The sequence below is a fragment of the Helianthus annuus genome, chromosome 11 (genome assembly GCF_002127325.2).
Source record: "Helianthus annuus cultivar XRQ/B chromosome 11, HanXRQr2.0-SUNRISE, whole genome shotgun sequence".
Lineage (NCBI taxonomy): Eukaryota > Viridiplantae > Streptophyta > Magnoliopsida > Asterales > Asteraceae > Helianthus > Helianthus annuus.
Genome location: NC_035443.2, coordinates 182867766 through 182928713, shown reverse-complemented (window position 1 = coordinate 182928713; position 60948 = coordinate 182867766). Strand labels below are relative to the sequence as shown.

At 38.6% G+C, this 60948-nt stretch overlaps 2 protein-coding genes, 2 long non-coding RNA genes, 1 other non-coding gene and 1 pseudogene across 6 annotated transcripts; 2 read left to right on the top strand and 4 right to left on the bottom strand.

Moving 5' to 3' along the window:
- Positions 1-533: 533 nt before the first annotated feature.
- Positions 534-1959, bottom strand: LOC110891397 (flavonol sulfotransferase-like). The gene has a single exon (XM_022139090.2). The coding sequence runs from the start codon at positions 1940-1942 to the stop codon at positions 923-925; it is 1020 nt and encodes a 339-aa protein (XP_021994782.1). The 5' UTR covers positions 1943-1959; the 3' UTR covers positions 534-922.
- Positions 1960-19477: 17518 nt separating this feature from the next.
- On the top strand, positions 19478-19584 carry LOC118484483. The gene has a single exon (XR_004873594.1). It is a non-coding gene; the product is annotated as a small nucleolar RNA R71 (small nucleolar RNA).
- Positions 19585-24490: 4906 nt separating this feature from the next.
- LOC110888952 lies at positions 24491-25745 on the bottom strand (annotated as a pseudogene).
- Positions 25746-27268: 1523 nt separating this feature from the next.
- Positions 27269-29121, bottom strand: LOC118484314. Its single transcript, XR_004873301.1, has 2 exons — positions 28836-29121; positions 27269-28409 (listed from the first exon to the last, which is right to left on the bottom strand). It is a non-coding gene; the product is annotated as an uncharacterized LOC118484314 (long non-coding RNA).
- A 12902-nt stretch (positions 29122-42023) lies between these two features.
- On the top strand, positions 42024-45641 carry LOC110888951. Its single transcript, XM_022136444.1, has 2 exons — positions 42024-44838; positions 45013-45641. Exons 1-2 carry the CDS (start codon positions 42024-42026, stop codon positions 45639-45641), a joined length of 3444 nt encoding a protein of 1147 aa, XP_021992136.1.
- Positions 45642-55469: 9828 nt separating this feature from the next.
- On the bottom strand, positions 55470-59024 carry LOC110891396. Of its 2 annotated transcripts, none has more exons than XR_002565297.2 (7): positions 58674-59024; positions 57694-57788; positions 57055-57153; positions 56787-56942; positions 56608-56685; positions 55996-56222; positions 55470-55833 (listed from the first exon to the last, which is right to left on the bottom strand). It is a non-coding gene; the product is annotated as an uncharacterized LOC110891396 (long non-coding RNA). The 2 variants fall into 2 exon arrangements; XR_002565298.2 differs by having other exon boundaries at positions 57694-57768.
- Between the last annotated feature and the right edge of the window lie 1924 nt (positions 59025-60948).

The window sequence follows — 60948 nt, the reverse complement described above, 5'->3', positions numbered from 1 at the left end:
AAAGCTTCAAGCTCCTTCAACCAAACAAGGCTTTTTATTGAGTATGAGTTTTTTTCTTAAAAAGCTTAAACCTAAAAGCTTCTAAAAAGCTCCATACCAAACATACTCCATTCAACAAACCTTGATCAATATTTTGCAAAGATTGTGAGAGTATATACGTGTAGTCGAAAATATGCATAAAGTGTAACTAAAACACAAACTCATATGATATCCAAACTTTTTGGTACTACGTACCTAAAAGCTAGAGTTCTTGGTTGCAGCGATTATGGGCCCAAAGGACAATACTTAAGCTTTCCCCATCTATATTTTCATGGCAAGTCAACAAAAACTGAAAAACAGGCAAAAAAAACATGGCAGCATGGCTTAAGGCCTGTTCATTTGCCATTTTGAACCGGGCCAATTGTTACAAGCAAATGAATCGGTCGATCTTATATTCATCAATTTGCATCGTACATAAATCTTTCATGATCATACATATATACCTAACCACTATATAATATATAAAAAAATACATGCTTCATGAAATGGGAATGTCATAGGAAATTAAAATTTATTAGATAAAAACAACGGAAATAAAGATGCACTGATTCGACATTAACATCAAACTAGCTTGGTCGTGCTTCAAATAAAACAACAACAACAACAACAACAACAACAACAACAATCTTGCCTGGTATAATCCATCTATAGCCAAGCTATTAATAGGGTCTGGATGGTGAGATGTAGGCAAACCTAATTACCTTTATCCACAGGACAGAGAGTCTGCTTTCAGTGAGACCACCGGCTCCAAAAAGCATAACCATGATGTAAGATTCCAGAAAGCATACATAGGCACACAACTACTTAAAAAAGTAAAAACAAAAAATACTACCAATACACACATAAATAAAAAGTATAATCACATCTATAGCCAAGCGATTGGTCATGCTTCAAATGAGATACTTAAACCATCAAACTTTTCTTTGGTGATCTTGTCCAAAGTTTCGATCATTTCAGTCGTGAGATAACTACCCGAATCACCAACAACGCCTTTTCGAAAGTAGACCTGCTCGGATGAAACCTTATTTACCTTGTGTAAGGTCTCAAAACCACAAAGTTCGATTATCTTTTCCACTGATCCATCAGATTCCTCCTCTTCTGTAAAAGGGTTACCTAGGAATTTGGCTAATCTCTTAACCACATTCTTAGGATCTTTCTTTAAATCCTCGTACTTTAAGAACAATACCTTATCTGGTCGTTCTAAATTTGCCTTATAGTACCCTATCACATGATCCCAAAAAGATCCACATGGACTCATACCTTTACTAAAAATCTCAAATAGATCAACCAGTTTCATTGGTGAAGAATCATCTCTCACCTTGTTCAAGAAGTGCCATAAAGAAATGAGCACATCTTTAGGGTTTCTACATATGTAAACAATCCGACAATCGGAAGTAATGATGGATTTAGGTAAAGAAGTGTAGGGTATATGGGTAGCCAGGAGGCCATTGGCATAAGAAGGGTTGTTCAAGAAAGACTCGGTCTCTATGAAGGGGACACAATCATGGGGGCTAATGGTGAGCAATGGGTGAGTTGGACAAGAGGCGATCCCCGTTTTGAATTGGCTTCGGTTCACAATGGCAAAGGCAAGGGCCTTAAGCCATGTTGTGCCGGTTTTTGGATGACTTGCTAAGAAGATATCGGTTGGTAGAGCTTGGAAATCGTCTTGCACGGCCATAACTGCTTCAACCGTGAAGTTAGCTTTTGAGTGATGCCAAAAACCGTGGAAATACCAGAAATCTTCATACTTACGTAGCTGATTATCGGGACTTGCTGAAAGAGTAGAGACTTTGTCCTTGTATCGTTCGATGAGGATCGACATCGTTTCCTTTCGTGCCTTTTCTTCATCTTTTGTAACGGTTGCTCTAGGTGAATAGAAGGCAGTAGGGAAGGAGTACATCATGCAAGGATGAGAATGGAAGAAGGCTACACATGTTTATATTAACCATTGCAATAATTGCTAAGAAAAAGACAAATAAATTTCAGAATTGATATATACATAAAATGTTATGTGAAACCAATCTTATTCTCATGTAGAGTAAATTGCCATTTTAGTGTATGAGTTTTTTTTCAAATTTTCATTTTAGTCCAAATAGTTTTTTTTTCCTCTGAGACTCTGACTTTTCTTTTTTCTTGTCATTTTGATCACATTGCCTAATTTAGTCTAAAAACCAGGTTATAATCAGGGGTACTTTTGACATTAAATTATTATGAGGTTTATAAATTATGTTGTAAACTACCCCTGGTTATCACTACACAACAGTTATACCAAAAATACCCCTGGTTATAACCAAAATTTTAGACTGAGTTAGGCAATGTGATCAAAATGACAAGAAAATAGAAAAGTCAGGGACCCAGAAGAGAAAAAAAACTATTTGGACTAAAATAGCTATTTTAGACCAAAACTTAAGGACTAAAATGGCAATTTACTCTTTCATGTATCTAATTAGTTCGATTATATTGAAAATTGTCTGATTTAAAAAAAAAAGGAAAAAACAAATAACGTTTGCTATTATCATTATCATTATCAATGTATTAAAAGACAAATTTTGGTTGTGACTTGTGAGTGAATTTTATTATTTCCTTTTTACATATCTTAAAACATATGGTGTATGAGTGAGCATATTTAGGACACCTGTAGTGGGGCACCATAACCCAGCCAAACACTACATAACGCCTCATAGTGTACAATTATACCGCTACGGCCGACGTTATGGGTTGGGTTTTTTTGTCTCCTCGCGAAAATCATCACGCCGTGGCCCATCCTCCCTCACATACACATGTATGTATAATTGAAGGGGTTATATAACCCCCTTACCACTACAACCCCTTGTGATATAAAACCTCTCTCTTACGCGTTTCGTCACTTGTCGCATAACGCCCCCTAAGGGGACTTCACATGTTCTTAGAGCATTCACATCCATTCCATTAAATTCTGTGTGTGGAGTTTTTATAATATAAAGAGTATAAAAGTGTTTGTTAGTGCAGGAGAGAGAAAATGTTACTGTTTATCTGTATATTTGGAGGACACTGTTCACCCCTATAATTTTTTAATATATTTTGAAAGTGGTTGTTAGTGGAGGAGAGAGAAAAGATAATAATAAAGGTATAAAAAATATTGTTTAATTGAAAAAGAGAGAGAAAATGTAGTATTTTTTAGTGTAATTTAGGATAAAAATATGATGGGATGGATGTGAATGCTCTTATATATGAGGTCCACTAATCCATACGTGAGTATAAATCAATCGAGTGGATGTACTTTAATACTAAACCGGAGTATAAATCAATCGACTGGATGTACTTTAATATTAAACGACAAATTTTGGTTGTAAGTGAATTTTAGGCCGGAGGGTGTGGGGCGCCACCCTCGTCACCTCACACTCTATAGCGCCTTCGGCGCTATACACCCACACTAACCATTTTAAGAAGGGGAGCCATTGATGGGGCTCCATTATGGTAACGAGCTCGAAGGGCTTTATCAGGTGGGGCCCATGTCATTTCACCCAATGAAATTTTTTTTTAATTTTTTTAATCGGGGCTCCATCCATACCATGCAAGTTAAAGGGGGCGTGATAAAGCCCCATGGCTGAGGTGGATCCTAGGTGGCGCTTTCATGGCCTGATAAAGCCCCTAGGGGGCTCCAACCACACCCTCCGGCCTTACTATTTACTTTTTACATATCTTAGAAGCAAGATTAGGATCAAATGCAAAGGATAATATAAACAAAAAGGGTAAAAAAGGATTCTAGTCCATTGATAATTTGATATTAGATTTGAAGGGTTGAGATCTCTTTTAGGGAAAAGAAGATAATGGAAGGGTATAAAGGAAATCCTACATTTATGAATTTTCTCACTCCACATACAAGGCACATGCCAATTCCCCTCGTCATTTTAAAACGTCCATAACTTTTTTAAACGACTTTTTTGTTAAAAAAAAATTCACCATAATAACGAGCGATTTTTTATATTTAACATGAGTATCATATTGTCATATAAAAATAAAATAAAAAATTCATTTTTTTGGGTTTTTTTTTATTGTGTTGAAGGTTTCGGTCATTGTGTCTTTTAATTGGGTTTTGGTCATTACGTTTTATTAGGGTTTCTAAACATAGTGCTATTATCAAACCATATGACACAATATTAATTTGGGTTCTACCCATTGTGTTTTTAAGAGAACCTATAACACAATATATGACACAATGAAGATGGTGTTATATCTGTGTTTTCTATAGATTGTGTTATTGGTTCTGGTCATTGTGTTTATTTTGTTATTCATTTTGTTTTAATAATTGTCCATTGTGTTTTAATCTCTTGTTCATTGTGTTTTAGTTTGTTATGTATTGTGTTTTTAGTTTGTTGTTCATTGTGTCTTTTATCTGTTGTCATCAATTGTGTCTATTATTTATTGTCATCAATTGTGTTTTTATTTAGTTTGATACTTATTGTGTTATACGTTATGGACACTGTGTTATATGTTATGGTCATTGTGTTTTAATATGTTGTCCATTGTGTTTTCTTCTATTTGTCTTGATTGTGTTTTTTGATCTACTTTCCATTGTGTTTTATGTAATATCCGTTGTGTTACGCAACTGAGTTTTTAATTATTTTTTTGAAAAAAATAAAAATATAGTACTCATATTAAAGATAAAAAGACGCTCGATTTTATGGTATTATTTTTTTTAATACAAATGATGTATAAAAAACTTACAGACTATTAAAAGAAAAATCTTGGTTGTGAGTGAATTTTACTTTTTAGGTATCTTAGAAGTATATGGTGCAACATGATAATACACGAGTTTGCGTGTTTATTTGTTTTTTTTTTAAATTTCCCCTTACAATTATCATTATCAATATATTAACATCATTATCATTATCAATATATTAAAGTACAAATTTGGGTTGTGAGTGAATTTTACTATTTACTTTTTACGTACCTTAGAAACGTATAGTGCAACATAATAATACACGAGTTTGTTTGTTTGCTTTTTTATTTTAAATGGACTGCAGTTGTAACGAGAACATTTATGAGTGAGGTCCACTAGTAAACATTTATGAGTGAGCATATTTGTCTAAGGTGAACACTAGTCCATATACAAGTATAAATCAATCACGTGGAAGTACTTAAAAAAACTAAATTACCAATATATTAAAAGACAAATTTTGGTTGTGAGTGACTATTTGCTTTTTACATATCTTAGATACATATGGCGAAACATGATAATGCACTAAGGTTTTTTTAATTTCCCGTTACAGTTATTAAATGGAGTGCCTTCTTGCGAAATTAGTTTATTGGACTAATATAATCTGGATCAAGATTCCGTTCTCGAATAATGTTGAATTGATTCGGGAGCTTTTCAGTTTAGCAAAGGACATGAACTAGCAAACGATATGAACGGGTTAAAAATTGGAGAAAGACCATTGTAGCGGTGCTTTTAACCGCGGATTGGGAGATATGGAAGGCGAGGAACCAGAAGACTTTCAATAATCTTCATACCCATCTTAACCAAACGGCGGAACTCATCAAGGAAAACACTTTTCTTTGGATTAGAAATGGATCTAATTTTTGCACCCCTAATTAGAATAGATGGTGTAATTCAACGTTCGAGATGTAATTATTGGGTCCTAGTCGCATGTCGGCCTGTTTTCTATACTTATGTAGAAGTTTTAATGTTAAAAAAAAGGAGTGCAATTGTAGCAATCACATTTATGAGTGAGGTCCCTTAGTCCACATTTATGAGTGAGCATATTTATATGTGAGGTCCACTGGTCCATACACTAGTATAAATCAATCACATGGAAATACTTTAAATAAAACTAAATTATCATTATCATTATCAGACAAATTTTTGTTGTGAGTGAATTTTACTATTTACTTTTTACATATTTGAGAAACATATGGTGCAACATGATAATGAATGAGTTTTGTTTTTTAATAATAGTAATCACATTTTCCAGTGGAAGATAGGATGAATTAAAATCATAATGTAAAAGCCTGAATATATTAAGTAAAAGTTATTATAAGTTTTTCGGCATAAAGCATCCCACAAGGCAGGATCTAATAAAGCAGACTTAAGACTCTCATGGGTCTTTAGCCAAGGAGTCGCAAATTCCAAGGTTTATGACCAAACTCACTCTAACCTATTTCCTACTTGATTAACCTACGCTTAATCTTTAAAAATACAGTTTTCACTGGTAATACTAGTAACCGACTCTTTTGAAAATCCTTTGATACCAATTGGTATTCATTTTCTTTTTAACTTGGAATAAAGTATATCTCTTGTTATCAGTTTTACATGCTTGTCAATACATTCGTGGACTAGAAATCAAATGCCGGTATGTAATTAATTGACACACCATATTTATTATTTGCGTCTGTCAGGTGTATGCCTACATCCACCGCTTATGTCATGGCCATTTGAAATTAAATGAGTCGGGAAACCCGGACATGGTCATATTAACCCCTAAGTGTTTAATTTTATCAAGCAATACAGATTAAAACGGATTACTGCTTTTCTATGAAAATATTAGCCCTTTTGCAATACCCAAACCAAGTGGCTAGTGCCATATCCCAAGTCTATATAAGTAAAATAGGCTAAGAGTTTTTGCTTGTGCTAGTCTTTATAAATGCAATATATAGCACAGTCGTATTCAAAGTGTATTAGTCTTGGCGTAATTTACTAATTTACTGGAGGCTTTCTAGTCTATAATGAACGGAAATATTATTCGTTAGAACGTTAATGGGCCATTTGTAAGTCTTTGACTTTGAACGGTTAACTTTGGAACATGCTTGGTTCCGCTAGATTAATAGCTGACCGGATAGAATGTGCTTTATACCCGTACGAGTGCGGAGTCTCGTGTAATTTGGGTTTATTAACCAAACATTCTGAATTTGAAAGGGTTTTACACGATTTGACGAGTTTATATATTTTATATATTAAACTAATCGTACGCGTATATATGGGATCAGGTGGTCGAATAGATCTATGACGAGTCCGATAAGTCAAAACACATTTTATGGTTTTACATGAGCAGTCTTGAAGTCAGACTATAGACCATATAGGTTTAAAACCATTTTATTCATTTTTACGCCAAAAAGGCAATTTTGACCTTTTAAAGTATATTTATTTGACTCGCTAATTGACCCCCGAAACGTTATAATTGTCACACCCCGCCAAATCGGATATGCGCGAGTGTAACCAAAAAGGTTTCTGGAGCATATGATTAAGCAAACACTTCCATGATATAAATCGAAAGTTTACAAAACTTTTTACAATCCCAAATACTAGGGTTCTAACACAAGCCTACACTAGAAGGCCAACGAGAGACTTTTCCAAAGGCTCGGTATCCTAGGGTTCTAACACACGCAACTCAAATGTAGTCCCACACTTTGGTGAAATACCTGAAAACATGCTTAAAAACGTCAGCGTAATGCTGGTGAGTTCACAAGTTTTTTTTCGCATAATAGAAACACATTTTCATGCAAAACATTTGTATGAAAATCTTATGGACCAATTGAAGAATATTTCACAAATTATTTTCATGAAATTCATTATATGGAAATACAGTACCCGCCTAAGGACTCGCCTCATAAACCATTTTTATGCAAACAATGGTACGAAAATGCAGTATCTACCCGAGGATTCACCCCATAAACCATTTTCATGCAAACATGGGTATGAAAATCTTGTAGCCCGAGGATTTACCTCATAAACCATTTTCATGCAAACAAGGGTATGAGAATCTAGTATCCGCCCGAGTATTCACCTCATAAACCATTTTCATGCAAACAAGTGTATGAAAATCCAATACCCTTCCCCATAATACATGAAATCCCGTCCCCATGAAATATTTGGCAACACAAATACTTCCCTAGACTCCCATGCAATTTCAATGATGTATATGTTAATAAATAGTATGCGTAGCTAATGAGAATCATGATGATCAAATCAATGCCTAGCTAGGACACCGATGTGTGTGCCGACATAAGCCCGCAACCAAACCATAACACATGTTGCCTCGCCACATCGCCAATCAAGGTGACATATAATAAGTTAGGACACAATTGCACTCCCAAAGGGTCACGACTGACCAGGAACGGGGTTTGTCAAACCCAATAAATCTATTCGACTGTTCTGCGTCTCCAAGACTAATGGTTACTGGTTAGTGAATGTAAAGTCCTGAGCTCTGAACCAACCAAACTTATGCACACATAATAGATCTGATGGATTTCATTCGACTGTACCATGTGAATGAAAACATGTATACTATATACTATGCATGTTTTCGTAAACCTTTTATGCAATTTATAGAAAACCATATGACTTAGCATAAAACATGTATGTCTTTGTAAACCCTTTATGCAATTCATGAAAAATCAGGTGACCAGGCATAAAACAAGCATTTCTTTCCCTAAAAATGTAAAAACAGTAAAAAGAGGGGTCGTGAACTCACCTGGAGCACTCCTATGCAATGCTAGAAAAGACTACAATGTCCAAACAAGTAACCCGACCTATACGTATCCTAAGTCATATAAGACACCAGGCCTAACATGAGTCTACCTGCCAAGTCGTTTACCAAACTTGCTTAGACTAAATGAGATGTTAATATTTTTAGTTAGATATAAAATTGGACGATCCGTTGGTGATTGATTATACGAGTGTTATCACATGTATATATTAAAATACAAATATATATATACTAATACATAGGCACACATAATACCGGGACCCCATCCCGGAAACAACCTTAACCCGTCATGTCTACACACGACCAACCGGCACATAAATACACATATTCTTTCTAAAAATAATATATATTTATGTTATGAAAAAGCATTTCGAAAACCATGAAAATGGACACGAACAAGTTATTATATTTATTTTTATAATAGATATATATTGTTCGAAACACAAATAATACACGAAAATAATATAAGATATATATTATTATATGTTTTCCTAAACACTTTTTTGCACGAACATTATCATGTACATGAACATATATACACATTTCGATCAAGATACACACCATGTAAACCTACACATTCCACAACCTGAGGCATAGTATGTTCATCAACTTTACATAGCCAAAAAAATATATATATACACGTACAAGTCAAGTAAGCAATGCACTTATCACACAAGCCATGCACTTATCGTCAAGCCAAACACGCCATGCACATAATATTCACGCCATATAAACATAATTGTTCATACTTAGTCAAAACACCCGTTTTTACAAAGTATAAATTTTATATTTATACACTTGTTATCAAATATCATTTATTTGACGACTTTTATACCGAACAATAAAACGATCAGTTATTCGATTTCCTCGGAAACGTATTCCAATAATTATATATAATAACGTTCAAAAATATATATTTGGTATTAAAATATTCACAAGTATAATTATATATAATTTCACTAAAAATCTCCAAGACTTTGGTGCTTATGTCAAAATTATATTTTACATAAAGAGGATAAAGATGGTAGTTTGATAGAAATATATATATATTGAAGACTAGTGTATTTGTGAACTGAGTGAATAAATCGTAGCTATTGATTTAAATCATCAAATCGTAAAATACACTAGTGTGTTTTCATTATCAAATCCTGGCCATTGATTTAAACTTTTGTATTGATAATCAAGGGCTAGGATTAGTTCACTAATGTTCACAATCAAGGGGTTTGTTCACAAATGAACCTAAGCCTATATGTGTGTGTATATATATTGTAGGGTTCATGCGATGACCACTCTTATTGCGAGAAACAGGAAAACCAATGTGAACACAACAAAATAAACCCACCCATCAGCACCCAAAAACCTAAACACCCCCGGCCGCCACCCAAAAAAATGGGTTATTGGATTTTAATAATCCGAAGTTTCACCCGTTGGCCAGTAATAATCCAAACTTCAAAAATTCCCTGTAACAATCCCAACTTGTAAGATTTTGGCCCCCAATGATCCTTTGCTAACTGGGTTATAATCGAGTTAGTTTTTTGCTGACGTGGACACAACTTTATTATTTGTTGACTTGGCTGCTTATGTGGCACCATCACCACCTCCACTTCCTCCTCCTCTACTACCACCACCATCTCCTCCATCCACCACCATCATCTACCACCATCACTCACCACCATCACTTCCGACCACCTCCACCTCCACTTCCACCCACCACCATCACCACCTCCACTCCCTCCATCACCACTGCCATCTCCACCAACACGGCCGTCATCTACACCCACCACCACTGCCATTTCCGCCACCACCTACCATCGCCATCTCAGATTCATCCCCACCTTCGTCACCTGACCGACAACCACCCCCATATCGGCGGTTCTCAAACTTGACCTAACCGTCACCGATGAAGGATCCAGAACCATGGAAATAGGGTTAATTCCATTGTTGTTGTTGGAGCAGAGGTCGATATGGTGGAGCGGAAATAGGGTTAATTCCATTGTTGTTGTTGCAGAGGTTCTGATTTCATTGGAGATTGAAGGATTGTGGGAATGGATGGTAGGTGGTGGTCGGAGGGGATTGAAGATGGTGGTTGTGCGGTGGGACCTGGTGGTCGGAGGGGGTTGAAGATGGTGGTTGTCTGGTGGGAGTTGGGTGGTAGTGAGGTAGTGGAATGGTGGTGGTGAAGATGGTGAGTATCTGTGTATGTATATATATATTTAAAAAATATATTTTTTTCATATCAATATCCACATCATCATCCACATAATGAACTAGCTTATTTTTTATCACATCAGCGTCCACATCAGCATCCACGTCATCAAAAACTAACCCAGTTAGCAAATGATCATTATGGGCCAAAATCTTACAAGTTGGGATTATTACATGGAATTTTTGAAGTTGAAATTATTATCGACCAACTAATGAAACTTTCGATTATTAAAATCAAATAACCCAAAAAAAATTATACCTCACCAGAAAACCTAACTATCCACCCCCCAAGAATCCAATATAAGCTCCAAAAATCTTCTTACACTTCATCGCTAGCACTTCGGTCCCTAGCACTAAAATGCCTTGTATTGGATAAGATTCTGTTTGAAAAATGGAAAATGGTTTGGGTTTAGGTTGACCGTAACTTAGAGGAGAAAGAGAGGGAAAGATTGTTGCTTGGTTTGGTTAAGTGAAGTGATAAAAGATGACGTTGGTCTTGGATGTAATTAGCATGTGTCTAATTTCTCATCCACCAATTATAACTACTAAATGCAAGACAACTATAGCAACCCATCACCACATACATGTGTATAGGGGTGGCCCATTTCTCATCATTCATATTTCCTTCTCTTTCTCCTCTAAGTGTGAGTGTTAGTTTCATAGGTTTTTTACATATATCCTTCTCCTAAGTTGGCTTATTACGTATTTCACCAAACAAAAAAAAAAATCAATTACATATTTTCCCTCCCTAACCTATATTCCCTTTTCATTAAATTACTCTTAAAATAACTATTTTACCCTTAATGAACTATTAAATGAATATTTACATATTTCTTCTTTCTAATATCATCAATCAATTTCATATTTCCCTAGTTCATGTAGTATTTACCCAATTCTTTTAATTAGGGGACTGGGGGTGGTCTGTGATGGCACCCCCATCACTCGTTATCTTTTTTAGCACACCGCTGCCACTACCAACTTCAACGAGTGATAGAAATAACGCGTGGAAAGGATCACGCGTGGAAAAAGGAAAATGATGAGTTTAAAACTGTTTTTTTTTATTATTTTAAAACCAGAATTCTTTTTTTTTTAAAGAAATTCAGAAAACTGTTATTTTTTTTTAAAAAAACAGAAACTGTTTTTAAAAAAACAGAAAACTGTTATTTAAAAAAAACAGAAAACTGTTATTTAAAAAACAGAAACTGTTTTTAGAAAAACAGAAAACTGTTATTTAAAAAAAACAGAAAACTGATATTCGGTGCCGGAGTCGATCTTCCGAATCGAAGAGGCGAATTTGGCCCAAATTAATGAAATTTATAATTTTAATGTTTTATTGTTAATTTCTAATTTAAAAAAGAAAATTAAAAAAAATTGTGAGTGATGGAATTTCATCACTAGTGATGACCACCGCCACTCAAATGCTTGTGAGTGATAGAATAGTGGTTGCTGACATGGCGGAACATGATTAGATGTTTGTGAGTGATGGAATTTCATCACTTGTAACCACATCCACTCCCCTTAGTACTTTTAAAACGTTTATCTATATAACTATATAAGGGGAAGGATCCACTAAAAAGTGGATTTTGCCTAAGTAGCCTAAGAAGGATTGTGATAATGACATGTGGCACTCCTAATAAGTAGGAATGAAGAGCATTTTGGTCCTTATAAATAGGAGTGAAAATGACATGTGGCACTCCTTTTGTTTTTTAAAAATACAACAAAAAAATATAGCACAAAAAATGTAGTACAAAAAAATATAGCACAAAAAAATCTAGTACAGAAAATCTAGTACAAAAAAATATAGCACAGAAATGTAGTACAAAAAATATAGCACAAAAAAATATAATACAAACAAATATAGCACGATAAAATTCAGCAAAAAATGTAGTACAAAAAATCCAGCACAAAAAAATTGAGAAAAAAAATTAAAACAAAAAAATCTAGCACAAAAACTTTAGCACAAAAATATAGTACAAAAAATCCAGCACAAAAAATGTTATACAACATAAAAGACAACACATTTTAGTGGGTTTTTTTTAGTCTTTATATTTTATATAGCAATATGGTACTCAGATTAAAGATAAAAAGACGCTCGATTTTATGGTGAAATTTTTATAAAAAAATAATGTCGTATAAAAAAGTTATGAACGTTTAATAAATGGGGGTGGAATATGCATGTGCCTTGCATGTGGAGAGAGAAAGTTCATAAATAGGATTTTACCAAGATACCCTTGCACTCCTCCTTTCTCCTACATTTTCATCTTAACCATTGATCTGAAAAATGAATGGTTAAGATTACTTCTCATCCTACTTAGACAAAATAAACTGTTTATTTGATCTTACCCCAACTATATAAAGCATCTCCTATGTACAAAATAGTAATTTACATCCAATTTTTTTAAGATGGCATATGAAAGGTTAACTTAAGATGCCAAATTTTTTACGGTATTCTTCCCTTTCTACCCTTCTCACACAAAATAGATACACAATTCTTCAATCTCGATCTCTCTACACCCGTTCCTTTCTCCTTGCCATTATTATCAGTTTCTTCAACTCAACCGTTCCTCTTTCAATGCAATCATCAGATTCTTTAATTCAATTGTTCCCTTCAATAGCATTGTCCGTTTCCAGCCACCCCACATACTAAGAAAACCTCCTGAGATGATGCCGGGTCAGTGATGATGGTGTTCGGATGATGGCGGTGGTGGGTTGTTTAGGGCTCTGTCGCAAGTCAGTCATGGGGTTCTTGTGGTAGACGATTGTTCTTCAATACCATCATCAATTTATGCAATTGAATGTTTCTCCTTCAATCTCCCTATTAAAAGGCACATCAGGTTCCTTTTCTTGAATGGCGCCATCATCCTCTGACCTCTGTAGGTTCTTATGGAAATCAGAGACATGAATCTTAAGTAAATCGATGAGGCTTACAACCTGGTAAGACAATCTAAACCTAATCGATCATTTAGTTTGTATGCATACTCTCGCTCCAAGCAACAATTTGTTCCTTCTGGTGATTTGTGTTTGTTATATTTTGTATGTTTATATTTTTTAATCTGTATATATTTTTTGGATTCTGATGATTCAAGTTCTATGGATTTATGTGATATGTCTAACATCATCTCACAGTCTCACATTGAATTCAACTGTAACATCTCTTCAAAAACTCCGATTGAGAAGAAAAAACACCCAAAAAGCTCTCGATTCAATTTAATCAATTGCGTTCATCTTTGAAATTCGCGCAAACGATCAACACTTTCTCCCTCTAACATTTCTCTCACAAGAACAGAGATGGTGAAAGATCCAGGTCTCTAACCTGATATCAACAAGAAAGCCAGAGGTAATTCATCAGTTTCTCAGCCTATTTTTATATCGATTTATCTGCGTGTTTGTTGACTTGCATATGAATATTCGGTTTCTGATTTTGTGTAATGTTTGTATGTGCAACGAGTGTGTGTGTTGTTTTGCATCTGTTGATTATTGCAGAATCGGTGTTTTCACATATGTATTTCCACTTGTGTATGCCAAATGCGCCTCACATGTCTCTTGCCTCGGCTTCGTAGACCCTATTAGCGTGTGGTGCTTTATAGAACACATCTTGCACCAAATGTGTCCTGCAAAATTTAGGATTTCTGTAGCTTTATTGATGCGTGTCAGTGTGTATATATTTTTGATATATATTTAAGCCCTTTTTACACTTTTAGCCAAGTTTTAAATTTATAAAACACGATATTCACTAACACTAAACACACATATGGGCAAGTGCACCCATCGTGGACGTAGTATAGTGTTGGTAAGATACCGAGGTCGTCCAAGGACACAAGAGCTTTTAATACCGGTTTATCCTCAACGTCTAATCAAATCAAAAAGTTAGAAAAATGTTTTAAACTAAGAAAAATAAAAACTAACTAAATGCTGAAAATAAAAATAAAATAAAAACAGATAGACAAGATGAATCACTTGGATCCGACACGTGTATTAGTATAACCTTTGATTATTTTCGCACTTTTGCACTTGTTTAAGAGATTATCTTAGTTATTGTAGTAGGCCCCTCTTTTGAAGGCGACGTTACCCTCAACCCAGTAGTTTGAGTCAGCAAGGATACAATCCTAAAGGGTCGGATTATTGAAAGATAATGAATTAAGTTATTAATGCAAATTGTGGTAGGCCCCGCTTTTGGCGGTGACGTTACCCTCGGCTAAGTAGTCTGAGTCAGCAGGGATACAGTCCTAAATAGCCGGGTTATAGTATTAATAGTAGTTAACTTATGAGGGGGTCAAAGAGTTTGGATCCCCGCCATCCAATACCTATGGGCATTGAAGGAGATCCTACTAAATTTGACCCAGGTCCCAAGCAGGACCTCTAAACGCTGAACAAGGGCAAGACCCTTACCAAACCGTTCCCTTAACCCCCGACCAGGTAGCCAACATACCTCCATATAGACCGTGGAGATATGAATGGTGAAAATCTTTTATTTTATATAGACAGTAAAATAATGCCAAGACACCACGGACAAACGATAAGGAAAGATCACCTTCAACATAAGTAACTAGTTATTAAAGTCATTAATACAAAACCAAATAAAAAGTGCAAAAGATTAAAAATAAAAAGTATTATACTAAACACTTGTCTTCACCAAGTGATGTAAGAGACTTAGGCAAACATGGCCTTGATTGTCAAGAACTCTTACGATCAATCTTGGATCCCGAGACGACTCACACACTCTACGATGGACAATGGATGATGGTGGTGGATGATGGTGTTATGGTGGTGGTGGGTGGTGGATGAGGTGTGAGAGAGGTGGTGTGCCAAGGGATGAGAGAGAATGAAGCCAAGCTCCTCTATTTATAGGCTGAACAGAAGGCTGGACACGGCCCCGTGTCCGCTGGACACGGCCCCGTGTCCGCTGGACACGGCCCCGTGCCCGCCTGACACTCTCTCTCCTCATTAATTGTAATTGCGAATTACAATTAATGCGCCTGCTGTACTTTCACCACGCCCCCGTGCCCGCTGGACACGGCCCCGTGGTGGGCAATGGAAGCTTCTACTGGTTTGTCTTTTCTGCTGCTTCCTAGGCACGCCCCCGTGTTCGCTGGACACGGGGCATGTTCAGACTCTGTTTCTTCTCTTTTGCCTTGGGAGATGCCGTTGAGGGTCCGGGCAGTCCACTTTTGTTCCTTTTCTTGTATTTATGGTAGAATTAGCTGTCTTTTTGCTTCTTTTGTGATTTTGAGCTCATTTCATCCTGAAAATACAAAAGGAAGACAAAAACACTCTTTTTCCAACATTAGTACTTAAAAAGGGTTAGTTTTATGCCTTAATTGATGTGATTTATATGTTGCATTTTACACACATCAAATAGCCCCACACTTGAACTTTTGCTTGTCCTCAAGCAAAACTCTTTAAATGTGGCTTACACTCCCAAATGGAATAGGTAGAAGAGAAGTTTTTTAGCTTGTCCTAGAGTGTCGGGAATCCAAGGTTTTTATAGGTTTTATTTTTATTTATTTACAATCCTATTCGTTATGATTTATTTTGAACTTTTCATAAGATGAATTACTTATTTAGGCATAGCATGCCTTATTAAAATTCTATTTATATACAAGTTCACATACCTCACGGGAGATCACTCAACACTCGGCCGAAGGTGTATATTTAGTGAATCACTCGAGAGCGGCACGGAACTCACGTCTTCCATAGGCTTGCCAAGCAATCAATCCTCCTCCTTTTTAACTTTTTACCTTTGTAAATATCAAGAGGGCTTTTTGGGTGAAGGCTTGGGTTTAAAGGTGGGTGGTTGGTTAGTGGTTAGTAAAAAGGGCGAAAATCGTAACAAGCGTCGGTTTTCGTGAAGTACCTTGTTTTTAGTGACTTTTTATTTTGAAGTATTTCTCCAAACAAGCTTTTATAGCTTTTGTTTGTTTTTGACTTCATCATCTTCATTTTTTTTTTTTAATCGTCACACAAAAAGGTGAGTTTACGAAAAAGCGACTTTGTTACTAAAAAAAATAAATAAAAAGGTTTTTGGTGGGTAAAAAAAAAGTTTTGGGGTAATGAAATGAAAGGTTTAGGCTCAAAGGGGCTATCGAGGGGGATTTTGGGTAGGTAAAAAAAATGAAAAATAATGGTTTTGAAAGAAAAAAAATGGTTAGTCCTAATGCCTCCATCATTTACTTACTTGGGTTTAAGTTGGTAAGGACCGGGAATGTATCGTCGTGGCAAGTTCTAGTTTTGTAAGGACCGAGCGGCTATTCACACAAGAAACGAAAAATGAGCATTTAATCTAAATATGTGTATTTTTATGCTCAATAAAGGCTCAAAACTCACTTTTGTGGGAATGGGTTTTTAATGTGACCAAGCATATATAATCGAATTTTAAACTAGACTTGTTATACCGTTTCATAATTTTCTTATGTTGGTTCCTTTTTTATCACGACGCTATCGGTTGTAAACTTGTAAAAATATAACCTTTTTAGAACTTGTTATTTCCAACTTAAACTAAGACAAGTAAATAAAAAAAATGAAAAAGTTTTTGAAAAAATTTGGGGTGTTTAGCGGTTCCAAAAGAGTTTTGTGTAAGGCTTGTGTTTAGGATTTTGCAAAATTTCAAGGTTTTAGCATCCCCCCCACACTTAAATTACACATTGTCCTCAATGTGTCCAAAAATAAAGTTTTTGGTTGATTAGAATGTATAAAAGTGTGTTAAAAAAAACAAAGATTTATGTTACTGGCATCCTGGACACGGCCCCGTGTTCACCGGGCACGGCCCCGTGGTCAAGTGCCAGTAACAAAAATTACAGAATTGAAACAGAAGCCTGGACACGGGGGCGTGTCCGCTGAACACGGCCCGTGTCCAGTTACCTGAACTGGGTGATTTTCTGCAGGGGCTCAGCACGGGGCCGTGTTGGTTGGGCACGGCCCGTGTTGAGCCTTCTGTGATGGGAGTTTTTGTCGGGTTGCTCTGTTCTTCGTGCATGGTTCCATTTTTCTCGTTCCCTTTTTCATCCATTACCACCATGAGTGTGTTTTATTCTGCAAAAACTAAAAGATTAAACTAAACTAAACTAAGGATAGATCCGCGGAATGCCTCCGTGGTGCGCCACGTTTATAAGGGTCCTTGGCTAGACCCGATTCCCGGTTATATATCTTCTGAGTGGAGTGCCTTGCTTCCCAAGTTACACCGTCGGAGAGCGGCATCCAAGCTTGAATCAATAACCTTCATGTAATTGACTGGGTCGTCGTCCTCTATTTTCTTCCCAACTCCGAACTTCACCTCATCGTCCCCATACCTCAAAGTCAGTGTCCCGTCATTCATGTCTACCACTGCTTGTGCTGTGGCAAGGAAGGGTCTCCCTAGGATAAGGGGGACCTCGGTGTCTTCCTCCATGTCGAGTATGACAAAGTCAACTGGATAAACGAATCTTCTTACCCTTACCAAGACATTCTCGATGACACCTTGTGGGAACTTGACTGATCGATCAGCGAGTTGTATGCTTATTTTTGTAGGGCTCGTGGTTCCCAAGCCAAGCCTTTTGAACATCGATGAGGGCATGAGGTTAATGCTAGCCCCTGAGTCGGCCAAGGCATTGCGAACGGGTGATTCCCCTATTGAGCATGGAATCGTGAAACTTCCGGGATCGATTTTCTTTTGGGGTAGTTTATTGAGTACGAGGGCAGAGCATTCTTCGCCTAAATTAACTAATTGCAAATTTTCAATTTTCTTTTTATGTGTAAGGAAGTCCCTCATAAATTTAGAGTATTTGGGCATTTGGGTTAGGACTTCGATAAAAGGAATATTGACATGCAATTGTTTTAACAGACTTTCGAATTTTGCGAATTGCTCATTGGTCTTTTGACGAATTAACCTACCGGGGTACGGAACTCGAGGAGCCTTGGTATGCTCTGGTGATGGGGGAGAGTTCTTTTCCTGCAGATGTGTTGGCATTGTTTCTTCCGTTGGTGGAGGTACTTCTGCAGGCCCCACGGTGCGGTTTCGTAGTGTGATGAGGTGAACTTGCGCCTTTGGGTTTGTTTCGGTATTGCTAGGTAATGCGCCTTGCGGTCTCTCGGAAAAATTTTGTGCTAGTTGATTTATTTGTTTTTCTATGTTTTGAATCCTAGCTTGTTGATTCCTAAAATTAGATTCTAATTGTAGAAATCTTTCCGAGTTTTTCTTATCAGTGTCGGAGACAAGGCGAGATATAGTATCTTCGAGCCTTTCTCGTCCACCTTGTTGTTGAGTGAAATTTTGTGACTCATTTCTTGATTGCTGAAAGTTTGTTCGTTGGGTTTGTTGGTTGCCACTATTGCCGGTTTCCCTCCAACCAAGGTTTGGGTGGTTTCGCCATCCTTGGTTGTAAGTTCCCGTTGGAGGACCCGACGGCCTAGGTCTATTATCAATGTAGTTTACCATTTCTTGTTGATCGTCCGTTTCTTTCATGCAACTCCAATTTTCATGTGACCCACCACACCCTTCACAAGCCATAACCGAGACTGTTTTTGTCATTTCTAATTTTTTTATTTTTGAAGAAAGGGCCTCGATTTGGGCTTGTAAAGAGGTGCTTTTGTCGACCTTATGGGCGCCCGGGGCGATAGACTTATTTCCCCGGGGAGTGTGCCATTGAAAATTGGTTTGAGCAATTTCCTCAATCTGATTATATATTTCGTGTGGGCGTCGATTACCTAAAAGTCCCCCGGAGCTAGAATCAAGTGTCTGCCTAGTGTGTGGCAACAATCCATTGTAGAAAGTGGATACTTGTTGCCATATTGCGAGGCCGTGATGGGGACACTTGCGTAATAGCTCCTTGAACCTTTCCCATGTTTCATATAAGGATTCCCCGTCCTCTTGTGAGTATGTATTAATTTCAGCCATTAATTTAGCAGTTTTAGAAGGAGGGAAATACTTATATAGAAACTTTTGGGCTAGTTCATCCCAGGTGTTTACCGATCCAGCTGGGAGGGTGTTGAGCCAAGCTTTCGCTCGGTCTTTTAGTGAGAATGGAAACATACGGAGGCGGATGGCGTCGTTTGATGCCCCATTGATCCGAAAGGTATCACATATTTCTAAGAAATTAGTTATATGTAGATGAGGATCCTCGTCCGCAAGCCCGTGGAAGGTTGCGGAGTTTTGGAGCATTTGTATCAAATGCGGTCGAAGTTCGAAGTTATTGGCTTCGACATTCGGAGCATTGATAGCGGCGCCTAGATTACCTACGGTGGGCCGTAGATAATCCATAAGGGTACGTTGGTCCGCCATTGGGGGTGGATCACCCGAAACCTTCTCTTGGTTTTTGGCTTTTAACCTTTTTCTGAGAAAGCGTTCGGGTTCTTCTAGTGGTTCCTTTATGTCTTTATTGGAACTGGAGCTCATACACTACGTGAGGATGGCGTCGGGTTCCAAGTCCTGCAATAAAAACAGAAAAGAATGTTGGTCAGAAGGTTCACCACGGCCCCGTGTTGAGCGAACACGGCCCCGTGGTCGGAATTACAGTGATTGTTTTTCAGATCCCAGTTACTGGAAGTTGGACACGGCCCCGTGTTGCACCGGCACGGCCTCGTGGTCAGCCTTCTGTAACTTGAAAAACAAAAACTGCCAGTAACGTTGCTGAGCACGGCCCGTGTCCGACCAGGCACGGCCCCGTGCTGAGCTCTGCAGAAGCTGAAAATCTAAGAAAAAATCCTAAAAAATTAAAGAAAAATAAAAATATGATTAGGCCGTTGATTCCTAACTTTCTTAAAATCCTTGTGTCCCCGGCAGCGGCGCCAAAAACTTGATGCGTGTCAGTGTGTATATATTTTTGATATATATTTAAGCCCTTTTTACACTTTTAGCCAAGTTTTAAATTTATAAAACACGATATTCACTAACACTAAACACACATATGGGCAAGTGCACCCATCGTGGACGTAGTATAGTGTTGGTAAGATACCGAGGTCGTCCAAGGACACAAGAGCTTTTAATACCGGTTTATCCTCAACGTCTAATCAAATCAAAAAGTTAGAAAAATGTTTTAAACTAAGAAAAATAAAAACTAACTAAATGCTGAAAATAAAAATAAAATAAAAACAGATAGACAAGATGAATCACTTGGATCCGACACGTGTATTAGTATAACCTTTGATTATTTTCGCACTTTTGCACTTGTTTAAGAGATTATCTTAGTTATTGTAGTAGGCCCCTCTTTTGAAGGCGACGTTACCCTCAACCCAGTAGTTTGAGTCAGCAAGGATACAATCCTAAAGGGTCGGATTATTGAAAGATAATGAATTAAGTTATTAATGCAAATTGTGGTAGGGCCCGCTTTTGGCGGTGACGTTACCCTCGGCTAAGTAGTCTGAGTCAGCAGGGATACAGTCCTAAATAGCCGGGTTATAGTATTAATAGTAGTTAACTTATGAGGGGGTCAAAGAGTTTGGATCCCCGCCATCCAATACCTATGGGCATTGAAGGAGATCCTACTAAATTTGACCCAGGTCCCAAGCAGGACCTCTAAACGCTGAACAAGGGCAAGACCCTTACCAAACCGTTCCCTTAACCCCCGACCAGGTAGCCAACATACCTCCATATAGACCGTGGAGATATGAATGGTGAAAATCTTTTATTTTATATAGACAGTAAAATAATGCCAAGACACCACGGACAAACGATAAGGAAAGATCACCTTCAACATAAGTAACTAGTTATTAAAGTCATTAATACAAAACCAAATAAAAAGTGCAAAAGATTAAAAATAAAAAGTATTATACTAAACACTTGTCTTCACCAAGTGATGTAAGAGACTTAGGCAAACATGGCCTTGATTGTCAAGAACTCTTACGATCAATCTTGCATCCCGAGACGACTCACACACTCTACGATGGACAATGGATGATGGTGGTGGATGATGGTGTTATGGTGGTGGTGGGTGGTGGATGAGGTGTGAGAGAGGTGGTGTGCCAAGGGATGAGAGAGAATGAAGCCAAGCTCCTCTATTTATAGGTTGAACAGAAGGCTGGACACGGCCCCGTGTCCGCTGGACACGGCCCCGTGCCCGCCTGACACTCTCTCTCCTCATTAATTGTAATTGCGAATTACAATTAATGCGCCTGCTGTACTTTCACCACGCCCCCGTGCCCGCTGGACACGGCCCCGTGGTGGGCAATGGAAGCTTCTACTGGTTTGTCTTTTCTGCTGCTTCCTGGGCACGCCCCCGTGTTCGCTGGACACGGGGCGTGTTCAGACTCTGTTTCTTCTCTTTTGCCTTGGGAGATGCCGTTGAGGGTCCGGGCAGTCCACTTTGGTTCCTTTTCTTGTATTTATGGTAGAATTAGCTGTCTTTTTGCTTCTTTTGTGATTTTGAGCTCATTTCATCCTGAAAATACAAAAGGAAGACAAAAACACTCTTTTTCCAACATTAGTACTTAAAAAGGGTTAGTTTTATGCCTTAATTGATGTGATTTATATGTTGCATTTTACACACATCATTTATCTCCAGTGATCATTCAAAGCTTATTCTAAGAAGTGGTAAATTATTTATAAATTTCATATATTTTTACTTTTTTTTACGTGTGTGGTGCGTATTGGAACTAATTTCTGTCCGTTTCATGGTTGGTAGGTGATGAATTTCTTATTAAGGGTCAAGCGTGCCAAATTTGTCCTTGATAAAGCTCGAAGATGGATGTGGAAGGTGGGGTAGTAACGGAATATGTTATGTTTTTCTATTGTATTTGTTTTTTGTAACTGAAATACGGTTATGTTCCAGGAACGAGGCACGACGACAGTTAACCAAAAGCATAGGTGGTTGGTGGAGCAAAAACTTCTTCATTTTGTTGACGCGTTTTATCAATACGTTATGGACAGAGTAATAACCGCCTTACACGTTCACAAATGAAAATGTTATTATCTTTCCTTACTGATGTTCATTTACGGTTGGTGTACTGTATATGTATGTGTACCACAGTTCATGGAACGAGTTATGTGAAGGTATGGCAGCAGCTGGATCTCTTGATGAAGTGATTCAAATGCATGAGCCCTACTTACTCTCAATTCACCATCACTGCTTTGTAGTTCCGGACAAACTCGTCAGTAACATCTTTCTTTCTTTTGCAGGTTACAATGATCCGTGTTAAAGATAGAATGAGTTATCGGCTTTGTTTCTTTTTTTATAGTGGGCATTGATAGCAAGCCGGATCAACAAAGGTACTCTCTTTGATCGATTTCGAATTGGGTTGTGGTGGCAGCCAATCTTTACCTGCAACAGAAGTCCCTAGTGTTTCTTCGTGATTGGTACTGAGTTCTTACTTTACAAATTTTATTTTACGAGTCACCATTATATGATGATAGTATATACATTGAACTCTTTAATGTAACGGGTTACGGGTCGGTTCGGATCGGATTCGGGCCAACGCGGGTTTCCGGACGGGACGGGTTTCGGATCGTAACGGGTTTTAGGCCGACACGGGTTTCCGCACGGGACGGGTTTCGGATCGCAACGGGTTTTAGGCCAACACGGGTTTCCGCACGGGACGGGTTTCGGATCGCAACGGGTTTTAGGCCGACACGTGTTTCCGCACGGGACGGGTTTCGGATCGGAACGGGTTTTAGGACGACATGGGTTTTCGCACTGGACGGATTTCGGATCGCAACGATTTTTAGGCCGACACGAGCTTCCGCACGGGACGAGTTTCGGGTCGGGACGGGTTTGGGTTTGGTTTCGTTTTTTCGGTTTGGTCGGTTTTTTTGGTTTCGGTTCGAATCGGTTTCAATATTTTCAGCTTTTTTTTGTTTCATTTCGGTTTTTTGTTTTCGTTTGGTTGGTTTATTCGGTTGAGTTTTATTACTAATACCTGAAAGACAACAAAAGCATCCAACAGCTCAAATCTTCAATGCAAGAACAGTGTTGAAGTTCATGATTCGGATTCAGAACATCAACTGCAGCAGCTTTATTCATTTTGAACTGGGATCATTGATTCCGAAAGTTGACTCATTAGAAACAGAAGTCGGAAACGAGCGTGCTTTATCGGGAAAGATGAGAGACAGATGTTGGGTACTAGAAGGCGAGTTGGAATCATTAAATATGAAAGTTGATTCGCTAGAAACAGATGTTGAAAAGGAACGTGCCTTATCAAAGAAGATGGGAGCCAAATGTCGGGAATTAGGTGAGTTGGAATCCTTGAATCTGAAAGTTGATTATTTAGAAACCGAGACAAAAAGGAGCGCGCTGTATCAGGAAGATGGGAAACAGGTGTCGGGAATTAGAACATTAATTGGAATCCTTGGTTTTGAAAGTTGATTCTCTAGAAACGGAGGTTGAGAAGGAGCGCGCGTTATCGAAGAAGATGGGAGTTAATTGTCGGGCATTAGAAGGCGAGATTTCAAGATTACAATGTGAAAATCAGTACCCAATACCCGTTATCCGAAGTGTCAAACTGAACAGTTGAGAAAACCAAGTCAAGTCTGGTCAACCGGGTTCGGTACACTCACTGAGGTAAATATGTTAATTTTTTTCTTTAGAATATATATTTATACCTTTGTTTTCATTGGGACTAAATTTGGGATTTTGTGTTGTCTGAATTCATTTAGAGCTACAAGCACCGACTCTTGCTTTGATTAATCAAAATGACGCCTTAGATGATGATAAAGATGAGCCTTTGAATGAAAATGATGATGTGCACCAAGGTGAGGAACTAAATACTCGACATTTGGTTCTCAACTGACATACTACACAAAGTTGACCAAAACCTCAGCACTCATGTTGTTTCAGTGAGTTGAGCCACGACAGGTTCGGTATAATTATAACTTAAAAGTGAAAATTTGGTGCAATTATTAATTCGTTTACATACAAAAAGATCTTACAAAAGGTGATTCTGTGAGTATTGTGAATGAAATTCACTTGCTTTGGTCCATTGTTTCGAACCCTTGAGAGTAGATTCGGCAGTGAAAACCCCAGCTGCTGCTAGCAATGATGGTGGGAAGTTCAGCATTTCGTATTCCACCAAACACAGGTCAATCAAGTAGAAACACATTTGCTCCATCTATACAAATAAACACAAAGATTATCAAAAAAGAAAAATCAATTGGTTGCTAGCAATGAATATATTATTCTTTAAAATCTTGCAGACCTCTTTGTAAGATCTTGCAGCTTTGAGAAACCGCTTCACAAACACGAATGACATTGGAACCGAGAGGTTGAATTCAAGGGTATTCATCATTTCTTTCTCCTGGAAACATCAAAACAAGAACAAATATGACGTTATTATAATTATATAATAATAACAATAATAAGGTAGATAAATAAAATTTTGTTCATTAGTTACCATATCAAGAACTTCAGATCTTGTGTAAGCTTTATCAGAAAGAAATTACGATAAAATCATCGACAATCAGCACCGTGACTTCTTCATATTTACAAGCGAGAAGCATTGCGGTTATTCCAACGAGTTGAATATTCTTCCTTAGACCATGTGTAGTGGTAACTTGTTATAATGCCCCCACCATGGTGCATTATCCGACACGTGGCAACCCAGTCAACATGGGGCATTATAGCATAAAGTGGTGTAGTGGGGATAATGCCCAAATAATGCCCATTCCAATCATTAAACAAAAAAAAAAAAAAAATTAAAAAAGCAAACACTCTAATTGGTTGGTCAAATAAGCTGACACATGCAAAAGAAAAAGCACACTCTCCCATTGGCCACTTCCTTTTCATTTTAGCGTTTTAATAATAACGCCAAAGTTCAATTTCTGAATTTTTTTTTTAAAAATAACGCCTACCGTAATGGGGTGGGGGGCGTTTCCGGGCGTTTTTTTTTGAATTTTTTTTTAAAAAAACGCCCCACTACGGGTGGTCTTACAACGGGTCGGCGCAACAGGAACCGGTCAACAAGATTGACAGTTAGATACAAAGTCTCTTCCGTAAGTTCAAACTTGTAATGAACCTATTTTTTTTTTTTCATCATAAGTTGTTATAAACATTAATTCTGCATTTGGTATGGTATCATAAGTTATTATAAACTTTAATAATGTACCTCAATTAGCCAATCGATGAGAATGCCTCTCATTCTATCGGTTATGTCACGCTGTTGGAAAACGAGTATGTCACTATAAATTGTCGATACCGCGGCAACGTGCGGGTTCCCCACTAGTTTTACAAATAGAAAAGAATATGAGTGATGAGAAAAGGCTATACCTTTTCATAAATAACACATTGAATAACTTGAACTCGGTATTGGGGCTGATTGTAGGCGTATCTAAGAATTTCTCACAAAGTGTTTTGTTGTTTTTCAATCTGCAGTATGTTCACATTGTGTATGGATGTCTTTACTGCTAGATGGATCAGTAAGATAAAAATCTTCATTCCATTCTAGAATATATAGATTAATCTTAAACTATCAAAATTAATAAATTTTTTATGCTTGATGTCTTTCTGTGAATGTGAACTTGCATTCATCTTATATAGGTTTGGTGTTGGATTCTTAGCTAAAAGAAAATAGACCATTTCAACCCAACTGTAGGTATTTTTTTATTTGACACATTAAGGTTGATATATAACCCAAATAAACTCATTCATGTGAAGTGTTTTAAGAAAAATGACCTATGCAACATATCCATTTTTTTCTCTAATCCATCAGATGCCCAAATCTTTTCGAGGAGATCCATCAATCAAAATTTACACAAATATAAGGTAAAATGGTGTATTGACTGTTGATATTAGAAAAGGAGAAATATGTAATATATATTTATTTTATAGTTCATTAAGGGTATAATAGTCGAAACAGTCTGTACTGTCGGAGATGGTCACGCGCCCGAAGTTACATTGGATAAATTTATAGCGTTAGAACTTATGGAACGAATAGGATATGATGGTGGTGCAAAATGAGTAGAGAGTACTCCTCTCTAGTTAGTCTTCAAGTGCTCATCATTTTCTTCATACATATATGCAGGGGCGATGCTTTGAAGGGGCCGGGAGGGGCGCCCGACCCCCCGAACTTTTCGGCCAGTAGTGTTATATATGTAGTTTTGGTATAGAAATTTTTGGGTATATATGTTTTCGACCCCCTGGTTCTATAGAAATTTTTGGGTATATACGTTTTCGACCCCCCCGTAAAAAATTTCAAGCTTTGCCACTGCATATATATGTATTTTTTTGTAGTTTGTTCATCTCAAATGAAGCACGTAGCCTACTATTCTACTAGAGTTGAGGATGAATGAAAAATCCCACTTAATTAGAGACATAAAGACTTAAATTAATTGAGACATAAAGACTATAATTAAAAGACATAAAATTCTACTCAAGAGTTTAGTCTTTAATTCACCATATGATAATTCTCTTTAATATTTATAATTTCATTAAATTATAAATTTATTAAATATCAATTCACCAAATTTTCAACATATTCGAACCGTACCCGAGTGTTTCAAAATAGTTAACGGTATGATATTTTAAAGAGTAAACTGCCATTTTGGTCCCTGAGGTTTGGTTACTTTTGCCACTTTAGTCCAAATTTGAAACTTTTTGCATTTGGGTCCCTATAGTTTCATTTTTTTTTTTGCCATTTTGATCCAAAAATGAAATCAGCTAATATTTCTCAAATTAAATCCTGATATTTGTCCTTTTCCTCAGGGGCAAAATAGTCATTTTATTATAACACATTAACAATTAAAATTATAAAACTAAATAATCCCTTTTTTGACCGTTCGTACATCATCTTCCCCCAAACCCTCCAAACCATTATCGATCTTCACTTGCAGGGAGACCTCCAATCCCCCTTTTATCTCTATACCTTCACCTACACTGAACAACAAATGGAAGCAGTTATGGGTTCCTCTTCATACCTCAAACTGGTTTCCAACTCCTGCAGTAATTTCAACAATAATTTATTAGCAAACCACACCCCTTTCACACAATCAAACCTCTCTATTTCATCTCATACAACTGTTCGTCCCCTCACTCTCATCATTTTCGCTAAATCTCCTCCACCGCAGTCATCTCCGTCACCGTCGCCAGTCGTCGGCCGCATTCCTCTCCGTTCGCTCGCGGTGGAGCCACGGCGTTGATTGGAGGTCTCCGGCTTCATTGAGTTCTGATTGTGTCTCTGTTTCTTTTGATTCGAAGATTTGTTGTTGTTGTTGTGTGGAATTCTGTTGCCAATTGGAAAACACCTAAAGACTAATTAATTAGTTTGGGGGGTTTCCAAGAGTGAGATTTCATTTCATTTCAAACCAACCTGTGGATCGGTGACGTTATGGTAAAAGGAGATGCCGTATGGAAAACACCGTCACAACCTTCAACTACAACATCAAAGGAGCCATCTTCCAGCAGGTTCGCTTCAAACAACTGAAGCCTTTCCTTAGCCCCCTCAAGCTTAAGCAAGTGCTCTGTTTTCTTAGGGTCCTCTGCAAAAATCACCAACCAATTCAATCAAATCGCTTAACCAGCCATGAAGCTATGCACCCAGAAGCTCTAGTAACGCACACAGTCTTTCTGTTGCTTTTGTTCTCAGTTGAGTTGGGGCTCCACACCACATGTGCATACCACAATTCTCGATCTTCACTTGCAGGATAATGGAGTTTGAAGAAGATGATGGTTTTAGGAGAATGGGGTTTGAAGAAGAGGATGAATTAGGGTTTGGGTTTGGGGATGAGTCAGTGCTTCTTGTCAAAGAGATTAATTAATTTTATAATTTTAATTAATAATGTGTTATAATAAAATGACCAAAATGCCCCTGCACAAAAAAAGAAAACAATCAGGTTTCAACAGTCAAAATAGGGGGTTTTTGGATTTTGGACTAAAATGGCAACAAAAGTGAAACCACAGGGACCCAGATTTAAAAAGTTTGAGATTTGGATTAAAATGGCAAAACTGCCCAAACCACAAGGACCAAAATGGCAGTTTACTCTATTTTAAATAGTATAATATTCAAACTGCACCCGAGTTTATCAAACTCCGTTAATGGTGTAATATTTTAAACAATATAGTATTGAAACGGTATAATATATTCGAATCGTACCCGAGTATTTCAAAATAATTAACGGTATAATATTTTAAACGGTATAATATTCGAACCGAACTCGTGTTTATCAAACTCCGTTAATGGTGTAATAGTTTTAACGATATAGTATTGAAACGGTATAATATATTCAAACTATACCCGGAGTATTTCAAAATACTTAACGGTATAAGATATCGGTGGGTAGAGCTTGGAAATCATCCTGCGCGGCCATTATCGCTTCAACCGAGAAGTCGGCCTTTGATTGATACCAAAATCCTTGCTTATACCAGCAACCCTCGTATCGACATAGATTAGCAACATTCTTGGGAAGAGTAGATACTTTTCCCTTGTATCGCTCGATGATGACCGCCATCTTTGCCTTTAGTACCTTTTCTTCATCTTTTGTAATGGTTGCAAAAGGTGAATAGAAGGCAGTAGGGGAAGACATCATGTAAGGAGGTTTCAAATGTTAATATTAACTTCAAGCTAATTTGTTTATGGTCCACTACATATATATTATATGATTCCCATCATCCCATGCAATAATGCAAAGATAAAATAAAAAAGTCAACTAACATTATGAGTTATGACTCGAATAATAAATACTAAATAAGCATCTTAAAACAACCATAATGACTCGAATCTACCGGCCAACCCAGTAGTTTATTCATTTTCTTAGAGCATCCACAATAGGATAGGATGTATGTTGATGTTTTTAAGAAGAGAGAAAGATGAGGTGGAGGAGAGAAGGTGTGGTGGTGTATGTAGGAAAAAACATGTATTTGAGGAGAGAGAAAGGTGTTGTGAGACGGAAGGAGGAAAGAGAAGAGAGGAGACAGAGAGTTGTTTTTTGATAACCCAAGTTACTTTTTGTAGGGTTATTAATATGAGACAAGAGAGAAAATGTGTATGATTGGTGGGGCAATGCCACCTTAGCATAATAAAAACATCAAAAAACACCCCTTATTGGGATGCTCTTAAGTTAGACCATGGGGTATGATGGGGCGGGGGTTGGGGGCATGAGTTGACACGTGGAGTTCGAGCCCCCCCCCCCCCACAACCGAGTGACGTGTCCGTGAGGTATGACGGGGCGTGAGTGAACCGCGTGGCTTGGCAGTTTATAAAAAAAAAAGACAAAAAATTAAGAAAATACACACAACATTAAAAAAAAGTCTAAAATTTTATTAAATTCTTAAAACGATTACAAAATAAAAAAAAAACCTAAAAACGATTATAAAATAAAAAAACCTAAAAATTACAAAAAAAACCTAAAAACGATTACAAAATAAAAAAAAACCTAAAGCGTTAGGTAAATTTCAAAAAGCGTGAGCTTGTCGAACGACTTTCGCTCCTTGCCCCGAAATTCAATGTTCGCCACCGCCACCCGGTCCTCGTGGCTTAACTCACCGCTCGGAACGGCTTCGTAGTAGGCTTTGACCGATCAAGCTTCACTCGTAGCTCGCGTCATTTATTTTGGCACGCGTTTAAGTTGTGTCGGTCGTGTCCGACGTTATGTCGGTAGCTTGCAAAGGCTTTCGGCCAATATCGGGGTTGACCGGGTTGTCGCCCCTTTATTGCGTCAACGACGCTCGTGACGAGAGCTAGCTCTTCTTCGTGTGTCCAAGAGGCCATCGATCAAGTGGGTTGGGGTAGCGGGTTCGATCAAGTGGGGTTTGGTTGGGGTAGCCGGTGGGGTTGGGGTTATATTTATAGTGATGTTGACTGTTGGGTTGGGGTGACCGCTTGGCTTGGCCAAACGGTTACATTTTAAATTTTAAACACCCCGCTATGACATGGCCAACAAGCGAATAGGAGCCCGCCACATAGGATCGCTAGCCCGCCCCACGCCCGGCTTTAAACTCCCGCCCCTTGGGCCACGCCCCAACCCAAGCCCACCCGGGGTGGTGGCTTGGGCGTTTTCAGCCAACCCACGCCCCAACCCAAGCCCATACCCCACAGTCTTATAAGGCTAGACGGTATGGGGTTAGTCCCCGGAGCGTCCAGGACCGACGACGGTCCACACACCGTGCCCCACCCCCCCCCCCCCCGGTTCCCTTCTTGACCGTCCTCCTCTAGCCGTTTGAGACGGTCCACAAAATGACAAAAGAATGTGAGGAATGAGGACTTTTGACAGTTTGATTAAAAAAAATGCCAATTTCAATTTAAAAAAGCAACGGCGATTTTTTAACCTAATACCAAATTCACTCCAATTTTTATAGATACTCACCACTTTTACACCATTTTTCTTCACCCACTACAATCTCATATCTCTCTCACATTTTATAAACCCTCTTCCCTTTTTATATAAACTCAACATTTTTATACCATTTTTTACCCACTACCACCCCATCTCGCTCTCAAAAATTACCATGGCTTCACCTTCTTCACCTTCTTCCATTTCTTCATCTTCGTTTACGTGGTATTCATCATCTTCGGAAGAGAATGACGCATTTATGGAAAACATGACTATGAATGCCGCTCAAGTCTTCATGGCAGGTGATGAAGCGTCGTCCCAACAGCTAACTAGACGAGCAAAATTAAACCGAGACAAAGAAGGTACTTTACTATTTTTTCTGTATGTTTATTTAGATTTGAAAATGTATTTTATAATTAATTTCATATATTTTTCGTTTTAAATATATAGCCGCCACGATAAACTAGTAGCCGATTATTTTGCCGACGAACCCGTGTACACAGACGAGATGTTTCGACGTCGGTTCCGCATGAGTCGTCGACTTTTTTTGCGTATCGCAGGCGACATGCTGATCCGTTTTTACCACATATGGTTACACACCCGATGCATTAGACGAGTATTTAAGGATGTCCGAAAGAACCGCACGTCTTTGTTTGCACAAGTTTTGCGAATGGGTTGTCAAATTATATAGCAAAAGATACATGCGGAGACCGACACGAACAGAGACATGGTTTCCTAGGAATGCTCGGGAGCATTGATTGCATACACCTTGTCGTGGCAAAACTGCCCAACTGCCTTGCAAGGTCAGTATACTAGGGGAGATCATGGACATCCGACTATTATTCTAGAGGCTGTTGCGTCACAGGATCTCTGGATCTGGCATGCTTTTTTTTGGTCTACCTGGTTCGCTCAATGACCTTAACATCATATACCAGTTACAGATATTTGACAACATAGTGGCGGGAACAGGTCCAGACACAAGTTTTATGGTTTCGGGGGTGGAATACAGGCGAGGTTACTACCTAGCAGATGGAATATACCCAACATACTCGACAATCGTTAAAACTATTCCGCACCCGACAGACGAAAAAAGAAAAAAAATTGTGAAGTATCAAGAGGGTGCGTGAAAAGATATTGAACGGGCTTTTAGTGTTCTACAAAAAAATGGCATATCATTGAACATCCAGCATGTTCGGCTACACAAAAGAGGTTACGACACATTATGTACGCTTGTATCATCCTTCATAACATGGTCATTGAAGACGAAGGTAGAGCCATATGCGAGTACGACGAAAACGCGCCTACCAGAAATTCTGTTGCAGTTAGTTTGGAACAACAAGATTTGAACATGTTCTCTCTACGTAACGAGTACACACATCATAACCTACAAGCGGACTTGGTGAAGTACATTTGGAACAACGCTCAAAACAAACCAGACGACCACATGCAGGACGAAAACTAGTAGCTTTTTTTAATATATTAGGATTTTTTTTAAGTTTATGTTTTTTTTAAGTTTATGTTTTTTTTAAGTTTATGTATTGTTTTTTAATATTAATGAAAATATTTTCTTAATTCATTTGTTAAATGTTAAAAAAGTGGAAGATTAAAAAAATAAAAAATAAAAAAGTGGTGGGGTAGGATCATCCTCCCATTTCCACTAAATTTGTGTGATGGACCATCCTCCCAAGAATGGTGATGTGGCGATGACGTGACGAATCATCCTCCCTTAGAGGATCATCCCGATACCATGTAGCCTAATCTTCACTAATCATTTCATATCGCTCTTCATTTTTCAAATAGAACATTTGTTGCATTAAGTAGAAGACATCTACCTTAATAAATAAATATAGTATACCTAAACACACCCCTTGCCCGTTTAGGTCGGGAGAGTTGTTTGTGTTTGGCCTTCTGCCTGTTTGGGTCGGAGGTTGTTTTTAGTGAAGTTTAATTTTCAAAAAAAAAAAAAAATAGTAGTTTAATATAACTTGTTTTCAGTCTCTTGATGCTCACTTTTTTTTCTTTTTGTTCACGCTCCCACAACCAGTGTACCCCCGATCACCCACCACCACCTCTATCTTTGTCGTTGCCTCCAACTCCACCGCAAACACCATTATTGCTATCCAATCCTACTAGCAGTCCACTACAAGAATGGAAGGCGTTTAGCGGCGACACCATTAGCGGCGACAGGCCAAATGTCGCCGATATTGGTCGATCCGCGTCCCGGAAGCTGAAACCAAACCCCAGCCCTTGATCAAAATCCTGATCTAACGGTTGGGGAATTAAAACATATTAGCGGCGACAAGAACATATCAATACCAGCGACATTTGGCCTCCGCTAAAAGTATGTGTCAGAACATTAAACCCTAGCCACACAAACCTTATCTCTGGTCAACCCTTTACCGGTGACATATATCAATACCGGCGACACTTCGTCGCCGCTAATGGTGAAACGATACAGCGCCATTTTTTCCCCTTTTCTTCACTTTTTCCCCCAAAAACTCGAGCGAACCGCCGGATTTCAGCGAATTTCGACCAAATCGGTAAGTAAAGCTTTGTTTTTGTTACATTTCTTCTTTATTTTGTAATATACATATGATAGGCTTTAATTTTTTTATATTTTTGTGTGTTTTTGTGTTTATGGTACTGAAATCGGATCATCACCATCACTTCTCCGATCACCACCGTCACTTCTCCGGTCACCACCTCGTCTACGCGGTTTACATCTCTTGGAAACTTGAAAATACGGTTAGTTTTATATGTATTTTTTTCAAAGTTTAGAAATTGAATATTTTTTTGTTTAGGTATGTAAATGTATAATGTAGGTGTTTGTTAGTATGTCGAATGTATAATGTAGGTTTATTTGGGGAAAATATGTATATGAAAATCTATGTATTTGTGTATGTAGGTGTATGTAAGCATGTATGTGGGTATTAAGTGTATGAATGAATGTATGTATGTAGGTGTATGTTAGTATGTTGGTGAAAAATGTGTATGTTAGTTTGTATGTTTGTATAAAGTATGCAAATGTGTATGTAAGTATGTATAAATTTTATGGTTTTGGTCAAATTGTATAAGAAAATCTATGTATTTGTGTATGTAGGTGTATGTAAGCATGTATGTGGGTATGTAAGTGTATGAATGAATGTATGTATTTAGGTGTATGTTATAGTATGTTGGTGAAAAATGTGTATGTTAGTATGTATGTTTGTATAAAGTATGCAAATGTGTATGTGAGTATGCATAAATGTTGTGGTTTTAGTCAAAATGTGTGTTTGGTCATGTTTGAAAAAAAAATATGTTTAAGTTGATAATTTCTATGTTTATATATGTTTGTATAAAGTATGTAAATGGTGTATGTAAGGATGAATGTTTGTATGTTTATGTAGGTGTATGTAAGCATGTATGTGGGTTTGTAAGTCTATAAATAAAGTACGTGTTAATGTGCATACATTATGTTTAAGTTTCATGATTTCTATGTTCATGGTCATGTTTGCAAAAAAAAATATGTTTAAGTTGATAATTTCTATGTTTATGTTTAGGTTTGAGAAAAAAAATATATTTGAGATGATAATTTGAATGTTGTTTATGTGTAGGTTTGAAAAAAAAAGTTTAAGTTTGATAATTTGTATGTTTGTGTTTAGGTTTGAAAACATTTATATTTATATTTGACAAATATATATTAGTTAGGAAATACCCTCCTTGAATTAAAATTATCATTTAAAACATAACAAACATAGAAAATACCCGCCAAAATTGAAATCACCATTTAAAACAAAAGAAGCTAAGAAAATACCCGCCCGAAATTTAAACATAACGAGCTTAGAAATACCCGCCCGTGTCTTGTTAATCCTAAATTAGATTCTCTTTCATTTGCATAATGCCTATCGATAAAAGCTGGATTGATTCCCCACGTCATTCACCTCACTACAAGCAAGGACTCAAGTCTTTTATCGAGATGTGTGAAAGAGTGATAAAAAACCACGATGAAGTTAGATGTCCGTGTACCCTATGTAAAAATTCCGGCTTAATAAACATGGCAGAAATGAAATACCATTTGCGTATTAACAGTTTTTGGAAGGAATACACGACGTGGACCTTTCACGGGGAAACGACTCCAATTGCCGTAGTAAACGATGTTGCGCCACAAGACGGTATGGGAAATATTATTGAAGACATTAGGGGGGAGCGTATGGAAGAAGATACTGTAGGTCCAGGTTTCGGGACCGAAACCGTGATTTTCTGTTTATGTTCAAAGATGGAAGAGATAAGAGAGGATAAACATAACAAACTTTGTATTAATCCGGTAGTAAACATTACAAGTCGGCCCGGTTACATGACAACCGAACTAATACCAAAGAAGTATACATCCGGGGAGAAACCAAGTGGTGATTTCTCCCGGTGAGGTCTCAGACCTCCATTCTCTCTCTAGCACACACTTGTGCTCTCACTCTTGTGTTGCAAATGACAAAGTGTTGGTATTTATACCAAAACAAACACTGCAGGTCGAAGGATCAGACTGACTGGTCGAAACATCATCCTTCGATCAGACAGTCTTCGAAAGATACTCACATACCTCGAATGATATCCTTCGATATCCTTCGAGGTCCATCCTTCGATGGGTATCTTTCGAGCTCATCGAAGGATATTCATAATCCTTCGATGCCTTATCCTTCGACACCAATAACAACACAGCAACTTTGTCTAGCAACACACACACACAGTCAAACCAACAACCCTCTCGTTTGACCACTTCAAACGAGCGGGTCTATACACGTTCGTTTGACCGTTTCACTAACTATTACAAATTCAGCATAAAATAATAACTAATCTATTCGACAAGCATCGGACACAAAATCTGCATCAACAAATTCCCCCTTGTCCGTTGCTGTCGAATGCTGAAAATGCAATTGCAATCAATCTTCAGCCAAGTATTCATCTTCTCTGTGTAGACAAATTCCCCCTTGACCGATGATCCAGGTAAGTAGCATCCTGATGCTCATTGTATAAGATTTCCCCCTCAAAGTACGCGTATCCGTGTTGAGTGTTGTGCAATTTCCTCAAAAGGATCAATTGACCGATCTTCCGCTGATCTTCCAATACTCCAACCGGCATATGATAAAGGTTCCATTCTTAAACAACTGCATCAAGTCTTGATCTTCAAGTGTCTGTGCAAAACATTCCACGCTGAACCGTTTGAATCACCAGAAGATCATAAACTCTACCACCTGTGATTGCGTTTAGAATTTTACCGAAGAAATTCAACATTTGAAAATTTTTATCCCCCCATTTCTTTGGCAAAATCTCTAAACCTTAACAGATTCTTTCCACTTCAAAGAAACTGTCGTCAAATATTCACCAATTCCCTCCACCAAGCGGAACTGTTGTGTTTGGCCCATAATAGTCACGTTACCATGTTTGTCATTGCATCGGTAACCGTGACTACCCCACATTTTCAAACATCAAGTCTTCATCATCTCTTGTGTTCATCATGCTGCATCACCCCGCGTGTTCCCAAATCCCGTACGAATTTTGATGTTGAAACTTTGAAGCCCGGTATGAATAATCCTTGCGAACACCCGACCCGACTCCAAGTGAATTAAATGATTAACCCCAACACACTGTCTGAGTTCATAAAATTCCACAACACCTGGATCCTTCGAAACATCTGCATCAAACGAAAGATAAACACCAAGACAGCTTCGAAAGATGATCTTTCGAAGTCTTTCGAGCACATGTCACATATCTTTCGAGCATCTTTCGAGCACATGTCACAGATCTTTCGAACACCTTTCGAAGTTGGACATGGCTGATCCTTCGTACACCTCAGACTTGATCCTTCGAAGTCTTTTTGATCCTTCGAAGAACTGATGATCTTTCGAGCACTCCTGTTCATCTTTCGAATCTCCTTGATCGAAGGATGATCTTTCGAGGTCGAAAGATATCTTTCGATGGTTCTGACACAAGGACAGAAAGTACGACAGGTTGGTGAAAAGTTGATGTGGTAGGTGACCAACTTTCGCACATTTCGAAGCATGAAAATTTGAATTTTGAATTTTGTTTCATCCTTCGAAAAACTGTTCAATCTTTCGAGGACAAACAGCATCTTTCGAAATTTTAAGCTGTCAAGAACATCAAGAACACGGAGGACTGTTCATCTGCAGATCTGACCGAAAACACTTGTACACGTTGTTTTGATGAAGAAAACTTGAGTATTTTAGAGAAAAACATAAAACCCAACACCCGGTTTAGCACAGATCTGGATATCCGGGTCCAGATCTGGGTTTTTCTCATTTTCACTTTTTTACATCTTGAACAAAAACCCACAAAAATCACAGATCTAGAGCACATGTGACTTAGTAAACGGTTAGTTTTACTAAATCGGGCACCATGGCTCTGATACCAATTGTAGGTCCAGGTTTCGGGATCCAATCCGTGATTTTCATGATAATGTTCAAAGATGGAAGAGATAAGAGAGATGATAACAAACAAACTTTGTATTAATCCGGTAGTAAACATTACAAGTCGGCCCGGTTACATGACAACCGAACTAATACCAAAGAAGTATACATCCGGGGAGAAACCAAGTGGTGATTTCTCCCGGTGAGGTCTCAGACCTCCATTCTCTCTCTAGCACACACTTGTGCTCTCACTCTTGTGTTGCAAATGACAAAGTGTTGGTATTTATACCAAAACAAACACTGCAGGTCGAAGGATCAGACTGACTGGTCGAAACATCATCCTTCGATCAGACAGTCTTCGAAAGATACTCACATACCTCGAATGATATCCTTCGATATCCTTCGAGGTCCATCCTTCGATGGGTATCTTTCGAGCTCATCGAAGGATATTCATAATCCTTCGATGCCTTATCCTTCGATGGGTCCATCCTTCAAGGGGGAGTTTGTTGGTGCACTTGTGTCTGTACTTTGTCTGTATTCGGTCTGATATAAACGATGTCCTGATTTGTATTGTAAGTTGACCAAGTTAACCATCCTCCGGTGTGACTTGGACAACAGTTGAAAGATGTTCTGATCGAAGGATAGCCTCGAAGGATACACCTGATCCTTCGAGGTGATCGAAAGATATGGTTCGACCATGGTTCGACCATTAGACCTCGAAGGATGATCCTTCGAGGTCCATGCTGATCTTTCGTGTAACATGTGGTCGACAGATGATCCTTCGGACCATCTGTCGAATCCTTCGAGCAGACATGCTGAGCTGGGTATATATACCCATGCATGTGTTGAGTGTGAGTTAGTTCTGGAGTTCTGCCATTTTCACACACCCGAGAGATAGAAGCTTAGAGAGCATTCTGCCCAGAACTCACTCACACACTTAGAGAGTTTATAGAACACTTCTGTAAACATTGAGCTTGTAACCGAACCCTCATTGCATTAATACAAGTTGTGTTAATCGGTGAATCTTTGTGTGTTTGTTTCTCTACTTGCTACTAACTCGGTTTGCTTGCTAGCTTGGATTCCGCACTCGCTAGTAGGTTTGTATAACAAGGTTTAGGTTCGTAATCCTCCGCGAAACAGGGACCTGCAGATACGTACCTAAACCAAGAGAACTCGAATGGAGATAGTAGCGGTGTTGTTGATGATTTGAAGACCTGGTAAAGGAAGATTGGTTTGGCATATGAGATGATAGATGTGTGCACAAATGATTGTGCTCTCTTTTGGAAAGAAAACGAGTCCTTACAAAATTGTCTCGTTTGTAATGAGAGTCGATGGGTCGATAAAGACATAAAAGGCACGAAGGTGGCTCGTAAGGTGTTACGATACTTTCCTTTGACGCCTAGACTACGACGTTTGTATTGTTCAAGGCACACAGCAAAAGATATGATATGGCATAGTACCGGACGATCGGAAGATGAGACTATGCGTCATCCAGTTGATGGATCTTCATGGCAAGACTTTGATAAAAAGTACCCAAACTTCGTGATGGAGCCACGAAATGTTCGCTTTGGGCTTGCAGCTGAAGGTTTTAATCCCTTTAACAACTGTAGTGGATCCTCAACTCATAGCACGTGGCCGGTTATACTCACCACATACAATCTGCCTCCCTGGCTATGCATGCGAGAGTCCACATTCATGTTGACCTTTTTAATTCCTGGCCCTAAATCACCTGGGAAAGACATGGACATTTTTCTTAGACCGTTAGTGGATGAGCTTAAGCAATTGTGGCAGTCAGGTATACGTACTAAAGACACAACAACAAACACATACTTCACAATGAAGGCGGCGCTGTTATGGACCATAAATGACTTTCCAGCCCGTAGTATTCCATCAGGTTGGAGCGGACATGTCATGCCCAACTTGTAACCAAGACACTCCTTCCATACGTGTAACTGGTAAATGTGCTTATGTTGGTCATTGCCGGTTCTTAGATGCCAACCATCCTTGGAGAACAAGTCTCGACTTTAACGAGAGACCCGAGACACGAGACCCTGTTAGACAGTTTAGCCCAGCTGACATAGAAGCTCAACTCGGTCATTTAATTAATCATCTACCAGGCAAGCATCCAGCTTTTGGAGGTGGGAGGATAACCCGGTCAGATTTCGAGTTGAACTGGTCCAAACGAAGCATATTTTTTGAACTTGAGTATTGGTCTTCTCTGCAGCTGAAACATAACTTAGATGTAATGCATATAGAGAAAAATGTGTGCGACAGCTTGCTTGGTACTCTTCTAATAATCGATAAGAGCAAAGACACGCCAAATGCGCGGCCCGACTTGGAAAAACTAAACATTCAGCCGACACAATAGCTGAAACAATCGGGTGGCAAGTTCTTTAGTCCCCACCTAAAGTACTCATTCAAGTCCGATGATCGAAAACTTTTTTGTCAGTTTATAAAAAATGTTAAACTACCAGATGGGTTAGGATCTAATATCAGTAAGAGGGTGACAGATAACAATGCTAACATTACCGGGTTGAAATCTCATGACTGTCATATCCTCATGCAACGTTTGATACCGATTGGGGTTAGAGGGCTTTTGACTAAAGATACATCTACACCAATAGTAGACCTTTGTATGTTCTTTAAGCAACTTTGCTCTAGAACACTATCGGTGGATGATATGAAGAAAGCAAAGGATGACATTGTTACCATCTTATGCAAGTTAGAGATGATCTATCCACCTACGTTTTTTGACATTATGGGTCATTTACTTATGCATTTACCTGATGAAGCGATTGCGGGAGGTCCAGTAGCTTTTAGATGGATGTATCCATTTGAAAGGTACATGAAAAAACTAAAGAACTATGTCAAAAACTAAAGAACTATGTTAATCATCGAAAAATTTGGGATCGGCCATTAAGTGATGACCGCGTCAATAAGGTTCAAAATGTTGACAAAGGCTTAGAAGATATTGACATTGTCGACAACAACTCTTCATCTGACTGTCCACTTGTCATTGACTTGACCTAATACTTTCAAATTGGATCTTCTCATGTTACTGCGGGTGACCTTCAATTGAAGTTGATCCCCCAACGGCTACCGTCGATGAAGTGTTTGAGGTCGAGACTGATTGTGATGAGGTCAAGGCTGATTGTGATGAGGACGATCCCGATTATGTGGAGTCTGACTAAAAGAAAAGTTATTGTAATTTATATTAATTTGTATTTGATAAACACTTGTTTGAAATATTTATTTGAATTTGAGTTACACTTGTTGTACTTTCCCTTAATTTCTATTAGATACACATGCTGTAACATTTGTAACTTTTTAGGGATTATGTTTTTGAAGGGGTAAGGTCCCAAAAACCTCATAAAAAGGATTTGAGACCATACCACAAACTGGCCTTTCAACCTATTAACCTTGCGCGGCCGCGCATTGGTCTTACAAAAGGGAGAAAGTAATCAACAATTTATAGTCGCGCGCCCAAAGGAAAGCATAAAATCCTTGCGCCTTCTTCCATTAGCAAAGGATTAAAATCCTGAAGATCAATACTTCTGCCCAAATATCCAAACTTGGATATTATCTTGCCCAGACTTGGGATTTATACATCTGTGTCCACACAGTAAGGTGTCACACTAGATTACAGCAGTAATCCTCTAGAAAGAATATGATCGTGCACCACCCAGACGGTTACAACCGTCTGGACAAGTGTCATTACCACAGGCATCCCTGAAACCACAACGAAAGCATGCAATTGGAGAATGATCTCCACTTAATCACTTTCCACGTGGTAATCCCCCAGCCATAGATCAAACCACGATCCGTGTGCATTCACATCGGATCGAGGCAACTTAACGTGGGATCAAAGAACTTAACGGAAGAAAATATAACCGCTACAGCGTTAGCATCTTCCATCATCTTTTCAATAACAGGTTTTCCCTCCCAAACTCCCGGTTATAAATACGAGAACTGTCCACGTATAAACTCAGATCACACTCACTTCTCAAATACTTTCTCTTCTCCATTACCAATACTTATTCTCACACCGGAGTCGGGTCAAGGAGAGAACCCTCTTCTCCCCTTGGCGAGGCTAACGATGCTCTTTTTTGCAGAATCATCGGAGAAGAAGTTCGGCAGCAACTGAATCAACCGAGAGAGAGCTAACCCTTTTATGCGGATTCAAACCCCCTAGATATTTCGGTTCCGACCATTTATCTAGTGTTTCTTCATTGGCGCCCACCGTTTTCTCAGTTTTTCTAGTTTCTACCTCGTTTCGATTCAGTTCATTCCATTTTTCTGTTCTTGCACATGGCAGAAAATTCGTCTTCTCACCGGCAACCTGGTCCTCGACCAAAAGTCGGAAACAATTTCCAAATAGAAGGATCCCCAGAACATTGGGTTAACAGATGCCAAGCTGCTTTAGACACAATCGTTATGCAAATCGCCAGATCTGATTTCCCAAACATCAGATCTGGAAGAGAAATCAATACTACAGAATTGGACCCACCAACACCACGTTGGGGGGACATCCAACCCAGCCAATCCAGAGATAGCAGTTACCAGAAACAAATACACATGGTTCAAGGAGGTCCGTCACGAAGACCAAATAAACGAAACTATGATCAACATTGGAGAGAACAGCAAGTCGTGTTCCCTGTTGTTCCTGGGGGCCCTCAGGAATAACGACCAGTGATTATCACTGGTATTTTCGGTCATTACCGAACGGACTATATGTTCATAGATCCAGGAAGCTCGATGGACATCATATACGAACAGTGCTTTAAACAGCTCGATTCAGAAGATAAAGCAAGTTTTGAACCGGTCGATTTTCCCCTCACCGGATTCTGTAATGAAGCTGTATTCCCATTAGGGCAAATCGCTTTCCCGGTGACTTTATCAGATGGCAAACATTCACGAACAGTTACAGTCAATTTCATGGTCATGCCAGCAACATCACGTCATGATGTTTTGCTCCGGAGAAGGTCACAAAGAGAATTCAGCATGATCACTTCCATTCCACATGCTGCTTGTGGATTTCCGACAGAAATCGGAGTTGCAATTCTCTATTCAAGCAAAGAAGTCATGTCCGTGGACGATGAACCACCAGCAAAGGTAGTCAAATCTTCGGCAGCAAACGAACCAGAGAAATGGGTTCTGAACAACGAATACCCAGAGCAGACCATTCTGCTAGGACAAGCCATTTCACCAGCAACACGCATACAACTGAAAGAGTTGTTGTCTACCAACAAAGATATATTTGCCTGGTGCCCAGCAGACATGACTGGAGTTCCACGCGACATCGCGCAACATTGTCTAAACATCAAACCATCAGTAGAACCTGTTGCTCAGGGGAGGCGCAGCTTCAGTGAAGAAAAAGCAAAAGCAATGGACGAGCAAGTGACAGAGTTACTCAATGCGGGAATCTTGCGCGAAGTGAAATACCATACATGGGTTGCCAACCCAGTGATGGTACAAAAACATAGCGGCGGGTGGAGAATATGTGTCGACTTCAAGGACCTAAACAAAGCATGCCCCAAAGATTGCTACGCGCTCCCAGAGATAGACAAAAAAGTCGACTCTCTAACATCATTCAGATGGAAATGCTTTCTCGACTGTTATAAGGGTTATCACCAGGTCCAGATGAAAAAAGAAGACGAAGACAAAACCGCGTTCCGCACAGATAAAGGCATCTACTGCTACACGAAAATGCCGTTTGGCTTGCGCAACGCAGACGCAACTTATCAACGCCTAATGGACACAGTCTTTAGCGGGGATACTGGCAAAACTGTCGAAGTATACATGGATGACCTCGTCATCATGAGCCATGAAGAGGAGACAATGCTCAACAATATCCAGCGCACGTTCGATTCCTTACGTAGCGTGAACTTAAAACTTAACCCGACAAAATGCTCCTTCGGCATGGAAGAAGGAAAATTTTTGGGTTTCATAGTTACAAGAGACGGCTTTAAGGTTAATCCAGAAAAAGTGCAGGCCATCCAGCTAATGCCATCACCTGCAACAGTCAAAGAAATGCAAAGGCTCGCTGGACGATTAGCAGCTCTGAACAGATTTTTGGCTAATCATGCGGCAAAATCTTATCCATTTATCAGTACGCTGCGAAACTGCGGAAAGAAAACTCCTTTTCAATGGACGCCTGAAGCAGAAGCAGCATTCAAGCAAATGAAAGAATGTTTAATTCAGCTGCCAACACTGACCGCGCCAAAAGAAAAAGAACCGTTAATCTTATATCTGTCAGCCGCGGAAGTAGCGGTAGGCGCAGTATTAATGGTAGAACGGGAAAATATCCAGACTCCAATCTACTATATCAGCAAAATGCTCACTGGCCCCGAAACTCGTTACTCAATGATAGAAAAATTGGTTCTAACACTAATACACGCATCCAGACGCTTGCGCAGGTACTTCTCAAGCCATGTCATCACAGTTCTCACGAATTATCATTTAGGCCAAATCTTGTCAAAACCTGATGTGGCGGGAAGATTAGTTAAATGGGCCATTGAGCTGGGAGGCTACAACATTTTTTACAGACCAAGACCAGCAATCAAAGGGCAAGTTCTAGCAGACTTTGCCACTGAAGTTCCCATCGATAAAATACAAGAATGTGAGGCAATCCAGAACCCAACACCTGTTTTCGACGACAGAGTCTGGACCTTACACACAGATGGTGCTTCCAATGATGATGGAGCAGGAGCAGGCCTCCGATTAGTCAGTCCGGATAATCACGAACTTACATATGCCATACGCTTAGATTTCCAAAGTACCAGCAATGAAGCAGAATACAAAGCATTTTTAGCAGGTCTCCGTCTAGCACTCAAAATGGGGGCAAGAAACCTTGAAGCCAACGTTGACTCAAAGCTAGTAGCCGAACAAGTTAACGGTCGTTATGATGCGAAAGGGGAAGCTATGGCGTTGTACCTTGAACAAGCGCGGATGTTAATCAGCCAATTTCAAACATTCAAAGTTAATCACATAAACAGAAGCGAGAACAAGCACGCTGACGCGCTAAGCAAGTTAGCTGCTACCAGCTTTAAGCACTTACCAAAGGAGGTACGCATAGAGGTATTATCCAACCCTTCCATTCATCTCAAGCAAGTAAGCGTCATAGAAATGGGAGATTCATCCTGGATGTCTCCAATCATCTTGTACCTTCAACACGGAAAACTTCCGGAAGGAAAGGCAGAAGCTCGAAAAATACAACACAAAGCAATAAATTACGAGATGGCGGATGGCGTCCTTTATCGAAAATCATTCATGGGCCCATCACTACGCTGTGTTGATAAAACAGACGCCCAATACCTAGTCAGAGAAATCCACGAGGGATTATGCGGGATACACGCGGGACCGCGCATGGTCGTGGCAAAAATAATGAGTGCCGGATACTACTGGTCAGGAATGCACATGGACGCAGTTGATCTATTAAGAAGATGCGAGGCATGTCAACGCCACGCACCAAAGACATTCCGACCCAAAAATCCGCTAATTCCCGTTACTTCCGCCTGGCCATTCCAACAGTGGGGCATCGATCTTGTTGGCCCATTTCCTGACGCGCCGGGTGCAGTAAAATTCATCATCGTCGCGGTGGATTACTTCACAAAATGGGTGGAAGCTAAAGCTTTGGCCTCAACAACAGCAATGGTAATCCGCAAATTTATATGGGAACATATCATTTGCATATATGGATTACCATTGCGCATTATTTCCGACAATGGTACAAACTTCGCCACAGAAGATCTTCAAAAATGGTTCAAAGAAATGAAGATCGAGCACAACTTTGCCTCCGTTGCGCATCCTCAAGCGAACGGTCAGGTAGAAAGCGTAAACAAACAAATCGTTGACGGCATAAAAGCGCGACTTGGGACAGCGCGCAGAGGGTGGGTTGACGAACTTCCCAGCATCCTCTGGGTGCATCGAACAATGCCAAAGACTAGCACCGGCGAAACTCCGTTCAGTCTAGTCTATGGGTCTGAGGCCGTCATTCCAGCTGAGATAGGTTTACCGTCACCGCGCATGATAGCCATGGAAAAACAGAACAATGAACAAGAGCGAAGAATGGATTTGGATCTTCTGGAAGAGAGGCGTGAGAACGCCGCCATAACGGAAGCAAGGTACAAATCCAAGCTCGAAAAATATTACAATGCGCGCGTGCGTGTTTGCACCTTCATCCCCGGCGATTTTGTCTTGCGCGACAATGAGGCCTCAAACGCTGAAAAGCCCGGCAAATTAGCGCCAAGATGGGAAGGACCATACGTCATTAACGAGGACCTAGGCAAGGGGGCATATACCCTAAAAAAGATCGATGGGACCCTAGTCCCCCGCACCTGGAACGCACAACAGTTGCGCAGGTGTTACATATGAACCAAGTCTACAAAAGCGGAAAGAACATACAGGCAATGTATTTCTTTATTATGTCTTGTATCACAAGCCTTGCGCTCTTATCAATGAAAACATCATTTTTACTTATATCACTGTTTATTACAAATTGCATGTAATTTCTTTGGTTCACGTGAAAACAATATGGTCAAACATTGTACACCTCATGAACAGTCTAAAACAGGCAAGCTGTTGTGCCTTTTAGACAAACGTTCACACATGAGCACAATACCATCCCTCATTCGCCTTACCTATCCAAAAGTAATTATACACATGCAACATATTGTAATCCACACATACAAGAATTAAACCCTACGGGAGTAGAAGTATATCACAGTATACATCATCAAAAAAGTGTAACATCAACACTTAACAAGATCATAGCAATGATCTTCAAAAAATTGTCCAGTACCAAAAACTTACAAAAAGCATTAACAAAAGACGAAAACTGGTCCTAAGGTTAAACACCTAACCAGCATCGGAATCATCATCAACAACAGACACCTGCTCACTCCGACGAATTTTCCGGCGTTGATACACTAACCGGCATTCTCCTTTTTGAAGCATCGGGAACCGAGCCATCAACCCATCGACATCCAACACAATACTAGCACCAGCAGTAACATCCGTATGCTGAAGAGCCTTGCAGTCAGAATCAACAACCACCGGAGAAACAGGTTTTACCAGATTCTTTACCGGAATAGTAGTGAGTGCGGTGAACAAGAAATAAGTATAAGACCTTCAGCAGCTTCATACACCCTAAAAACATCCAGCAAGAGACGAGTATGGTAAGAACGTTTCATCTTTTTTGATAAGAATCAACTAGGAGACAAGGTATCTCGAAAATACATATATATAAAGAGAACTCAACCTCGAGAAAGGAGAAACCTACCCATCATTAACTGTCAGAATTACATCACATCCAAACGGCGCTACAGGAACCAGGGTCATTTCCTCATTAATGAAGTCTGACAAGCGCCACTACAAATCTCAAGACCAAAGAGAAAAATACCCACTCTTACTGCCAGTTGACGTCATTACATGTCAAAGCATGATTACAAAGTCACGTTTTTTCCCTTTTCCAACAAAATAAAGCTTCCAAGAGAAGATTTCTTACGTCTCGCGGCCAAAAAGCATTTCCCTCTCATAAGTCCAATGCTCCACTTATTTGCATAAGTACAACACTAGACTGGGGGGACTTGAAGGGGTAAGGTCCCAAAAACCTCATAAAAAGGATTTGAGACCATACCACAAACTGGCCTTTCAACCTTTTAACCTTGCGCGGCCGCGCATTGGTCTTACAAAAGGGAGAAAGTAATCAACAATTTATAGTCGCGCGCCCAAAGGAAAGCATAAAATCCTTGCGCCTTCTTCCATTAGCAAAGGATTAAAATCCTGAAGATCAATACTTCTGCCCAAATATCCAAACTTGGATATTATTTTGCCCAGACTTGGGATTTATACATCTGTGTCCACACAGTAAGATGTCACACTAGATTACAGCAGTAATCCTCTAGAAAGAATATGATCGTGCACCACCCAGATGGTTACAACCGTCTGGACACGTGTCATTACCACAGGCATCCCTGAAACCACAAGGAAAGCATGCAATTGGAGAATGATCTCCACTTAATCACTTTCCACGTGGCAATCCCCCAGCCATAGATCAAACCACGATCCGTGTGCATTCATATCGGATCGAGGCAACTTAACGTGGGATCAAATAACTTACCGGAAGAAAATATAACCGCTACGGCGTTAGCATCTTCCGTCATCTTTTCAATAACAGGTTTTCCCTCCCAAACTCCCGGTTATAAATACGAGAACTGTCCAGGTATAAACTCAGATCACACTCACTTCTCAAATACTTTCTCTTCTCCATTACCAATACTTATTCTCACACCGGAGTCGGGTCAAGGAGAGAACCCTCTTCTTCCCTTGGCGAGGCTAACGGTGCTCTTTTTTGCAGAATCACCGGAGAAGAAGTTCGGCAGCAACTGAATCAACCGAGAGAGAGCTAACCCTTTTATGCGGATTCAAACCCCCTAGATATTTCGGTTCCGACCATTTATCTAGTGTTTCTTCAGTTTTCGATATTGCTTATATTCACATATCTGATTGCGGATGTGGCCCCATGGGGACATGGGGTGACGGCGCTGGTGACCCACCGCCTCCTGGTGGTCATTTTAGTGGCATGCCTGAGACTGACGGTAAGTCTTTTACTAAATTATTTTGTAGTCCTTATATTTTATATATTATAAATGTTGTTATTAATTATTTTTGTTTTAATTGCAGCGGTTCCCCCGAAGAGGGTTAGGGGGAAAGCCAAAAATGAGAAACTACGACGTCTGGTAAAAGCGGGGGGGGGGGGTATCGCTTACGTTTGACAGACAGGTCACGTATATCCCCGTTGGTAAATCAAGAGATTTGTTTTCAAGGGAGGCCGGCCTGTATATGTGGCGGACCATCCCGTTTGATAAAATTGGATGGGATAACGTTTCACAATCGCATAAGGATGCCCTCATGAACCACTTACGGGTAAATAAGTTATATGCATAAAATTTTATCAAATATTTAAGCACATGAAAATGCGTCGTTACCATACATGTGCGAAATCGCAGCCGTAAACGGGCCTTTAAACGGCTGCAAACGCGCCGTTAAAGGGCTGCGAAATCGCTGTCGTTTGCGGATGCGTTTGCAGCCGTTTAAAGGTCCGTTTACGGCTGGAAATGTGTCGTTAAACGGCTGCGAATTCGCTACCGTTTAAAGGTGCATTTGCAGCCGTAAACGGGCCTTTAAACGCCTGCAAACGCGCCGTTAAAGGGCTGCGAAATCGCTGTCGTTTGCGGTTGTGTTTGCAGTCGTTTAAAGGCCCGTTTACGGCTGCAAATGTGCCGTTAAACGGCTGCGAATTCGCTGCCGTTTAATGACGCATTTGCAGCCGTAAACGGGCATTTAAACGGCTGCAAACACGTCGTTAAAGGGCTGCGAAATCGCTACCGTTTGCGGCTGAGTTTGCAGCCGTTTAAAGGCCCGTTTACGGCGATTTTGCAGCCATCGTTAAATCTAATTTATATATAATATTTTAAATTTTTTATTTAATTCGTAGGAAAATTTCAATTTTGATGAAGTGGAACGTGATTTAGAGGCGGAAAACTTGATGGGTGGTATTAGGAGTGTGCTTATGAAGCGGTACTCTGACCGCAAACACGATGCTAAAAAATTATTTAAGAGCAAGGGAGGTTAGAATGATATTGAGAGGGCAAGGGCATACCATCCCGCGGATATGCCCTATGATAACTGGTTGAGAACCATCGAAGGTTTCCGGGATGAAAAATAATTAAAAGAAGCGAGGCCAACAAACAAGTACGCGAGAAACAACAATTCCCATACCGCGGGGGAACGTCGTCGTACGGTAGCACCGCCTATAAAAATGTAATGTTTTATGTATGTGTATAATGTTTTATGTATGTGTGCGTGTGTGTAAGCTTTTGTTTATCTAATGTCTAATCTAAGTTTAATGTTAAACAGGATATGGATTGGGTACATACGTATGCTAAACCCACACAGATAATCAAGGGAATTGGGTTGATCCAGTGGTTGAACAAAATTACGTAAGTATTTCTTTTAAGTATAATTTTCTATAACAAATATATATATATATATACATATATATATATATATTTAATCATCTTTGTAAAATACAACGGAACTTACAACAAGCCGCAAATGAATGGAGCGGTGATGGTCCACCAATTGCCCCGTATCAGGAAGCGTTGGGAGAGCGGCAAGGATGGTACCGGGGGATGGGGCCTAAACCTTCTTCCAACACGTCCTCGAACATGTCGTCTTCGCAAGCTCGGACGCAAGAACCCTTTTCTGAGGTAAACTACGCAACTTATAAAATGACAAATGAACGCATGTTTCCTTGTTAAATATATGTTGGTAGCGTTAATTAATATACTAATATACGTTTTGATATCTATTATTGTAGGATTTTGTTAACAGCTTGTTCCAAACCCCGTCCTTTTTGAACCAACTTAACAACTATCTTGCTTCACAAGGAAAAGGAAAAGGAAAGTCAAACGACTACGATTCTGATGACTTATTAGATAATGATTCCGATGAGTGACTTGTTGTTTTTAATGTATGTTTTAATTAAACGTTGTAGGATTATAATGTAGGACTAAAACGTAGTTTGTAATTATATTACCTTTAGTATATGTTCATGGTGTATGTTTGCATTGTTTGAATTAGGCAGGTTCTGTTTTTCGGCCGTAAAACTGGCTGGGTGCATGTATATACAGCTGTTGTATTAAAACTGGTTGTTTGCGCTATTGCCTTATACCTTTACCGGCCATGAGTATCTCAGAAGACCCTTTAGCGGCCACATGTCGTCGCTAAAAGTCTAAGACCAATAGCGGCGACATCGACCTTTAGCGGCGACAACAGGCCAATAGCGGCGACAAATGTAAGCAATACCGGCGCTAAAGGTGTTCCATTCTTGTATTGGTCATAAACACAAGCATATCATGTTAATCCATTTTTATAGGTTTTTTTTTTCAAAATAATCACCAGTGAGGTAAACCCATATAGCCAGGTTAAACCCGTTTTGGTACAAATCAAATTGATGTTTGTTTTTACAATGACTCATTTAACCCAACCTATTTCAATCAGTTTGAACCCGTTTTGCATGTTGATCATCCTGGAGCGCTCGTTTTTCAGATTAATTTACATCTACAACAACCTACCTAGGTGTGTGTGTGTATATATATATATATATATATATATATATATATATGAACGGGATCAGGAGAAAATGCTCAAAAGTGTGAGAACGGTGAGAACGCTTCCTGGCCTAACACATGTCACGCGGCCTAGAAAAGGTCGGAGGGGCTTTTTTGTCCTTTCATATTTCTTTTTTTAAACGCGTGTCACATCCCGTTTCCATTTTTTTGGCGTTTAATAAATTCGCCGCGTTTTATTGTTTGTAGATCAGGATCACAGTTAATATTTTTCGCGTCTTAATTATGTTTTGGCGTTTTTATTGTTTTTTTTAAATGAGGATGTCTGTCTATGATGTAAAAAACATCAGTAATTTTCTTGATGTTTATTATATCAAAGTAGGATAGAGGGCTATAATTTGACCGACAATTTATGGCGTTTTGAAAAGATAAATAAATTCACTTATCCATGTATTGGCATTTAATTTAAGAGTTAATTGCCCGGATGGTCCCTGTGGTTTCACGTTTTTTCATGTTTAGTCCTCACCTTTTGAAAATAACATGTATGCTCCCTATGATTTGTCATTTTGTTACTCAGATGGTCCCCAAATATTTACTCTGGGGACTATCCGAGTAACAAAATGACAAACCATAGGGAGCATACCTGCTATTTCCAAACTAACTGACATTTACTCAGGGACTATCCGAGTAACAAAATGACAAACCATAGGGAGCATACCTGCTATTTTCAAAAGGTGGGGACTAAACGTGAAAAAACGTGAAACCACAGGGACCATCCGAGCAATTAACTCTTAATTTAATAAATGTTTGGTAATAATGTTACCGTTTCTTCATTTTATTGTTTAGCAATTACTGTTTTCGTTCAATTTCATCGGTGAATTAGTGTTGATTTTTCATTAATACCTTGTTTGGCGTTTTTTGGCGTTTTAGAGGAACATTGTGCTTTGCTAGCATCCGTTCTCTCAGTTTTCACACTATCAGTCGTTTTGCTGTTTTTGGCGTTTTATATTAAAAAAATTTTAGTCGAGAATTAGATAATAAAATCAGAGAATTAGATAACAAACAAAAGAAACTGAAAAAAAAATACAAATTATAATCTAATTTCTCTTCCAAATCTTCACTGTCATCATCCTCCTCTGCTTTAACATTTTTGGCGTTTTGAACCTGTTTTTGAATACCTTATGTAGATCCTTTTTTCCTACATAATGCCCGTCTTCATTAAGGGGTAAAAGTCTTTTTTTTTCTTCGTTTTTTCATGAAATTTTGTCCAAATCATTCAGCAAAAGCTTATAGATATACCCACCTCAGATTAGAATCCATTCAGTGAGACTTCATGCAGAACAATACTCAATAAAGAAGAAACGACGTTCCGCATCTCTGGCTTTTTTAAGTATCTTTTTTGGCGTTTAAAGTGTTGGAAAGATGGCGTTTATTTTTTTTTTGGTGGTGTGTTCAGTTGATTGTGCAGATACGTCTCTCTTATAGGATGTTTTTAGCGCGTAGTTTAGGCGGTATTTTTATTTATAATAAATGACATTAATAAAGTAGCGGTCTTTTCAGTTACTGTGTGTATTTTTACTGGTTTTGTTCAGGTTTTTATGAGTTTTTATGGTCTTAGACATTCCATCTTCCAAGTTTGGCGTTTTTTAATGGCTTTAAGTAGTTTTTGGCGTTTGTTTCCATTTTTAGCTTTTAATAATTCTTCTCTAAATTACTTTTATTATAGGTTGGGAGTTTTTGGCGTTTTACTTCATTATGGCGTTTCCCAATAATTAAGACTTTTGGTGTTTTATGAATATAATATTATTTTTTTATTCTAAGTTGAAAAATACATAACAAACAACAGAAAAAGAAAATTAAAAAAATAAAAATAGAAACACTTCATCTTTCAAATCTTCACTGTCGTCAGTCTCTTTCTTCTTTGAAACAGTTTCACTGGCGGTTTGGCTTTGTCATGCTTGTGTTTTTTTGGCCGTTTGGAAAGGCAATATGACATGAGTTTTTTTTTTGAATATGTATCTTCAAACCACTCATCAGTGTCATTCGTCTAATTCTTGCAATTATAATATTCATCAATAACAAAACACAAAAACTGACATAAGTCTAACCCCAGTATCTTTTTCTTGAAGTTTTGTCCATCTCATTCAGCAAAATGTTATTTGAGTCGCAGCACCTCAGGAAAGAATGCGTTTTCCGAAACTTCGTGTAGAACAATATTGAATATACAATAAACGATTTTTGGCATTTTTGGCGTTTTACTGAGGAAATAGTGTATCTGAAAGAACCGTCGATCTTTTGGAATCTTTTTGGCGTTTTCTAAGATGAAAGGTATATAGTAGAAAATATGGCGTTTTTGAGTAGTTGTGTTTGATGTTTTGGGAATTTTGGCGTTTGTAAGTTGAATGGTATATAGTAGAAAATATGGAGTTTCAGGTTCTGGGGGATGTGTTTTTATGTCTTGGATGTTTTTTGTTTATATAGCGATGTGATTTGTTCCGTATTGGCGTTTTATCCATCATTATGGTGTTTTGGTATAGAGGTGTAAAGACGCTTTTACCCTTAATGATGCGCGTCCACGTAAGAAAATTGTTGTTATTTACAAAAATGTCACCGCGCCAATCTAGTCCATAGATTGTTTTAATCGGACGATCGATAAGCGTTCTCACACTTTCTACCGTTTTCTCCAAATCCCGACCCTATATATATATATAGAGTAGGAGTTGGGTGGAAAGTCTATTTTTCCTAGAAAGTCTAGGAAGGAATAAGAATTGGACATGTGTCATTGAGGGATTTTAAGTAGAAGGGCTATCATGTAATTTCACATTTTAATTTTATTTTTGGAATGTATCTTCATTAACTAAAATTCTATGATTTTAGGAGTTTTTATTATCTTCGAATTCAAATCTGGAAGTTAATGTGTTCATTAACTAAAATTCCATGTCACATTACATCGCATATTCCATTGTTCAGAAGATTACTGGAATTTATCAGCATGTTCTTGGGGCTGTGTTTTAATAGTTTACAGGGCTAAAGTCAATTTTTTTATAGATCCCACAATATAAAGATGGTAAAACACAGGGTATGAATCTGATTGCTGTTAAAACACAACTGTATGAATCTGATTGCTGTTAAAACACAACTGTATGAATCTGAATGCTAAAACACAAGTGTATGAATCTGCTTGCTGTTAAAACACAACTGTATGAATCTGTTTGCTGTTAAAACACAACTGTATGAATCTGAATGCTAAAACACAACTGTATGAATCTGCTTGCTGTTAAAACACATCTGTATGAATCTGGATGCTAAAACACAACTGTATGAATCTGAATGCTAAAACACAACAGTATGAATCTGCTTGCTGTTAAAACACATATGTATGAATCTGCTTGCTGTTAAAACACAACTGTATGAATCTGTTTGCTGTTAAAACACATCTGTATGAATCTGAATGCTAAAACACAACAGTATGAATCTGCTTGCTGTTAAAACACATCTGTATGAATCTGCTTGCTGTTAAAACACAACTGTATGAATCTGTTTGCTGTTAAAACACATCTGTATGAAACTGAATGCTAAAACATAATTGTATGAATCTGCTTGCTGTTAAAACACATCTGTATGAATATGGATGCTAAAACACAACTGTATGAATCTGAATGCTAAAACACAACAATATGAATCTGCTTGCTGTTAAAACACATATGTATGAATCTGCTTGCTGTTAAAACACAACTGTATGAATCTGTTTGCTGTTAAAACACATCTTTATGAATCTGAATGCTAAAACACAACAGTATGAATCTGCTTGCTGTTAAAACACATTTGTATGAAACTGAATGCTAAAACACAACTGTATGAATCTGCTTGCTGTTAAAACACATCTGTATGAATATGGATGCTAAACCACAACTGTATGAATCTGCTTGCTGCTAAAACACAACTGTATTAATTTGCTTGCTGTTAAAACACATCGTCAAGAAAACGGAGATGATAAGAACAATATTTGAATGGTGATGATGAACTCGGAGATGGTAGAGATTGGAGAAGTGTTTTAATTTGATCCGGTGCTCTCCATCGTTTCTAAAGTTATCTTCTTCCATGATTGTAGTTATTTTTGGTAGGGATTGAGGTTTCCAAGATGGGTTTGGAGAGAGAGAGAGAGAGAGAGATGGAAAATCGCTTGAATTTAGGAACTGGGCGGTTATCTAATTGATTTAAAACACGGCCATTGACAAAATTGCCCCTACTCATTTAAAACAATCAATTAATTAAACTCAAATATTACAAGATTGCCCATTGATTTAATCTCAACCCTTAAACACACCAATCGGATGGACCAGATCGCTTCCTAGACTTTCTAGGAAAAACACACTTTCCGTGCGAACCCTACTCTCTCTCTATATATATATATTTCTAAAAAGTCGTTGTCATTAAGGATTCATAAGTTATGAGATATATTTTGACAAAAAGTTCCCGTATTAGGGGTAGGGGTGGTCATCACTCACTCACAACTTACAATCAAGTTTCGCCACGTCATCGAGCTTTATTCCACCATTGGTGATGGATTTTAATGGAAATGCTCATCACTCACAACACCCAACAATAAACCCTCACATTCCTCACCTTCTTCCATTCTTCACGCGTGATACAATTGAGTGGCGATGGTGTTTGGGATTGTTTCACGCGTGATATACAATCGTCACGGGGTAAAAGACCACCACCCCGAGTCCCCTTATATAAGTTAAAACTTTAAACTTTAATCCTTATTAAAGTTTTAATAAAGATTTAGTTTACACTACAGAAAAACAGAGCTTTAGCGACGACAATTGTCGCCGCTAAAAGTCCCACATGTCGCCGCTAAAAGTATTAGCGGCGACAGGTCGCCGCTAATGGTCCGTCGCTAATGGTTATTTGTCGCCGCTAATGATGTCGCCGCTAAAGGTGTTTCACTTTTAGCGACGACATTTTTTATCTTTAGCGACGACATTTGTCGCCACTAAAAGCCAGAAAAAAAAGTAAAAAAAAAAAATCAATTTTACTGCTATATCCAATTTTCCCGAATAAATACCAAACCATTGATGTATACATATTACACATAAAAGTACATAAAAGACGACAATATAAACCGTCTGAAACATGTTCGCCCTCGGGCCAGCTGTACACATGCAAATGACGACCATATAAACCGTCTGAAACATGTTCGCCCTCGGGCCAGCTGTACACATGCAAATGACGTCTGAAACATGTTCGCCCTCGGGCCAGCTGTACACATGCAAATGACGACCATATAAACCGTCTGAAACATGTGAAGGTTGAATCCGTGTGTAAAAGCAGCTGGAGCTCCCCATGATGTATTAATCATGGTTTTATGTCGAGGTTGGTACCAATAATCATATCCAAACAATGGACTATGCCCAGGTTTCTCGCACCTAAAATATAAGCAAATTTTGCAATATATTATTATGTATAATTTCATATCATAGCAGAATGTATTAACAAATACCACGGTTAAGGCTCACTTACTAATGAACATGTCAGTTAGACAATGTTTTATTTATAATGGATATAATAAAAATGTTACACTTAGTTACCTTCCTTTCACATTGAAATCTGAATCAAGAAGTAGGAAGCCATTTCCTTCCGCTTTTCCATCTTTGTCTCCAAGGCAGGAGACCATTATGTCACCAGAAGCAAGACAATGAGCGGTGTGGGGATATGTGAGCCCTGTTTGGCTTATGATGTCAGCGGGCTCAACCACCTTATGGAAGGTGGGGCCTGTGGATCCTTTTGTGTGTCAACAACATATATTCGACCAGACCTGAAATAATGATACAGACAATCATTTGAGATAAAACGGTTTTGGTAATAGAAATGATACAGACAATCATTTGAGCGTTATGCAAATTCTGTAAATTTATAGAACACAAATCCAAACGTCCTCTTACCCATCCCATTCCACAAATAATCTTGATATGCAAACAGACATTTTACATTACACATCTACTTCATAAATGAAAACTAGTCTTTTGACTATCAAAAGTCAACTGTTTTCTTATTGGTGGTTAGAGATACATACACAAGAGCCGGCAAAACAAGAAATCTTCGATTTTGTAAAGGAGGTCAAACATGTATTTAATGGTATGGAGTAAGTTTCTAGTAATGATTTGTACATAAACATAACGATTTTTTTACTGTCAACTTACCTCCGGCCAAACAGACGTAGCCTCACTTCCTGTAAACAAGTATTGTCCAAGAAAGATGGTGTCACCGAGCTTTACAGTCTACAAACACCAAAATATTCTTCAAATTAAATCAGAGTGGATGACACGAGCGCATAGGACCTAGCAATAACCAAATATAACGACACATAATAAACTATCACCTTTGCTAAACCACCAAAGTTAACTGGCAATAAATCTGAAGTTGCTTCTTTCTCTTGATCGGGTGTTAAAACAACAAAGGAATCTGCTTCAAGGGGTATAGGATGATTACCTTTGTTAACAACCAGGAGCTCAGGACCAGTTGTATCTAACATAACCTGATGATATAAAACACACATTTATTGTTCCCCTTTGTTCAACCTTTTACATGACGCATACTTCTAAACACATATTGTTTTTTTCAATGGGCTAACTAGTAATGAAACTTACAGAGCACAACTTCTTTGTTTTCTTGATAGCAGTTTTTAGGTTTTGCAATGTCTCCTGATGAAACTCAGCATCACCCCATGTAAAAATCAAAACGCGCCACTACACGCAGAAAACTAACAAATATCACAAGAAAGAACTAAAAAGTGCTAATCAGCAGCCACATATATATTGTCCGAATTTGTAATGAACACCTCTAGTGTCCATGTTTGCGGGTTGGTGGGTTCAACCCGACCCGAACCCGAAAATCATATCATACATATTAACCCAAACACGACCCGAAGTTTCGTGGGTTGACTCGAACATGACACGTTCAACCCGAATTTTTTTATTTTTTTATGAAACTAATATATTAAAATTAAAATTTACTTAAAAACACTAATGTATATAACTCAATTATATTTAAATTATAAAATCTCATGTTAGTTTCTCTTTTTAAGTTATAATTATGACATAAAATACACTCTATTTAAATTATGACATAAAATATATTGTAAAAAATTAATACAATATAAATGTGTTAAATGGGTCAACCCGTCAACCCGACCGGGTTAACCCGAACCCGACCCGTTAACCTAAACGGGTTCATGGGTTAACCAAAACGGATTTCAGATTGGCAGATGAGGAGACGAAGCAGCATACCGTAGTGCTGTGTTAGGTTACGAACAAAGAGTAAAAACCCCGCTCTTTTTTGGTCGGCCATCCTGTCATACATATCTGTACCCACGGAAATTGAGCTGTCATACACCAACATCAAAAGTAAGTGAACATACAAGCTGAAATGAGTACATACAAAGCATAAACCTGTTACAGAATTTATCAAGCCCAAATTATTCATAGAATAAAGATGAAAGACATGTAGCATGTCCACATTAAGTGATCAATACATAAAAAAAAATCACCAGCTTGTCATTATTCTGTACTTCATAGTTTAACAAAACTCTTAATTCAAGGTATTCAAATAGGAACTTAAACTCAATTTTCTGAAACTATTAACTAGCAATATAACACATACTATAACCATGAAAAGGAAGCTTTCATACATAATCTGCTGCCTATTTTACCAAACTTATCCCCAAACCTATATATACAATTAATAAACATCACAACAAAGTCTTCTATCATCCTAAACTCAACCATAAACACTAAAATCATGTAACAAAAACAGCAAAAACAAACCATCACAACAAAGTCTTCTATCATCCTTACCCCCCCTAAGAATTATGACTAACCCAAAACAATCCATATATTTTTACACAGAGTCCATTTCAACCCAAATTTATACAATTGGGTCAGGATTGTCGGGCCTACCTACAAACATACATGCTTATACATACTATACTACACATTCCCCAATCCCACATTGCAGCCTCATTGTTCACTTATACCCCACAGTTCATTTTACAAATCAAACTATCTATTCCTCAATACCCAAAATCCTAACTTCTGAAGTACCTTATATCTTTATTATATGTGTGTAGATATTGATTCCAGTCAAAGAGGAAAACTGAACAAAATTGATTTAAATCAAAGATGTGCAGAGCACCAAGTATCAATTTAAATTAGGGTTTAAGCATATCACTAAAATGAAAGGACACAAGCATAAGGATTCAGTTACTTACCTGTTGTAAACAAGCCGCAAACCAGTTTCACCCTAAAACCCACATTCACGCCGGAAACCACCTTCACGCCGGAACTTTGAAGGGGGAAATTTAGGGCTGGAAAGAGAGCAACGATGGGAATTTAGGCTGAAAAGAGAGAGATAAAAATGGATTTGGGGGAGAAAAGTACAGGAAAGTGGTGGGAAATTCTCCCGCTTGTGAAAATGAAATTGCTTTTAAAACCCTAGTCGTCCGATCCGAACATTCATCAACGGCTGACGGTGCTTCATTTAGTCATGATGCGGATCAACACCTTTAGCGGCGACCTTTTAGAAGTCGCCACTAATAAGGTCGCCACTATTGCCCTAATTTCTTGTAGTGTTACACTGCGTTTAAACAAGTTATATTAAAAACTCAAAGATAAATAGTATTTGAGTTATAATTTATAAGTTATTGAACATATAATTTATTTTTTTATAAATAGTATGGTATAATTGTACAAAATAAACAGGTATAAAGGTATTTACTTCCCAAATCACCAAGTAAATACTTATAAGTTATAACTCAAATACTATTTATCAGGACGTTGACAACAAATTTCAACTTTGTGGTGTGCTCAATAGAAGAAAACATCTGGATTAGCTCTCTGTTGATGAACTACAAAGTTCATTATTAGTTCATGAACATAAGCCACTTAAAACAGTCTCTGATGAACAAGTCTTGAAGGTGGAACTGAGAGACATGAACAAAAAGGGATATGGTTTTTAGATTCGACATGTTCAAACCACATGACATGTTTAAGGGAATGGTTTATACACATGGATAAAAGCTATAGCCACATGGTTCGGCTTGCAAAAGATGTAAGATTGAAGGTCAAGGGTCTTGGAGACATTCGCCTAACCGTGGATGGAATAACTCGAGTTATCACTGACGTTTACATAAAGGGGAGACTTTTGAATTTTTTTAAACGATTCAAAGTCCTAGTAGAGAATGAAACTGGAACCAAAATCAAGTGCTTGAGAAGCGATATGGGTGTGGAATTCACTTCAAACTCTTTTAAGGACTTTTTTGTGAATTGAATGGTATCAAACGACAATTGACCGCTTCCTCAACAAAACGGAGTGGCGGAACGTCGTAATCGCACGATCATGAACACGGTGCGGTGGCTTTTAGTCGAGAAATCCATGCTTAAGTATTTCTGGCCTGAAGCAATAAAGTGGGCATGTCACGTACATATAAGTCGAAGCTTAGATGACAAAGTACCGGAGGAGTTTTGGACTGGTATTTAACCTAGTATTGAGCATTTTCAAGTTTTTGGTTGTGTTGGTTATGCTCATATACTTTACAACTGAACCAACACCTACCACTGTTACAACACCCAGAACCAAAACCCCAACATAAGCCGAACCGTCTACTCATGCTCGAAAGGCACCTGCTTGGATGAGTGACTACAGATCTGGTCAAGGTTTATTAGATGAAGAAATCATTGAAGACGAAACGGGTTTTGCAATGTGTAGCTTTCTAGATGATCCTACGACTTATGAAGATGCATGCAAGGAAGAGAAACGACAATTGATTCTCCAGGTGAGAGATGTGTTATGTGATGTTCTTAAGTGGGCCGGGATCTCTGCCAAAAAAGAGGCTCCAGTAAATTTCCTGACTCACCCCTTAGAGGGGAGGTCCACTTTACGTCCAGCGGACATCCTTGTGGTTGGATGGGAAGGGGGGAAACACGCTTGTGTAGATCTAACTGGAGTCTCCCCCCTTGTCGGGCTCAAAGACAAGGGTTTTGTCGTAGGGCAAGCGGTGCTCAAGGCAGAGGCGAGCAAAGTGGCAAAACATGAGAAAGCCTGCCTGGAGAATCAACATGTGTTTGTCCCTTTTGCGTTTGATACCTTTGGTGGTCTCGCTCCTGACGCTGTACGACTTTTGAATCGGGTTCAAAAAGTCGTTAATAGTAATTCTTCGTCGCCAAAGGTTTCAAACGTTGTATTTAGTAGAATTGGTTTTTCTATTCAAAAGGGGGTGGCGGCGCAACTTGTTGCCCGACTACCTGCCATTGCTTTGTAATTGCCCTTTTTCGTGTGGAATGATATTATAATTTTATCTAAAAAAAAGAAGAGAAATGGGTAAAAGCAATGGAAAACGAGATTTCGGCTATTGAACAAAAATAAACTTGGGAATTGGTTAATGGAAAACTAGATCATTGTTGTTGATAATTTATTCCGAATTTCATTGTGGGATTATTTTCACAGGTAAGTTTTTAGTTATTGACAGTTGAAGTCGTCTCCATAAC

What these genes read in the sequence shown, in the direction of transcription:
- LOC110891397 (XM_022139090.2), bottom strand. Translation starts at nt 1,942, where the DNA reads ATGATGTACTCCTTCCCTACTGCCTTCTATTCACCTAGAGCAACCGTT.
- LOC110888951 (XM_022136444.1), top strand. Translation starts at nt 42,024, where the DNA reads ATGGACATCATATACGAACAGTGCTTTAAACAGCTCGATTCAGAAGAT. An exon ending in CCCATTTCCTGACGCGCCGG is followed by an intron (nt 44,839 to 45,012) that starts GTGCAGTAAAAT and finishes ACTTCGCCACAG; the next exon opens with AAGATCTTCAAAAATGGTTC.